This window comes from Mytilus edulis, chromosome 7, assembly GCF_963676685.1.
Source record: "Mytilus edulis chromosome 7, xbMytEdul2.2, whole genome shotgun sequence".
NCBI lineage: Eukaryota > Metazoa > Mollusca > Bivalvia > Mytilida > Mytilidae > Mytilus > Mytilus edulis.
The window spans coordinates 20,266,579-20,338,667 of NC_092350.1; the positions used below are offsets into that span (position 1 = coordinate 20,266,579).

Here is a 72,089-nt window from a genome sequence, read left to right on the forward strand (position 1 = left end):
CACTGAGACTCGGAGTGAGAGAAGTATTTCACTTCGTATCTTATCACCTATTTTCCTACATTAATTCGGTATCGGGACTGTTCGCCCTAATAACATGTTCGCCCTGGGTACGTTCGCCCTGAGTTCGTTCGCCCATAGAGTATGTTCGCCCTACCTAAAAAATATTAATATTCAGGGCATTCAAGTTGAATAAACTTATTCAGATAGTTCTATGGTATATATTCTTGAAATTTACGGAAACAGGGAAATATTTAAAAGTGTATGGCTTGTTTAGGATCAATAAAATTGTTCAATGACAAAATAATTCGGATCACTGATACTAGTCTTTTGATGGATTATTAATAACAATTAAACGTTTTGTTTTGATAAAATATTCAGCTGGAAATTAATAAAAACAATGATGAACGAACTGTAAATCATGAAACATGTTCATTTAGTATTATACTCTGAAAGTAGTAATCATTAAAGAGAAATACATTGTATTCCAGTAATTTACTCTGTAAATCAAAGGGAAAATGATAAATTGATTGCGGGAATATACATATTCTGTCAATTTTTCAACAAAACTTTAACATATTTTGTTCAAATACTTAAAATTATGAAATCAGAACAATTAGAAAAAAATAAAAATCAGGGCGATTGGACCGTGGGCGAACAGGAATCAGGGCGAACAGATACCAGGGCAAACGTGAATCAGGGCGAACGGACCCGGATTCCATTAATTCTAGGAGGAACCCCATTCCTAACTCTTTAAATATTTGATTTCCTTTGGGTCAGTGATCATGACCCCTTTCCGTACACATTCCTCGGTTTAAATTGCAATCGTTTTTAATATAGTACGACGTTTATCGACAGAACGAGTTATTTTTCTCAACGTGTTGTTTTCATTCAAAATTCACGGAAGTGACTTCCGGAAGGGAGACAACTCAAAACGATAATATGGAAGACTCCATTTCGCCTGAAGGGGTGTTGAAAGTAACCTTTACGATGTGGACTACATTTATTTTAATTTAGATGATGCATATGATTTAAAATTATGCAACAATTACCCTCAATAGCAGACATACATAGAAAGGATCCCATGAGTTATAAATTAATCAATTGAGTGGGGAATCAAGAGCAACCATTTAACCTAGTACCCCTTGAAGTCAAGAAAACTATACGCATGCGCATAATTACCTAAACAAACCCTGTAGTAAGAACGTATATTAAACCTAAATGGTTCTTTTTTTTTTTTTTTTTTTTTTATGGAAGTACAATATCAAATATCAGTTAAATAATGGTGACATATAAAAAAAACTCCACTTCAGTTCTTATATGACAGAAATAGATTTATCGGAATTCAGAGAACTCAAGCATTTTTATCACAACTGGGGAATTCCCTCTGACGTGTTTCTAAATTTATAAAAACACTAAATATAAATACTGCTTAATTCTGATTTTCCGTGTTGTTAAAAACACACATACAAGTCAAGGGAAATATCAAACATGAAGATTATGAAAAGAACATTATAGGAAAGTTGTTGAAGTTAAAACCCTTTGTTTGTTTTTACCTTTTAAACCAAGACAATCATAAGAATCTGAGATGGTCCTTAATGTTTAGAATAAAACGGTTGACGTGAGGGCATTGTCCTGAGCCACTGGTATAAGTCTACAGATTGCTTGAAAGCAATCGTATCCCAAAAATGTATCGATTCATACAAATTAGGGAAATTTTGCATTTATTTAAAGGGTACAAAAAGCGTCCGAAGCGGAGACTGTCGTGACCTAAAAAAAATCGTTAGCCAGTTTCTTCCATTTATATGAATAGTCGACCTCTCATTGACAGAAACACGTGCATGTGGTAATAAGATAATAATCATTGTGTACAAGTTTCATAACATTTGGCTGAGGCAAACTAAAATTAGAGAACGGAAACCAACGTTGGGACGTATCATGGACGAACGGACGGATAGACGAACAAGGGTAACATTTAATGCCCCCTCCGCTACGACAGGGGCATAAAAACTGCAAAATGTCCTTAAAAATTGTCAATTCAGGGACAGCAACTAAACAACGGGTTACCTGATTCATCTGAAAAATTAAGATCAGATCTGTTTACCACTTGTCAGATTTGCGCTAAATACTTTAGTTTCAGATATATAAGCCAAATACTACATGTTACCTCAATGATTTATTTTTAGCAGGTTGGTTGGCAGGCGAGGTCATTGAATATAGTTTCTTAAACTTGATACCCCAATAATAATTGTGGCCAAGTTTGGTGAACTTTAGCCAAGTTGTTTCAGAGGAGAAGATTTTTGTAAAAGTTAACCACATCGGACACCAAGTGATGAGAAAAGATCACTTGTTCCTGAGGGCCAGTTGAGCTAAAAAGCAGCACCTGCATACGGGGTATATATCTCCCAATTGATACGATATTCCCGTGCTTGCATTTCCTATCATGATTTTCTTGATAGAGGTTTGCTGCTCACAAGGAAGCTATTAAACCAAGAGTTCCAAATGGTGAAGTTGAAATCATCCCTTCGTAAATTTTACGGACGCCTTCACGAGTTGGTTGACCGTTATGGAATAACCGTTTCACAAATGATATCGGATATGTTCCTTACGTCGTAACTACAATCCCCTTCCCTTTCATGAATATGACCTACCGAATTAGACTATTTACCGGATTTGTAATCACTTAAGCAACACGACGGGTGCCACATGTGGACCAGGATCTGCTTACCCTTCCGGAGCACCTGAGATCACCCCTAGTTTTTGGTGGGGTTCGTGTTGTTTATTCTTTAGTTTTCTATGTTGTGTCGTGTGTACTATTGTTTTTCTGTTTTTCTGTTTGTCTTTTTTTATTTTTAGCCATGGCGTTGTCAGTTTGTTTTAGATTTATGAGTTTGACTGTCCCTTTGGTATCTTTCGTCCCTCTCTTTTCTTTGAGCTAAAAAGAAATTGGTCCCAACCCCTGCACCCCCTTTTCGATCCTCCACTAGGAACAGTTATGGCTTATCCTTGTTTTTTGGTGATAGTTTATGTCACCAAATTAGCTGTTAGTGTAAAGTATTGTGGAACTCCAGGAATGAAAATAAATGTCACAAATCTAAATTACCGTAATTTTTTATTTTTTTGTTATTTTTTCTTGGACATGAATTAACAAAATAAAAGCATTATTATAATCAATATATCATATATATCTCAATTGCAGTCATAAAAGAATTCATAACTTTTTAATCCAATATAAACAAAAGCATTAAGCATATATAAACACAAAAAGCATGAACTAGAAAGGTCTTCGATATATTATAGAAGAATATTGCCACTACTAGACTAGAAATTAATAAAAATTATTTTGACAGGGAACGATCTTATTCAAAACATAATGATTAAGTTAAAGCATATACAATGTAGATATTCTTACAGTCATATACGTAATTCAACAACTATATAAAGCATAATTAGATAAACAAAAAAATAAAAAATTAAGTATTCCCTGAAAGACTTTTGTCGTTTGACATAGTTTGACAAAGTTATTTGTTAATGGATATATATGATCCGTTCGGTTTAGAAAGAAGTGGTTATTCTTCTTCAAACATTTATATTTTTATGAACAGAGATGGAATAACAGATGCAAAAATCGTGTTATAGAATGTTCAAGGTTGTTTTATTTCTTTTCTCTGGTGTGATGGGAATTGCAGACTAGAAACAGGTGACCGATATCCCATCTTAGATAGCCAAGGGTTACGATCAACTACATTCCTCTCCACTTGGATAGGAGGGACGTTTATAACCTTTGTCTAGCGAAGATGTGGATATCCATAATCTATGCAATTTAAAATTCTCAAATTGGATCTCAGAAATTACTGAAAATTATTAAGTGATGCACTTTAACAGTTTATGATAGTTTACTTTTTCAGATTTTGATTTTTCCTATTCAATGACAGAGGAAGGACAAGTTCTTCTTAAAGAATGTGTGCCTTGTCTAAACACATTGAGACGAGTTCGGTTATTTTAAAAACATCAAGAAATTATAGCGTAAAACATCAAATATGAGATGTGAAAAAATCGTTCCCTGAACACATGTCAGAACAGTTTCCGTTAAGTGGTTTATGACAGAAAAAATGAAAATATTTCGATGTTAACACATGACGACAGGTAGTCCATATGAGTGAACGCTGTTATTTTCAGATGATCAATAAAGCAACATACACAATACAGCACATTAAAAAAGCACCATACTTAATTTAGCACTTTATAAAACAAAGTGCTTCTTTTATAACTAGTACATATATCTTTTAAGCATCAGTCATATAGTTACCAACAATGGTTTAAACTAGACAACTTCATGAACAGATACACATATTTATTATCCAAACACTTTATGGTGATATATTAGAGGTTTAATGACATTAATCTATCAGATACTATGTTCTAACTTTGCCAAGTTCACAACATTATATCTGTACTTGCATTTTGTTGTTTTTTGGTTTATGACATAGTCTATTAAGAGTTGGGTGCCTGAAGGACTTCACTTGGCCATAAAAATAAAGTTTTACAAATTCTGAATATTTGTTTTAAATTTTTTACCTTTAAACTAAGTAAAAACAGTAGTTTCCTATTAGTGCATTTCGTCCTATTTTATCCAAAGTCTTTTTTTAAATTGCTTACTGATTTCGGATATTATCAAGCTTAAAAAAAATTGAAAGTTTTTTCTTTGTACTGGAATGGAAAAAGTTGGCCAAATGGCATCCTGTGATTATTTGGGCACTTTTTTTACTCATAATCAATGATTTGACATACTTAATTGATCAGAAGAAATACTAATACTGAGTGATATAACAGTTGTTGTGACTGACCGACCAAAAGGTATAAAAACAACTACATTAATGGTTTATAAAATCAATGTTGTGGCATTACGATGTATAATCTCAAAGAAAATCAATCAACTGTCTAAGTCAACAGATCCATCAAAGGTTCTGGTCTGAAAAAGAAAAAAAACATTTTAAAGTAAGACATAAATATTTCAAGAAAAGTTACACAATATTCTAAATAATCTAGATTATCTTTAAGCTGTTAAAAGCAACAGAGACTATGATAATAGTTCCAGTCACATCTACAGATCTATAACTATGTAACATATACATCTAGATGTAAACAGTAGATTTGGAAAAAAATCAAAGAAATCAGGCTTCCAATTTTGTACGCCAGACGCTTATTTTGGAACAAAAGACTTGTCAGTGACGCACAGATCAAAAAGTCCAAAGACAAATAAAGCCAGAAGTTTATGTAACTGAATTAAAATGAAGACACTCTCTTTTATCGAAAGTATTAAGGGAACAGAGAAAGGAGTGTTTATATACACCAACCACAACACAATGAATTCTTCAAGCCTTCAGCCTTCTTATAGCATATTTCTTTCAAGCTTTTTAGCTTGTTTAATTGAAAAAGCTTCCAAATATATTAAGCAATACTGAAACCAATCAAATGAAAAACTTTAGAAAGATTAGGAGTAAAGCAAATTAAAGCGTTTTTCCCTGAGTTAAAAATGGTCTTGTGAAGGTTGTAATTTATAAAGGAGGGGCGAAAGATACCAGAGGGACAGTCAAACTCATAGATCGAAAACAAACTGACAATGACATGGCCAAAAACAAAAAGACAAACAGACAAATAATAATACAAAAGACACAACATTGAAGACTAAGCAAAACGAACACCACCAAAAACTGGGAGTGAACTAAGTGTGTATTTCATTTACTTGCATATAAATGGTGTATGTGTGCTTTAAAGCATTTGGTATTGAGAAAAAACATTGGTGTTTTCTTTTGAACAATTTGCCTAGATAACGTGGAGCTAAAATATGGTATAGCCAATTATCTTCAAGATGTCTTTCATAATTTCATTTTGTGTATGTGCTGCTCATTCAGTGAAGTATATCCCACCTACCATTTCGTTTATTCACGAGTAACATGCATGTTTAAACTACAGTTTAACGCTTATGCTAATGAAGAGATGATTATGCAATGTCATATCTATGTTAATGTTACAATTGGTACTTTTTTGTCATTATTTTATGTAGGAAAATGCTAGACTTACAATACTAATCACCATGTACGAAAATATGTAAATTACAAATGCTTAAATAAAAAAACAGAGTAATTTCTTCAATTGGTATTTACAAATATAATTTGACAAATTTGATCCGATTAATATTGTATACACATACTGGAAGCATGAAGTTATGATATAATTTCTTACAGGTAGCATCTTTTAAAATATGCGAAGCAATTGCGTATGCAAACCAGCAATTGTCTAAAGTAATAATTTTGAGACAATACTGTGGATGCTAAGTGGGTAAACTAATCTCATTAAAACAAACAATTACCTTAGACAGTTACCCCTTGTCAACTAGACCCCATTCCCGCAGTGCATCCAAAACAGTGGTTATCTGTACGAATCTTTACATCTGCCATTTCATCTAATGAACTGATGTCCCAAACAGTCAGTCTATCTAAAATCAATATATATTACTTGGTAAAACATTTCATAATTTTCTACCAGTATTATTTTGAGTACATTTTCAGACTAACTCAATGTGCTATAAGCAAAAGATAATAGTTCAAAACCTTATCACATTGTTAAGCATAATAAAAACATTGATTTGGAAGATTATTATTATTGTGTGATTTTTTTTTTCAACTGAAAGTTATTAGACATATCATTGTCTTAATCAAAATTTAAGAACAATTCATAAGTAGTTAACCGATGTTCTAATCTTTAAATCGATTAAAAGAGGGACGAAAGATACCAAAGGGATAGTCAAACTCACAAATCCAATACAAACTGACAACGCCTTGGCTAAAAATGAAAAAGACAAACAGAAAAACAATAGTAAACATGACACAACATAGAAAACTAAAGAGTAAACAACACGAACCCCATCAAAAACTAGGGGTGATCTCAGGTGCTCAGGAAGGGTAAGCAGATCCTGCTCCACATGTGGCACCCGTCGTGTTGCTTATGTGATTACAAATCCGGTAAATAGTCTAATTCGGTAGGTCACATTCATGAAAGGGAAGGGGATTGTAGTTACGACGTTAGGAACATATCCGATATCATTTGTGAAACAGTTTTTCCATAACGGTCAACCAACTCGTGATGGCGTCCGTAACATTTACGAAGGGATGATTTCAACTTCACCATTTGGAACTCTTGGTTTAAAAGCTTCCTTGTGAGCAGCAACCCTCTATCAAGAAAATCATGATTGGAAATGCAAGCACGGGAATATCGTATCAATTGGGAGATATATACCCCGTATGCAGGCGCTGCTGGAATGTTGCTACTTAGAAATGGAAAGTTCACAATTGGAAAGCTTAAATCATCTCTTTTGTCGTAAAGTTTTGTTTTCAACCGACCCTCATTGTCAATTTCTAGATGTAAGTCAAGATATGAAGCCGACTTAACTGTATCTGTAGCATCCTTTATCTTAAAAGTGACATACTAAGTTTACAAACAAAAGCTGAGCAAATGGCATGAACTCTAAAAGGAGCGAGACCTGGTACGTCATACATTACCAGCCATCCAAATCTATATATACAGACAAAATGTTACAAATTGGAATAGGTCTAAGACGAAATGTATATATACAAAGACATATTTCAAATGTTGAACTTACTTTGTGATTGTCCTTGACACTGTAAGTCAAGTTGTTGATTGAAGTCGCAGTCATAGATTTGACCATTCCAGTTGATGTTCATTAGGTTTCTACACATTAATCCATCTATTGTGTCTAGGTTGTAGTTTCTTACAAGTAACTCCATATAGTCTTTAAGCTCGTTCCTTTTACATGCAAAAGAAAACACATGTTTTACTTTCGCACATTTTCTTGAAAAGCTAATAATCTTATTATATAAAAATTGAATAATTACTGACGGAATACATGTAATCTGTCATACCAATTAGATTTTGGCATGTGCAACTGATGAAAAAAAGATGCCAAGGATGGCAAAAGGAGATTTAAATTCGTAAGTCTGAAAACGCCACTTCTAAAAAAAACAATAAATAATCAGACGAACAATACCAGTATAACAATCAAAACAAAATAGAAAACCAAAGACTGATCTTAACAACACTAACCCCACCAAAATAGAGGGTGATCTCGGGTGCTCCGGAATGGTAATAAGATTCTGCTCCAGTTGTTGCACCCGTCTTGTTGCTTGTGTAATTAAAAAACCGGTGATATGGTATTTTTTTTCGGTAATTCACATTCTTGGGAAAGGGGAAGAGTTTGTTTTTACGACAATTGGAACATATCCATCGTCATCTGTGTAAGAATTAAGTATAATAGTTGAAACTCATATTCTCCTACAGACACGCATTTGCATTTCCCACGAATTTGACAATCCTGAGGATTACTTAGTCTGAACCGTTTATATAGCTTATGAGCATATATCATTTATTTCACATAAGGGTAATTCAAATAAAAGGTTTCAATTCTTTTTATCACATTAAAAAAAAATCACAGCTTCGCATTTTAATTCGTTGATGCTCTAATTATATTATAGCGTATTTCTAGTACTGACCAATTTTAAAATGCCCAAGTTGGAATAGACATACAATTTTGGTACATTTTGTCTAATTTTTGTGTATCAAAATTTGAATAAGGACATTCATATCCAAATTAAAAAATAAATATAGTAGAACAATTTTATAAAATCAATTTATATATGTAAAGGGAAATAACAAGTATTAAAAAAACAAATGAACTAAATACGACTATTTGTATGGTCTTTTTATATATATTGTGGATACCAAATATAGTTTGATATGAAACAAAAACAGATTTTGTTATCCCCTTATATGCTGACACATTACTTACCATAATGATGATTTGAACATTTTTGGTGTTGTTTTAATATGGAACGTTTTCAAAACTTTAGTGTAAAGTGAACATCATATACAATCGTATATTAAAACCAACAGTATCTCAATCCAATAGAAATATAAATCATGTGTACACAAGGAAGCGATTAAACCACGACTTCCAAGTGGTGAAGGTGGCATAATCTCTGCGAAAATATTAAAGATGCCATCACGAGTTGATGGACCATGAATGCATATCTGTTATCTGTTATCACAGATGACGACGCATATGTTGGAAATATCGTAACCAAAGTCCCGTCTACTCTTCCTCGAATGTGGACTACTGAATTAAACTTATAACAGGGTTTGTACTTATATGAGCAACATGATGGGTGCCGCATTTAGAACCGAATCAGCTTTACCTTCCAGAGCGCAAGTGTTCAACACTAGTATTTGGTGGTGTTCATCTTGCTTAATAGTTTTATGTTTTCTATGTTGTGTTATGTATACAATTGTTTGTTTTTGGTCTTTTTCGTTTCTTTTTGCCATGATGTTGTCAGCGTAATTTTTGAAGTATGAATGACCATATGGTATATTTCGTCCCTCCCTCGTATAACATGAAGAAGATCATGCTTATTTAAAAAAAAAAGATCATACATTTCAAGACATTTTGTTTGCATTTATAAAAGCTTTTTATATCAAGATTGCTACATCGTAACGAACATCGTAACGACATGTTCCTCGATGATGTGTAAATGATAAACAAATGGGGTTCAAAATGTAGCATTGTGGTACGATAGTCAAAATATCATGTTATAAGTCCAAAAGAACTGTATAAATCTTCAGCTCAAAATGATAGTACATGTGACGGCAAACATTCATATCAAGTCTTTAGTATGAGAGATTTCCGTCAAATTATGTCAGAGAAGGAAGGTACGTCATTGTGATACAATAGTTTAAACACGTTCTTTGATTACTCCCGTAAATATGGACAAATCAAAATGATGCTATAATGTGATAAACTACATGTGGTTTAAAATAATCCTTTTAAGTATGAGGATTTTCTGGCAATGATCTCAAAGGATTTGCGTTCATAAGTTGACATCGTGATATAGTGAACAAAATTAAAAACGTCCATTTACACCAAAAATAATGTTCAAATCAAAATGAGATTGTAATATGATCATCTTCATATGATGCAAAACAACCCTGCAAAGTATGGAGGCTTTGTGTCATACGGTCTCGGAAAATTTGAGTTTACAATGTGTCAATGTCACAATATTAAAACAAAGTGGTTAAAGTCCCATAACTCCCGTAAAATTATCAACTCAAAATAGGGTTAACTACATATAATGGCTGTCAAACGATCAGGTGGGTTGTTTTCTGAAGGTGTCAATGTAACAATAATAAACAAACGGTCAATGTCCTTTAGTCCATATTAATTGTTGAATTAAATTGCGTTTCAAAATGATTCATTTCACATGATGGCAAACAATTATTACAAGTATGCAAGTTTTGTGTCAAATGGTACCAGAGAAGGTTCGCTAACAAGTGGTATTGGAACAATACTTAAAGGGCCAAGGTCTCAAAACTCCCTGAAAAATGTAGAAAATGTCAGTACAGTATGGTCAACTGCTTAGATCACAGAACATTCCTCTTACATCACTATGCAGGAATATAGCCTAACATTACATTATTTTTTTATCAACAAGATCATTAAGATAATATATCTATAAATACTTCTTAATATATCATACCTTCGGTAAAGAAAATCAACAAAACGTTTGATTGGCATATTTGTCATGGTGAACAGCTGCTTGAATTCTATTCCAAAATGTTCCATTAGTTCCGCCTTGTATTTCTCTGCTAACGGGACCTGTGGTGGCGGTAGAAATCCACCTACAATAGAAATGTTGGAAGTACTTTCGTTCTATGGTGCATCGATTCATAGAACATTTTTGTATATATAATGTATTTTCTTGTAGACTTGTCTTTCATTAATTACACTAGTCTAAATTCGAATTCAACTTACATGTTTGCTAATAATTTAAAAATACCAAAAAGAGTAGGGAAATGGTCCCATTCGAAAATATTTCCCCTACATTGATTTGCTTACAGATTTTGTTTTTTGATTCGATTAAGGTCTAACAAGACAGACATGATTAGTAATACAGTATAGCATAAATGTCAAGATCTCAAAAAAAAATTAATATGTTTTGTCAACATAATGTATAGTTGCCATCTTGATCAGCTGCAATTCTTAAACTTTATTATGAGTTCATGCATTGTTAATCAGTCTTCACACTCAAATTTTCATAGAACAGGCCAGGGGGTGAAGGCTGTACATTCTGAAACATCTTTGGAATTTCGGTTATTCTGGTTAATGTTTTACTATGCTAATAAATTGGACAGATTATGCCCCTGATAAATTTGAGCTTACCTAATGGATTGTAAACCAAATCCAACTGCAAGTCATCCTGTTTACCATAACCCAAAGAGTTGAGGACCAGTAAAGCATGGATGCTCTTATCAAATACTCCTTTTCCACGTTGCATGTTGACATTTTTAGCACTATAACAAGGCAGTGAGGCTATAACATGCAGTTTGTGGTCGGCGAAGAACTGTGCAGTATCTTCTTGACCTAAACGACAATCATTATTAAACTAGGAAGAGCAAAACAAGAATTACTGAACAATATGATTATGAGGGGTTAAATAATTACTGTTATGAGTCGACTTTGTACTTGCTTACCATTAAGGAAACAAATGCATCTAATCACAGATCCTATACACAAACTTAAGTAACAATTTCTATCACATTTAAATTTACACTTTTTACAAGTATAGTGGAGGAGTTGTTGTTGTGAAGTTGTGATTAAGAAATTTCTGTTTAACTCTTTGACAGATTCATAACTTGATCTATTTCAGATATAATTTATTTTATAAATGTGACCTTCTCCTCTTGTTCGTCTTAGATTCACTAAAAGTGTGGAACATTTGTAACAATAATGAAACAAAATCAATATATAATAACCAAAGTACCTTTGAGCACTATTAAAGAGACAATAATGTTTTCATTTTGCAACATGAGCTAAAGCTTAAACATTTACTTGTTTAAGATCTCTAGAAAAAAATCAGGAATATTTTGAATCAGAGTAATCATCCTATTTCTCAATATGTAGACAATTTATTTAGAACAGACATGGTTTAATTTTTGATAAAACAGTTTTCTTGACAAGTATTGGTAATATACGCATGCACACCGACGAACTTGAGTGTATATTAATAAACTATTGCTTGACATGAGGATGAGGATGATCTAAAAGAGGACGAAAGATACCAAAAAGACAGTCAAACTCATAGATCGAGAATGTTCAACACATTGCACTGTTCTTTGTATGATTAATAGTGAAAGTGGAATAACTCTAATTTACCTGGTTCTAACAAAGAGGTTAAATTACTTCTCACAATAACGTCTCGACCAAGTTCTTTCCCTCTAGCTGCAAGATATCTGAATTCGGCATTTAGTTCTGGGGCGCCACCTGTGAGACGAAAATTATCATTTGGCATGATATGACTATATATGGATTGCAAAAAACATCCCATTTTTCATGGCATACCGACTGGTTGGTTATTTTGCTGTACGTTCAATGGCAAATATATGGTAAAATAAAGTTGGTAGAAATTGTTAACTTACCGCTATGTTCTTAATAATATATTTTTACTATAATAACATGAGCATAGAAAATAGAATAGGACGTACTTTAATGAAGACCGGAATAACATCACCAAAAAAAGAAACAAGAAGAAGGACAGTTGACACTGAATGTAAAAGCATGAGAAAGACCTGGGATGAAATGGAGATGATTACAAAGGACAGATAACAGTTGAGAGACCGGGTATCAGCATCATATGCCTGCCGGCATGAATAGGATTAATAAGTTAAGCAGTTAGAAAGTGAAACAAGAGTCAAATATTTGAATTTTTAGCTAAATGGTATATAGTTAGTAAACGACAACCACTGAGCAAATTTGAATACATGTATACATTCATATAGCATTTATATTCAAACATTTACTTGCCTTCTGTCTAAACATCACTTTTAATTTTCGAAGCACATGTACTTAGTTTAAAATAGATAACTGTTTTGTATTACAGTATATATAAGGCATCTATTTCATTCAATTTTTCTGAAAATAATGAAAACAATAATAAACTAAAATCATATTTTTACTACCAAACCTACATCAAATGCACCGTAAAAAAATGTTTTTGGACAGTTCTTACCTAGAAAAGATTCTGACTTTTACCTTTGAACATTATTTGACAATTCCACTCTAAAACAGATTTGGATAGCTCACAGATCCCACCCTATAACATTACGAGAACTGTTTAGAACAGTTCTATTTCAGATTATTCTGACAGTGTCGCAAAGAGAATAGAACTGAACCAAACTGTATATCTAAAGTTTGATCCCCGCTTTGATATTTCTTTCTTCAAATCATTTGAAATGTATTGTTTTGTCAACCGTCATAGGTTTGAATCTTTACTATTTCCAACCTCTAGGGGTTAAGCATATCCAAAAATGTAACCACTAAAACCGTAGCTTTCTCTCATATATAAGGGAGCTCTCATTATTTCACCACTTCATTTAAATGGTTTTACCTGTTAAATCCAGTATTGTTACAGACGGACTGTTTTCCAAGATCTCCATACATTTGACAGCTGTTTTATGGTCCATCATTTCTTTCCGTTTTGGCGATGATTCCACGTGGCAGTGATTACAAGCCTGGTTACAGTAGAGGCCTATGTTAATTTGCATTTGTTCACAAGGCTTTCTTGTTAGGGTTGATGGTCGAACTCCTGACAAATTAAATAAACACAATGATGTAATATCTAAAATATTGTTATTTGTATGGAGAGTTGTCTCATTGGCACTCACACCACATCTTCCTATATCTATGATCCTAACAGAGTTGATACACATATCATTTCCTGCTAGCAAGACAAACATGTAACGGTAGGAACACAATACCTTTATTTGACTAATAAGATATAAGAAGATGTGGTATGAGTGTCAATGAGACAACTCTCCATCCAAGTCACAATTTGTAAAAGTAAACCATTATAGGTGAAAAGAACGGTCTCCCGACACGGAGGCTTAAGCTTGGATCACACCGACCAGCAAGCTATAAAGGGCCCAATATATGACACGTCTCAAACCATCAAACGGGAAAACCAATGGTCTAATATATATAAACAAGAATGCGTCCATAGAACACGGAGGCCCCACTCTCACGATCATTTTCTATTTTCAGTGTACCGTGACATTGGGGTCAAACATCGTATTTAAATTAGAAAGATCATATCATAGAGAACATGTATACTAAGTTTCAAATTGATTGGACTTCAACTTCATCTAACTCTACTTTGACCAAATATTTAACCTGAAGCGGGACAGATGGAGGAAGAACTTACTGACCCACAGACCAGAATCTTTATACAGATTGATTGTTTTTGCTATATGGGTAAACTGTTTAAACCAATTAACCCATTAAGCAACACTGTATTTCATAAAAAGTCTGTACAAAATTTACCTACAATAAACACAAGTTTCTGAATTCAATGGTCATACCTGTCTTTTCCTCTGACTTTTGTTTCCAGAACTGAACAAAGTTTGGAACACCAAGGTCATCAAGTGCTCTTTGTCTTTTCTTTCTCTCTTCTTTTGTCATTTGTTTTTGGCCTAAGGTTTTCAGTTTCTCAGCTGTTAGTTTGAAGTCGGGGTCATTTTCCATTTCTTTCAACGTGTCCGGAATCAATGACCCCTATAGTAAATGCACATATTCTAGTTCAATGATAAATGGGGACCCATAAAGATAAAGCTAATCATTTGTTTTTAATTGATATTTTAGAACATAATATGAAATAACTACTTATATTGTTCCATATGGGAAAAGTTTAAATTTAGTATGCCATGATACAATTTACATGTACATTTGTATCTAATTTGTTAAACGTTTTTTTGCTACATGTTTCGAGGTAAAAAAGTGAGTTGGTGCCTAAGTGTTGTTTGAACTTTAAGTACTGTTATTTAAGAAACAAAGCAAACCAGAAAGAAAACAAATCCGAGACAATACTTCTTATTGGTTTCTTTTGGTTTTCTCATAGAGGCCAGCCCAGCGTTAGAGAAAATGGATGATGTAATTGTCCCAAATGATAACAAATAATCAGTAACAATTTTGTAACTAGAATGTGTTATCATTTTTTATTGTCATGATTGTGTATATTTTTAAGAACACTTTTGATCCTATTCTGTGTACTTCTAAAAGTATTTATGCATACCTGGCTTTCAAATTTTTGATGTGAGCATTCTTAATGAAGGTAAATGCAGAAACAGTTCATTTATGTTTGGGATGTATGGTCTGGATACAACTGTGGGAAATTTGGAGGTTTGTGAGCACTTAAAACTTGTATAGAAGCCAGGGTTGTTTTCACAAGTGATGTACATTTGTATACATGAATTTATATTTCATTTAAAAACTATATGCTTACTGTGTCATATTTATTTTTGTAACAAATGTCTGTTCTATTATCAAAGGGGATGTTGGTAATCATCTAGATGTATACAGTTCATTTTGAAAACGCTCAATAATAAAAATTAGATGTAAAAATGTGTTTTTTGTTTATGCATTTTTTTGTTATTTTTTCAGAATTAAAATGTTTCATTTGCGAGAAATGATTGACAGGTGTGAATAGATGTAGAGGCTCCTACGGGGAAAGTTGTATCAAAAGGAAAATAACTTAATTCACAATGCCTATACATATTTTATAAATACGATATGTTGGCCTTATACTTAAAATTGAGTTTCTAATAATAACATATAAAGGAACAGGACGTTAAAAGGGGGAAATAATATAACCATCAACGAAAACTCGTATAATTTACGGGATTGAAGTCTCAACAATTTGATTTAAACTTCTATTGAAAACAGTCAACTCTTGCATTGGTTGTTATTAGGCTTATTATTTTAAATTAGATGAAATATTTACGTTTTACAAATACAAATACAAAATAGTTTATTGGCACAAAACTATTGAAATAATTGGCAACACAATATATTGTTAAAAATCGTCTTTATTTCTTTTTCAAATTATAAAAAAAATAAAATTAATATATTTAATTTTAATTTTCATTCTTATATTTAATTTTAATTTTAATTCTTATATTTAATTTTAATTTTTATTCTTTCTCTTTGAATACAAAACAATATTTTTCATTTATCTATCCTCCATAAATACTAATATATCTGTACAGGTAAAATTTAATTCTAATCAAGCTGGTACAGATTGATTTACGACCTTCCACTTGGATATTGCACAGCATGTGTTTATTACACTGGGACAACTGTCGACCAGTCTGACATCTAGACGGATTAAGACATCCATAAAAATAAGTCCCTACCCGTACTGGTAATACTCCACAATTTCTGAACTGTTGTACATTGTAAGAGAATTTAAACAACTGATAAGATTACTTTTATCCATTTTATAATTTTAAATGTATAGTGTACATACAAGTTCCTGTTTTAACTAATTTTTAGTTTTATCCTATTCTAACTCTGTTAATATTTTTTTAAATTTTAACCAGTAGATAGAATTTTAAATAACGCAATTTCAAAAATAAACAAAATTTTTAAATGCGGTGACCATGCAGATAGGGTGGACTTCCAAAGAAGAAGAAGAAGAAGAAGAAGTAAGTGTATGATTTGCTTCAAGTATATTGCATACACATTCTGAATGTCAACTATTATTTTTTGACTGTCATTGACTGTACATATACATGTATGTTGACATTATGCGGTTGACATATAGATTAAGCATACTCATGATAATATTAATGTTAAACATATCTGCAGACTCACCTTTGTCCTTTCTGCGAGAGCATCAAGACCAATCCATTTTCCAGAGACAGAGGGAGCAACTGTTTTTGGTTTTGACTTTGGCCTTGTCAACTTGTGAGATTCTACATTAATAGGTGTATTGTAATCAGGCAAATCAGGCTTCTGGGCTGGTGATGATTCTTTTGCTGCATCATCTTTAGATGTACTTCCTATACTTCTGGAATTTCCGAGGGTTCTAAAGTGGATTACATTACCATATCTGAGGTTAACTGTTCGATTTACGAATCTTAATAATAAACCCATTCCACAGACTAAAATTTTCGTTTACAGAATGTCTGGTAAACAGAAACAGCCGTACAACTGTCCAAAATCTAATAACTGGTAAAAGTCATCAATAAAATAACCAGTATTAAGAAAAATTATCCCGCTTATCAGCTTAATGTTCTATTGTTTGACATATGCAACATTGAACTTCCACAAGTGCATTTTTCGTTGATTTATTTGTTCTCAATAGTGACCTTTTATAAAAATTATAAACTGAAAAAAACAACGGAAATGAAATGGATGTTATCCGTATTTAAAAAAGAGACGTCATCGATTTTTAAAAAAGTCTTTTCATGTCTAGATTCAGGATACAGTGGGCACTGCCAGTACTAGATCTATGTACCATGTTTACATGTATACCTAAATGAATAACTCCAAGTTAAAACCGTCATTCTTGAGGAGGATACATAGACAATAATAGTGCATTGACTTGACATATCAACGATATAAGGATGAGGCTTAGAAACGGGGAAATGCGAGGCTGTGCCGAGCATTTTCCCCGTTTCGGGCCGAATCCTTATATCGTTAATATGTCAAGTCAATGCACTATTATTGTTTTTATACTGCAATCTTTAAAAAAAACATTTTCAATTGTTGTTTATTGTGTTAATGTTATTTATTTGATTTAAATATTTGGAAAAATCCCCTTTTAAAAAGGCCTCATATCACACAGACGGAGAAATATAAAACACGATGAAATGTACATCATTACCGCAATCAATGGTGAACGAATTCGTTGCAGACTAAAATATCAACAATAAACATAAAACATAACGATTTATAGGTTGCAAACAAAAAAATATTAATAAGTGAAATATGTTTTCCCAAAAATTGCAAAAGAAACAAGTTTGAGTCGTTAAACGCATCGTTGTTTACATTAGAAACAAGAACAGGTTGAAAAGGTCGTATGAATAATTAAATATAATTTCGACAATTTCTATTTAAATATTCATGAGGAAAAGTGATAGCAGGTCAGTGACTGTATATGGCATAGAAATATACAGTCAACGCATTTTGACTGCTCAAATAGAACGAGTGCAGTATAAATACATTTTATGATTAAAAAATTGCCAATCATGAGACTATTAGTTATCAATTTAGGAGAATTAAGAGAATTGCCATAATAATAGATATAATTTATTTTATAAATTTAAGATCATAAAAGTTATACATTATATTATATGACGTTAATCTTAACTAGGTATTAAACATATATTTCTTTATATGTCACTATGATTCGAAATAAAAAATTAATAGTCTAACACGACTTTCTAATATAACATCTAGCAAACGTGAAATAAGGCAGAAGTGTCAACACATTTGAAACAAAGCAAAATTTGCAAGAAACATGTTTCATTTATGTCCAATGTAAGTCCATTGAATTAATATCTTATCTTTGTTAATAACAAAGAATATCAAACATTTTTGCTGATATATATATATATATGATAACGTTTAAATTCGTACAGGTGTATTTCATTTCTATCTGGATATACGGTTAACTTTTGTTTAAATGTTTCGATACTTGATTTTTATTTCATTTTTTTGTTCTGGTTTATGCTGTTGTTTCCCAAAGCAATGGGAAGGATGGACATACCAAACATCTTCTCACACACTAAACAATGGATCTGTCATGTATGAAGAGGTTCGTATATATATATTAGTATATATATATTTGTTGTTTATTCAACTGCTGGATAATTGAATGGCTGAATTTGATTTTTGGAAAGAGGACTAGGAGAATTCAAAAAACGAATATCCTGGCATTAAAAGAGAAAATTAATATTCTGCAATTCGTAATGCATTACACAGATGTGTACAATAGTTAAAATTGTTTTTTAACAAAAGAAATAAGTGTGCGTAGCAACAAATGAAAGTGAATCAATCCGTAAAAAAATGTGGAATTCTTATTATTTCGGCCTTAAGTGGCTATGTATAAAATAAAATTGAGAATTGAAAATGGGATTGTGTCAAAGACACAAAATCCAGAACAAAGAGCAAAAACATCCGAAGGCCACCAATGGGTCTTCAACACAGCGAGAAAATCCAGCACCTGGAGGCGGACTTCAACCGGCCCCTAAATAAAAAATGTGTACTAGTCAATGTAGAATAAAGAAACACACAGCATTACGCACAGTAAAACTCAATTTAAAAGACATCCGAGTCCGATGTCAGAATAGGTAGCAAAAGTAACTAAGCAAAATGACAATGATACACAAACTTACAAACTAACAAAGGACTACTAACAGTTACTGACATAACAGCAAATCTACTTATTCTTCATTAGATTTCGAAAGATTTCTGCCACGGTTGCTTAAGATCTAAAGCGCAAAGTAAGTTTCAATAACTGCGAATACACTTATAGATGAGTACATTGTGTCTTTATTATTTTGTTAGTTTGTTTGTGCTTTGTGTCGATCTAATGAGGCAAACCTTTTAAACCGTGTTTTCAAATTGGAGTTTTGCTCATTGTCGATGGCCGTACTATGAGGAGCACTTGCTTACATCTACATAATTTGGTCTATGATGGAAGGTTGTCCAATCTTCAATCGAACCACATCATTTTTTTTTAGTTCTATATTAATGCTGTCTATTTCTACTAAGAGAAATATTCTGTTCCTGGGGCGTATTGTTTTAGTCAACTGTAAAGATATTTGCTTGACTATTCTTGATAAATTCTGCAGATAAAAATTTAACTGATGTTGATGATTTTTCTTTTTTCTGTAGGAATCTAGGTCGGCGTCTGTTGACTATAGCAAAGGTTGTGTATATTACAACCAAACTATCAATACCAACAGTGGATTGACTGAACAGATCGTCCTCCAAGATTTCAATAAGGTTTACTATCTTTGAAATTCATTTGTATTGCGTTAAGTAAGATTGAAAGACGCTTTTGTAGAAGTTACTGTATGTCGCATTTTATATCAATTAATTCATCTTTACACATGAGATAAACCAGCTGATAGAAGTCGAAACAGAGATAGAAAAAGACAAGTTACAATCAATAAATTTAAAAGGTAAAACACCAACACTTTAAATATTAAACGGATATCAAATATTACGACATGAAAGGTCTTGCAAGGTTTTTTGAAAATAAAAACGTTAAAATCACAAATTCAAAGATCCAGTCACAACACGTTTACCGTGGCAAAGTTTGTTTTGTTTCTTTATGAAAAATAAAAGTAATGTTTAAACGTCATAAATCGATTGAGAGAAAACAAATCCTGGTTACACACTAAAAACCTAGAAAAACACCTCAACTACAAGAGGGAAAAAGGGAACAACAAGAACACTGAAGTGCAAAAAAAATCAAACGCCAACATACATAGACTGTATTACACATTCTTCATATTATTTCTAACGTAAATGTATTTCTGAACAAAAGTATTGCCAATTTGATCATTGACAACTAACTTTTAAAGAGGGACTCGATGTCTACATGAAGATATTTTATCTTTTAGAATAAAGAGTACGTTATAAAAGATAATAAATGTATAACACTGAACCACACAACATCTGTTGAATTAGCATGTATACCAAGTAAGTGCAATGTAGATTTCAAGAAATTAAAAATATGATCGACACAATCAAAATTAAGTATTATCAATTGCTCATTCTGAGCAGTGATATATTCTCTATTCAACAGTATCAAAAGTGACTACTTGAAAAAGTCCGCAATAACTACTCGCCCAGGGTTATAAAGACAGGTTACAAGCATTATGTTTGTCTTCTTTTTTTTTATATTCTTGTCCTTGCAAGCTTTTTGTACATGCTGGAGTTTCAGAAACAAGTGTTTTTTTTTCAAATCTTATATATGTTTTAATTGATTGCAAAATGAATGCCTTTGTAAGATAACACATCATATATTCCTACAATCATAATCGATTCAGCACTTTTGGCTATTTCTTGGAGGTCAGTTTTATTGGTTGTTAAAGTCGGAGTGCCCGAGAGCAACATTAAACGTCGACAGTAAAACTGACAATTACAACGCACCTGCCAATTCACAACCTCGGGTTTGACTGGCTTGTGATACTGTGGGTAAACTCCTTAGACTACTCGGCCATCGAGGCCCCTCATACAAATACAACTATAAAAATAGTTTTGATCATGGTTACTATCTCCCAAGAAGAAAACGAAGTCTTGTAAGTTATAGGCATATCTGACAGATTCAGTAGTTAAATGTACCACATGCTATTTCATCAGTTGTTCTGTCATGTTTTCTATTCCTAATACTTTAAAATGTTGGCTTTTTCTTCGGAAATAATCCTTTTAAAAAAGTTGTCCCAACAAATTGAATTACTTCAAATGACATTTTTCATCTGAATATGATGAATCATTCTTACTTAGCTTATAAAAATGTTGTCTTTCCTAATTGCATTGACGATCGTTAACAAATCGAGTTCACATACTAAAACGATATATCTATTCATCTCTATATATTGGGGAATAATTATGCCAAGTAATAGTCACTAATTTCTAATATGTACTACAGAATGTGATTTCTTAATTTTATTTCAGTGGGATATAAGATACTGTCAAGGTCATATGTTGGCACTGGAATGACAAAAGTTAATGCAACACTTTACAAGTATATGGATATAACAGGAACGAGGTTTTTCTTTAAAGTTGTTGACGATGGCTGTATTCCTTTGATGACAGATACAGAAAGTCCAAACTGGATCGGAGGTAGAGAATTTACATTATTTTAAAATTCTGTTTACATTTCGAAAATCAGTTTAAAAAACGAGTGAATGTTTTGTTGACGATACAAGTGTGTGTATCAATAAAATTGGGAATGTGTCAAAGAGACAACAACCCGATCAAAGCGCAGACAACAGCCGATGGCCACCAATGGGTCTTCAATGCAGCGGGAAACTCCCGCACCTGGAGGCATGGTGCAGCTGGTCCGAAACTCCGAAACTATTTGCAGAGTAGAATATTCCGTAATTTATTTTTAGCAAAATAACTATATCTGTTGATTAATGTTAAAGAAAAGTCTGGCAATTGCTAAAACAAATGCATTTGGTAATACAGATCAAAATCTGCTTTCACAGTACGCGATTGAGAAATTTGTTGTGCTGAAATGGCATATGAGACAGAGCCAAGACTGATGTACACCATAGCCACAACAACTGTTTTAATAGCAATCAGAAACATAGATCGTATCGTACGTAGAGACATACTGTTATAGGATAGACTTAAATTCTTATTAGGAAAATTCAATGAAAATCAGTGATCAGTTTTACAAAAAATCTAAAATTCATCATAAGTTACGAATACTAGAGTACATTCATAATCAACTGAAGTCTTAAGATGTTTTTGTGAAACTGAACTCTGTAACTTAGATTTAAAAGTTTTATGAAAGTCACATGGTATCATATCACTAAGTATTTTTACAGAGGGAAGTAAGAAGACAACAGTAACTTACATGGGAATCACAAAAGGAATACACGACCCAACCGTATTCAACGTACCAACTATTTGTGTAAGTATTGCAGTTATGATAAAATGATCAACCAAAACACTAAATCGATAAGTTTTGGCACATTTTATAAATATTGAATTTTCGTTATATACCTCGATGCTGAACAGCATATTTTTTTTTTGCATACATTTTGATAGGTGTTTTTTTATACAAGACATTGGCCACATTCAAAGTAATCCATTTGTACATATTGCTTTCATACAAAGCATCTGTCTTGCATTTCGCCTATGTGATGTAACAAAATGTTTCCATTAGAATATGCATGTAACATATAAACACCAAGCTTTGTATTATACGTTGTATTATACAAGCACAAAACAGAAGTAATGTTAGTTTACTTTAAATCGTAAAGTTTAGTTTGTAGATGAGTATGTATGACAAAATTCAAGTTGAAGGTGAAATTGTAAACGTATATGAATGGTCCTATGTTTTATGATATCATTTGCGAATATCTAAATGCAAGGGAAAAGTAAAATCACAAAAATACTGAACTCCGAGGAAAATTCAAAACGGAAAGTCCCTTATTAAATGACAACATCCAATGATAAAACACATCAAAGGAATGGACAACAACTGTCATATTGCTGAATTGGTACAGGCATTTTCAAATGTAGAACACTGTTGTAAATGCCAGCTTTTGCAACCATGAACTACTTTCCGAAAGTGACGAATTTGTTGATCAGTCTTGATGTTGAATGCCAAAGAAGATTTCTTTTTAGTTTATTTTTGAAATGTTGCATACAATATTCCTTTATTCGAACATTCTATTAACAGTTTAATTTTGTTTTATTTCAGATGAAATGAAAAACAAAGTTGGCTCTGTATAGGATCGATTTTTGTGGAATAATATAATGTAAAACTTTTCATTAAAAAGACAACATTAGATCGTGTAAACTTTTGAACACACAATCTCGTATAAATAAAACACTTTGTTGTAAAAGGCGATGCATGATAATCATTACATAACATTAACACGTAGAAAAGTTATAGTATTTTAAGAGTACGCAAATGCACGTTTGCAAAACGACAAAATGCAGCTAGACCAACGGCGTTCAGTTGTTTGCGTATCATAAAGGTAGTGCGCAAAACACGACATACAATACAGCAACACGATATACTATATTCGCGTATGTTAAAGCAAAACGTTTCAACTTACACAACAATGTGGTTATTGTTCTAATGGAATTCTTTGCAACAATAATCTATTATTGTGCAATCACATTGATTCTAATATGTTTTACAGCTCACATACGTATATATTTCGACAATTAACGTCTTGTGATGCTCGAAGCCAAAATGTATTAAAATCCAAAATAAGAATATCAGTTTCGTTGAAACAAGACAAAAAAAAAGAACCAGAAAACCAAGTAGTTCTTGTTCCAAATGTGACGCACGTTATATTGCTCAAGCAAGAAAAAAACTGGTTACGCTTTAACCTTTCCGTAATGTTAAATTCGAGAAAAAGAGAACAGGGTTCAAACTTTTAAACATTATAAAACTACAAAATTAACTATTCAAAGATAAAATATTAAGATAATGTCCACACAAGGTTCATATGTGATGCTCAAAAAGGCCAAAGAAAGTACTAAGTTAAAGACCTAAACATCCGAATGGTTTTGTCAATTACAGCAAATCCAAATTTTCTTTAAATGAACAAATGATATATTTTATAGTCTCATTTTTCAAACCTTGAACGAAGCAATGAAGTCTTATACATAACTTTGCGAAAATTCGGAGATCCAACACCATTGCTTCGGACATTTACTATTGTGTGACATTTATGTGATTCTAAATACATACATCATTTCTGACAACTAGGTACAAACGTTCTTAGGCGGTTAAAATTTGGAATGTACTAAGGTGGATGATAGTTGCATGTTGTATGATAAAAATTAAAACCATAACCTAAAACTTCCGGTCGCAATAGTTGCATATTTCAATATTGATCTAGACGGAATATTTCTGATGTAAATAAATAACCAAAGATGGCAGAAAACCCCTTTCCCACCTGACGGACAAGACATCGTGGCAATTGTGAAACTTAAAAAGAGGCTATAATACTATGGGGACAATCAAAACTAAGAAACGAAATACAATGAAAAGATGAGTCCGCAAAACATAACATAAAATCTAAAGATTGAGCAACAACTACGACAATTAGCGACTTAATTGCCATGCTTCAAGTTTGAAAAATTCTAAATATAGGTACTGTACCAGTAAGGTGTGTGGCATCCATAACTTAATGTGTTAAAAGACTCTTATGCTATCTCAACAAACAATCTGCCTTTCAACTGTGTTCCGAGTGTTCTTTTATTCTAATGATGCAGCTTTCATACAGAAGCATCTCAGGACAAACGGAGAAAAAAACTATGTATCCTTTAAGTTAACTTTTCGGTATAAAGATAATGTCCTTTCATGGTTATAGATTATACACATTTGGTGAAAATGTTGACTACATCTATCCAGGCTGAACAAGAATAAGAGGCAAAGCAAACTAAAGATACAATTTCGTCTGTCTCGTATCTCGACTCATATCTGGAAACTGAAAATGCAGGTCGGCTCAGAATCATAGTTCAACGCCAAATAAGACAATTTTAGTATTCCCCATGTAAATTTTCCTTTTACGTCAGTATAGCAACAGCGCACCAGAGCCTGTATTTTGAATATACACATTCCATGGTACGTTTTTTTTCAGGGCTTGCTTTTTTTTTTATCACGCATTCTTTAATGGAGATAAACTGCTTACAAGGAAGCTATAACACCAAAACTAGCATATGTTATTGAATATCGGTGTCACATATTACCGATACCCAGCAAACATTGTGGTGTTTCAATTACATAGTGCCTCGTTATCGCATGTTATATATTGTTTACTAAAAGGAATGGTTTGACAGTCAAGCAAATTAATTTTCGGAAGTCAGCTTAACTAAGATTAATTATTTTGAATGAATTTCGATCGCCACAGACCAAAGCTAGATACTTGGACAATTTCAAATTTCGCTGGTAGATATCTTCCATTAATTCAAACATCATATAGTATAGTACCAGTCCTGGTTTATATGATGAGTTTATATCCATATTCGTTTTCGATTGTGATATTACAGAATGAAACGTATTTGCACGAGCTACACGGCGGTTCTAAGTTTGGATCAGCAACTGCTAACACTTCCGGAACATATGAGTTCTTAGGGTTCGTGTTGCTAATCTTCATTGTATACATGTGTAATGTTTTGTCATTGTTGTTTTCGTTATTCTTCGTTTGACCTTTGTGTTGTTTGTATTGATTAGACTTATGAACTTTGATTACCTCTCTTTTTGTCGGATATCTTATATTTACTACTAACTTCCGACAAGTTACAACCGAAATTTTAAAACTTTACATGTTCTTTTGTAGTAGCAAAGAAATATGATAACGTTTAAATCATGTCTTTCAGAATTTAAGAAAAAACGTGTAATCTTTCACAACCGAAACTATATTAGAATATTTCTTTCCAATGGTATTAAATTGTATCAATTTCGTCCATTTTACCGAGAATACAGAAGATTTAAAGTTAAAGGAAAAAGTAGTAAGTGTCCATTTTATTTTAAACCATCCAATCCAATTTAGCTTCATCTATATAGAAGGCAACAGACTTTGAACATTTTTGGCTGAAATTGTGTCAATATTTGGTTAAGAAAACAGAATGAATAACATCGATAAATATATCTTATTTGACCCAAACAGTGGGGAACTTATGTTGCTTGTATAATTAATCAAGCATTCATCAACTTTTAAACTGATGACATAACCGAAACATTTGTAGAGAGGTATTATACTAATAGATTATTTAACCTCTTTCCACTTTTACCTTTTCTTCATTGTTAATGAGTTTTTATATTTTTGTTTTATGTCTATTTCTCGGATACAATATGAAATAAGTCAGTCTTTTTAGTGAATAATAGGACTTAAAGTGTTCTCTTCCGTGAGGGATGCATTGGTCACCCCAGTTCACACTTGATACAAAAATTATCCCGGTTTGTGATTTTCAAAAATAGAAATGTTTATAGCGCAAAATTTATAACCCGTATCTGTCCACTGTAAATATTTAGATGCATTATTTTTAAGTCTGATTTTTTACTGCACTCCTGTGTGCTTTGGAGGTGTTCGATCACCATCATGCAACCATGCACTTCGCTTGTTTGCAAATATTAAACGTCACTTGATCCAAATCGCACCCATTGTTCGCCAAAAAAAAAAAAAGCGACGTAAATCATATAGGGTTCATAATTTGTCTTTATGCAGGCTTTTCAACTGGATAAATATACTTTAATATATCCATTTTGCTGCCGCTAATTTTATATGAGTAATATTATTCGTGACCCAGTGAATACGGTTACTGAACGTTTGTAAAAAATCTAAGTAACCTCATTAGATATATATTAGTTACGTCACATTGAAGACTTATTTTTAAAAGCAAACGTCATATAGCAACAACCTCATATTAACTTCACTTTGGGTTCACATTGTGAATGGGGTATAAGAGTCTCGGAAAGGGCGAGTAGAACCCGATACATGATACATAATATATATATTTTAAATTACTAGTATGTGAATATGCAATTACAATGAAAAATGGAGAAATTATATTAAAAAAAAATGTGTAGTGTACTTAAAAGTTAGAAGTAGTAGCAGAAAATATAAAATTCAGACTACCTAAAACAATAAAACATGCATTGTTCTGTGCAAGATTTCACATAAATTTTTTGGATATTAAAAGGGTTGTAGAAAACATGACATTAAAATTGTATGTAACGTTTGAAATATTAATAAACGTTACTAAAATTCAATATTTAAGAAATCAGATACTAAGCTTAAACCTTTTTTCAAAACAGGCGGCACCGAACCACCCTCAACTAAAGGCTGCAGAATGTCAATCGCCGTATTTTTTGCAATACGTTTACCAGGATTAAAATGTTTAACAAACAAATCCTTGTATATAAGAGGAAGTTTGAAGTAGAAGCGATAAAAATCCATTAATATGAAAACAGGTATTGTCTCATCAGCTTCTCGAATTGCTAGACATAAATTAAGGATCGAATCCAGGTAATCCACCGAAGTTGTACTTTGTAGATTAAAGTCTTTCAGTAAACGAAGAGCCTTCCATTTTTCAAGGTTGTTTCCTAGATAATGATGGCAGAGAAATTGTAAATAATACATTCGTATCTGCGGATGAATAATTAGCACGTCCTCCTCAACATTTGGAGTTTGAGAATCTTCTTGATAAAACATTATATGTGGCTTTCCTTTTGGGGTAAGATAAAATAAATCCGAACACGAATGCTTAAATCGCTGCACAAAATGAAATCCAATTTTTTCCAACATTTTACTAATGGAGGGAGGCTTCAAACCAGGAGTTATTATCTGAGGTTTGGTCGAACTTTTATATTGACATAGTTGAATAATCTCAACAGCTTTTCTATGTTGTTTGCGTTGAAAAAAGAATTCGGCCAGTAGAAGCCAACCGGTATATGAATCAGAAAACGTACCTAGTATGGTATACCAAATGCATTTTTTGTAGTCTGGATAGAATGTTTTATTACATTTTCGATTTTTTAACTTTGTGATATATCTATCATGGCATATCATAAATGGATAATGCTTCGCCAACGATCCGCACAGTTTTGAAAACCAAATGAAGCATATGTGCTTTAAAAGCTTACATTTTCTAGGAGACATTATAAAATAAATCGGCTGATATATGGTATTACTACCTCCATATCCTATCCCATGCATATAATGTAAAAGCGGATAGATGATTAAGTCTATGTTACAATAGTTTAATTTGAACATTTTAGAAGTTAAAGGTGCTTCAATATGGTCAAACAAATGTGAAAGAGTTTGTATTTGTTTTAAGGAACCATTTCCATTAGTTAAAAAATTACGTAAAAGTGATAGTAAAAACTTCTTTTTAGGTACATCAATTTTACCTTCTATCAAATTGTTGTTTGGTATAAAATAGTTCGGAAGGATATTGTACTGTATAAAAAATACTAGTCTTTTAATGCATGCTTGAAAGCATTCAAACAATTTGGAAGGTTGCCATTCAGAAATCTGAGATTCTTCAATCATCCAGAATAATACTGTTTTCATAAAGTATGAACACAAGGAATCTTTTAATTTTTCGTGAACTACTAATACTTCTTTTAATGTATATTTTAGTAATGCATAACACATAATTTGTGTATGATTGAATGTATGAACAAGTTTTTTTTCCGCAATTGAGAAAGACATTCTCCATTCGTAAGGATTGTCCTTCTTGTTATTAAATTTACTTCCGATAGGAGCAAGTAATACATTATCTCGTACTATATCTTCAATCAGTTCTGTTGGGGGCCATTCATAATTGCGGGGTCTTGTTATCCACTCTACAGCTATTGTCGGCCACGAATGACATTTGTAAGTAGACAAGAAATCAAACGATCCACGAATGGTAGAAGAACAAGGTCCATGTATCTCTGAAAAACTGTCCAATATTTTGCTCCGAGCTTTTGAAATATTCATGTCTTGTATTAAGTTTTTGTAGTGTTCATTTGATAATAAAATGTGGTTTCCAGAGTACACATGATTTTGTTTTTTACAATTTCTTTTTTTCAGATGTAGCTCAATATGCACATACCCCGGTGGTGTATTTTCGAAATTTAAAAAGAGTCCATATGGCAAGTCACTCGGTATTTCAGATTGTGTAGTGTATACTGTGTCGACCTGGTTGATATACATGATATCCAAGTCGCTCCCTGGTAAGTCTAAGCCTTCTGATTTACTTCCACTTGTCACTACTCGCCACTTAGGACTGTACTGTAAAGCATGATCTAGCACTTTAAAGAAAATTCGTCGTGCTCGGACGTCTTTTTCAGAGCCAACAATTTTGCAGAGAAAATCAAAAAGTTCTAGTGAGAAATTTGACTTCAGCGGCGCGGCTGGAAATTCCATTGCTAAAAAAGAGTCATTGCATGATCACTGAATAATCAAAACAAAACATAAAATATGCTTTGGAACAGTCATGAAATTGAGAATAAGTATGTTTAGACTTCTCAGTTAATGTATCATACATCATATATTATAAAGAATAAAAGAAAACATAACACATGTAAAAAATGTAGATACAAGGCAAGGATCATCAATCGTGCATCTAGAAACATAAGAACATCGCTACAATATAAACCAATAACCAACGAAATCATAGAAAAACGAAACAGTAATTATAAGCCACCTGGACCGAAAAAGTCTACATGTTTAGGAATATAAGGTATCTTCTGAAATTGATGAAAATTTACAGAAGTAGAACAAAAAATCTGAGAATGAAGATGTAGGAATATATTCCTAGCCCTAGATGTTCAAAGGGAGATAACCGATGTTACTTAATTGGAATTGTTTTAAACGGCTTTGTTGGTATAGATGAAACTTTACAAAGGTATAATGTACACAGTGAAAGATTGTTTAATATATTTTGTAGACATAATACAAATTGTGATACCCTTTTGTGAGTTTACTTACAGTTCTTGTTGCTTCGAGTGTCACTGATATAATAATTTTTAAAATGCGTATCAGATGTATAAAAATTAGTTTGTTGAGTTTGAGATATAAGCACCAACCTACCACATACACTGATATCTTTAAATCTGTAAAGCTAGATTCATAGGATATTGCATACAAAGTTTTTTAAATTAATTTACTAATGCATGTGGCATGTCTCCAGATGATTATGTTCTTATTTTCTGTCCTTGTTGGTTACTTTCTATATTTCTCTTTAGATTTACCATATATAATAAAATGTTATAGTAATAAGGAAAATGAAATTCTCTGCGCAAAAACGATTTAACAAAATATACAATGAAATAGTCACTTACTTCAATAACTGTATGCATGCAACTTTACATGTTGACTGTAGAAATTGAAATGTTTTGTACTTATATATACCCATGCACATTCAGTGTTGTTCATAAATTATGTGCATAAAGCTTTTTATTATTGTTAGACTTTTAGATATTCATATTAGTCATAGTCTATAAGATATTATTTCATTTACAAGGAAATTATCTTATCAATTGTGTCTTGTTTTTGTTTTTTTAATTCTTCCTTAAAATGAAAAGCCTATGTAAACGCATCGGTGGTCTCGTGGTATCTTGTGTGTCTGTGTGTGTGGAGGGGGGTATCAAGAGTAGCTGTTTCGGTTCTTATACATCATTGGCTTTCAAATATTCTGCTTTTGATTAAATTAATTGACATTAAATTCAAACATTTATGACGTGTTTTATTTATTTTTAAGGTTTGTATGTGCATGTTTTGTCAGGAAAGATTGTTAAAATTGTAAAAGATCAATCTTACTGTAGGTCACTATTCGAACCAAGTGTTTTTGTACGCTTCTAGTTACTTTACTGTATGTAGGTAATAAAGCACAACTTCAATTTTAAGAAAGATTTTAAAGATATTGCATTAGTATATATTAAACTGCATTCTTGTGTGGGTACACAGCGCTATGTGGAGGCTTCGCCTGAATGAAATTTCAGTTTATCATATAATGATGCTGCTATCATTATTGTTTCTGTGTAAAATTGGATATCTGACAAAATCGTTTTTTAATGTGCATCTCAGTGAGCATTTCTTTAAATTTGTAGTGGATAATTCTATTTTAACACTTCGGTGTTGACATGAATATCAATTATATGGTCATTTTTATATATATTTTCTGTTTTCAAAACTTAAATTTTCGAAAAACTATGGATTTTTGTATCACAGGCAAAGATAACCTTAGCCGTATTTGACAAAAGTTTTTGGAATTTTGGTTCCGCAATGCTCTTCAACTTTGTACTTGTCTGGCATATTAAATTATAATCCTGGTTCCTTTGATAACTGTTACTATAATTTGAATAAAAAACATGTATTTAAAAAAACTAATTAATCACGAGCCGGACAGAAATATAAACACAATAAATGAAATACATCTAGAACGCACTAAACTTGCAAGGATCGGTTCTATTGTTGGAGGTTAAGTTAAAATACATTTTGAGTGGGATTTTGACTTGAACATAGTTTTATTTCCGTGTCTCACGGTAACATCTTTCTTGTCACGTTTCTTTGGAAAACATTAAGGTGCGTCAATTTAAATAAAACAAAAGGTACGGACGAAACAGTATCCCGTTTTAAATCTTGATTTAAAGATTCAATGTAATTATACTTTATATTTAGGGAAGTAGATAGTTTAACTTTTTTTTAAAGTATGAAATAATTCAATTTCGAAGTATCATAAGATACGTCATCTTTGTTATCATCTTTGTGCAATTCTAGGGAAAATAAGATTATTTTTTCATCTCATAAATATTTGCTATTTTAAAATCATTTTCGAATACTTTTTTGGGTTTGTGTCATATAACAAATAATAAAGTACTTTTTGTATTAATTTTTTTCTTCAGAAAAGCACTTCGGATAAACGAAATGTTGTTTTCATTTTTTTCTGCACTGGGTCGTCGATATCGCTGCATGCTGTCTATCAGTCTACAGAGAATCATTCGCTCAGTAATCGGTACTTCAGTATTGACATACTATATAACAAATTTGTCTGAAATTCTACTTTCATAAATTCATAAATGTATCAGAAACTAAGGTTTAAACTACCCTGGATTGCTTCGACTATTATTTTAGTTATTTTAGGTCATACAACTGTTTCTATTCTTACACATAATTGGCATTCAACTTATTTATTCTTTTTTTTTTCAAAAACTTCTTTCTAATATTTGATAGTTGTACATGTATAAAGCAATACGTTCTATAATAAAATACAATAGTTCAGTAGCAAAGCTTTACAACTGGCATAATGTAAACAATTTGCACCCAAGCTAGCATATTCCTGTGTCAATCTTGAGAGATATTTTTTATAGCAAGTTTCTTTTTCAGTTTGTCCGAGCTGTTTATAATTTGTCCCTCTTTTGTGAAATGTTAAGCGTACAACTCTAGAAGATATCGATTAAGCTGATAATATACCCGCTACAACAACATTTACCGACTACATGGTAGAGTTTTGGGTTAAAAGATACTGCTTTTGGTAGAGAGCTATAATTCCCGTTCGAATTGTTTAACTTATTGTAATGGTTGGAGCTTTTATAGATTACTATACGGTATTGAATATGGTCATTGTTGAAAGCTACTCGAAACCAAACACATATTTTATTTTAAATTGAGACCTGGCTGGATTAATAAATAAAAGACACACAATACTTGCTAGACCGATTAGGTATACACAGAAAAAAGTGAAACACAAATGAAGGGGGACTTAAAACCGTCAATGTCGCATGCATAACATAAGCAGTACCAGAGCTGCAAAATGACTGTGTTGGATATAAAACTGGCACGTTATTTCAACCCAAAAGAACATTAAATGAAAAGAGATATCCTGAATATGAAATCAGCTTAGACGGAGCTTGTGAAATAAGAAATGCTTTTTTTTTTTTATCTCAGCTGGCGACATCAATCTACCGGACTAGAATTGTTTTATCAAAGAAATGAAGCTGCATATGCAAAGTGTAGCAAATAAATAAAAATGTGTTGGCATATTAGGTAATGAAAGGGTGGCGCAACTTGTAAACAAATCCACTAGATGGCCTCATTCACTTGACCTTGTTGTAATAAATTATCTACAAAGCTTCATGAAACTGAACCGGACAATCAGACAAAGACACCATTTTTGCAGAAGTAAATGTAAACTCCCAGAAATCTTTCAAATCCGTCATTTATACCGTTACACAGGAAAGCAAATTATGAAAATAATAGTTTATATCTAAATAACTCTAAAAGAGATCACTTTGATAAATGAACAGAACTCGGGAGTAAATAGGTTGTGGTTACATTCCCAAAAACTAAACTTGGCGAAAACATGTCTAAAAAATACCAAAAAAGACTAGATCACAACTTGCATCAAACGTCTAATAAGAAATAATAATTTATGGTATAAGATAATTAAAAACTGGAAATTGAAAGTATAAACACAAATTACAGTATAGTATAACCATCAGACCTGAACAAACCTCGAGAAATCCAACCTGAATAAATCAATGCTGGACATTAACATATCACACAAGGTCAGATGAGAGTAAAATACCACCACTAAATTCCAATGGAACTTTACACTCAGAACCCACAGAAAAAGTAGATATACTATAAACAGAGTATCTCAGAAGTAATTTCAATCAAAACCAACTGTTCAAACACAGAATTCTAAAAGCGATGACGCCAGGTGGCACTCTATAATGACTCCCTGCGTTATCAGTTTAAATAAGGGTATCGTTTAAACCAATGATAATCATTATAAACTACTGACTTGTCTAAATCTCTTATTTTGTACGAAAACCTTTGTCCAAATGTAATGAAAGATTGCGGAAGATGGATCAAGAACTGTCTTTGGCCTGATAATACAATGCATGTTCAAACAACAAAGTTAACATGGAAATGTTAAAATCGGATCAGACGTTGGTTTATTTCGATATCGTCGTAAATAAATTGTGAAGATACGTGTAAATAAGAAAACGACATTTACCTATCATTAACATCAACACATCACAGTTATAAAAACGATATAAATTTTGTTTAGTGACTAAACTTTCTTTTCTACATTTGAAAATGCCTGTACCAAGTCAGGAATATGACAGTTGTTGTCCATTTGTTTGATGTGTTTTATCATTTGATTTTGCCAGTCGATTAGGGACTTTCCGTTTTGAATTTGTCTCAGAGTTCAGTATTTCTCACAAACAAACACAAACAAACACACATATTCATATCCGAGTATGTGTCGTGCTCTCCTGTTTGCCGTGTTCAACAGTTAAACCATTCATACTTTATAGTCAGCAATAAAGGAACCCAGCATAAAAAAAAAAAAAAAACGATTTAAGGAAAACATCTTACAAAATATTTACATATGATAGACAAAAACCATCTTTGTTTCAGGCACATAAAAAAATGTAGAGGGATTAATAACGTTTGGTAACGTTCAATCTGCCACCTTTTAAGCCTTTTTGATAATGGTTCAGTCCTTGGTTTGAACGTTTTTTTCTAGATGTTGAGAGCATTTCCTTATAGTATTTATACATTTTTTCTCCAGCTCACGTTAAACTTGTCAGGGTTGATAGTCAAATTAAATATTGGATTATGGTCTAGATCAAACAATTTTGAAAAATTCAACAGTTATGATTTTCAGTAATGTTCTATAAGATGAAGGTACATATAAAAAGTTTTATATCAAAGGTTAATATGTTAGAGTGTGTTGGAGTTTTTTCTCTCCACTTTAACGCTTAGGTCATTTACAAATTAATTCTAGTCAAAACAAGTTTCATTGATGGACAATTTTAAGAAGTATGCACACACATCTCTTTGCCCAAAGGATAAGTTATAAGTATCATCGCCACCGGAAATTGGGTACTAACGAAGCGGAGAGAAATAGAAAAAAAAGTAAACAAGTTAAGAATTCATTCAATTTAAAGCATTTCCACTCATTTGATGAGGGTGTCGCATAAGAAATGATTTTCTTATATATAATTCTTTAAATATTAGGCCGATAAGTACAAAATTAATACAAGATTTTGTGTAATACTCCAAAACTTGCCACTTAGTACCGGAAAATTTCGAGGTCGATCGTCCTCTGTCGCCCCATTCTCAAGATACTGAACTGTTTTTCATTATTTTCCCAGACACGTTTTTAGATTATTATAGTGTGGCATCATATTTACTGAAATTTGTTGTCAAAAAGATGTATTTTAAAGAATATAGACCATAAAAAATAAAGTCTAGGGTACGGCAACTTGCTCGTGTTGACAAATTTACTGTATGGCAACTTGTTTTCAGCTGTACAGCAACTTGCTAATTTTAGAATAGTCATTTAACGTCCTTTCAAAGAAAATAAAGTATTAAGTTAAAATATCTAAGGTTTGAGGGGGGTACCCTTTTATATTAAACTGTTTTTGTCCATTTCAAGGTTTTAATTTGTTTAAAACTGTTATTTGACTGATAAATTTTAAAAACTGTTAACTGTTTTCGACCCACTGTCTGTAATCGTTTTGTTAAAATTTGCAATGTTGTTCATAGGTGCTTGAGGACAGGATCCTGTTATGAGCCCCACCCCCTAGTCCCTCCCCCTTATTATCATAAATCTCAGTCGACTATAGTCGAGATTCACGTTGATAGTAAACATGCATATTTAGAGTAAAAATATGGTATATTAGTATATATATGGTAAAAATATGTGATATATATTAAAAAATCTGAGATTTATGATAATAAGGGGGAGGGACTAGGGGAGGGGGGGGGCTCATAACAGGATCCTGTCCTCAAGCACCTATGATATATGGAACTGTACATGTCTTTAAAAAATCTTTGAGTATAGTAAATCCTTGATAAAATTGAGAATGGAAATGAGGAAAATGTCAAAGAAACAGAAGCCCGACCAAATAGAAGAAAAAACCCAACGCAACGAGAAAATTATGCATTAGGGTGGGGTGTCAATTCACAGATAGGAAAAAAACTTAGAAACGACACTATTATTATTCAACTATCTAAAAATCAATTCAGTTGTACAAAAACTTTCATATTTAGAAAATTCGCCATGGCTATAATGCGAAACTACACTTGTAACTGTGTATTGATATACCTGAAGCTATCTCCTAAGTGAGCAATCATTTAACTACAAAAAGGGGGTAGAAGTTCAATGTTTGTTTCTTGAAACATATAAATGAACCAAAATTTAAAAAATGAAATAAATACAAGACTATATACAAATGTAGCAAAGGTTACGGACTCAAGTTGGGTCATGCAGGTGCAACAAATGCGGCAGTGTTAAACATGTTTAGGGATATCTCATGCCCCTCTTTATACGTCTAACCAATGTAGTTATATCTGCCTTCTATTTGTAATGTACCCAAAACGTTAAAAGGAAAGGCCACTTCTTATCCGGTAAAACTCTGGTCAGTCCTATGATGAAAATAATTCAGATGTATATGGAATGTTTGATAAGTTATATTGACCCAGAGTACCTGAACGGAATTGTGAAAAATAAATTACCTTTTCAATTTGCAATTCGTAAAATAACTGAACTGTGTGGCCTGGTAGACGAGGCCGAAAAATGAGCACTATAAGGTTCTCAAATTGATGTCAAATTTTCTAGTCTAAGACTTCAGAAATGTAAAGATGGACCAAGGCTTTTTTTTTTATATCAGATCAGAGTTCTTAATTGGGACTTGGAGATGAAAGAGCGCTTCAACTTGTGACACCTTACATGTTTTTTGTCTGATTTATACACTGGTTTTGATGATTTAAAATAAAAATCAGTAAACCTTCGTAATTCAAGTTTGCTACGACTGATGACATAAAACATTTACTAAACAATATACATAACCAGAAGAAGCCTCCATTTTGCTGTTTGAAGCATTTTTGATTATTGATGACATAGTCCTTTTTCTTGGAGTCAATCACTCCGTCTGCTTTTCCATCCGTTCAATTGTCTGGCCATGTGTCAATAAAAACTTGTGGTACTTGCGTGTGTCTTCTGAAAATTAGTCAGCTTTATAAAAGATTCCTTATGGAGCTTGGCATTTCTGCGACTTTATACAGTGGTTTTCAAACTTTTGAATACATTGAAGATATGCACTTGCCCTTTTCATTGCTTTTGGGTTCTTTTGGAAAAAAGGGTAAATTAAAATTGCTGTTAACTCTTATCAGCATTTAAAATTTGTTGTTAACTGTTTTTGCCAAAATCGGGTAGTTGTGAACATGTTAACGGACCCCTCCTCCTATCTAATTATGCATTAGATAAAATGAATTAGATAGAAACACCATTTGCTTGACAGCATTTAAGATGTATACAAATGAAATTTTTCAAAAAGAAACTGACAAGAAAATTAATTCGAAATGCAATTCACGATTTGTTTCTCCTTACTTTCGATGAAAACAAATCTTTTCTTAATTTTGTCTGTCCGAATTCTCGATCCTGTGGTTCGGTGGTTGTCGTTGCTTCATCTCTATCTTATTTTGTTGTTTTCATAAATTGTTTTGTTACACTGTATATGAGTTAGGCCGTTAGTGTACTTGTTGAGTCCTTCCGCCAAATTTTTCTGTCGGTGTTTTTTATAGCCGACTATAAGGTACGAGTTTTCGTTGTTGAAGGCCGTACGATAGCATATAATTGCTTGCATACACTTTATTTTATCCTGATGGATAGTTATCTTATTTGCTATCATACCACATCTCCACTGTTTTTATCTATAAAAAAAAAGCCAGCACCAACAAAAGATGAATGGACGGTTTATATTATTGAACTTACACAATTTCAACCTAACAACAAATAAGACAACAGTCGTTAGTAGTATAACGATATATAAATGTATTTAGGATAATATGGTTGAAAAAAACCTTTTTGTACAAAATCAAAAAGCGGTACGCAACGAGGCCTTCTGAACTGAATTAACGGCATATATTTAATAATATTTGACAAGTAAGACATTTGGTATATTTGTAAGCCTGTAAAGCTTTGATATCAACAAAATATCGTCACTTGATATTATCTAAACAGCGAGTAATTTCCTCTTAAAATTATAATATATTGCAAGACGCCGTACAGACAAAAGTTGTTATTTTGCAATTCGCCGTACAACGTCCTGCAATTCGCCGTACAACAAACAAACAATGTTTTTGTCCATATTCTTTAAAAAACATGTTTTTGACAACAAATTTCAGTAAATATGATGCCACACTATAATAATCTAAAAACGTGTCTGGAAAAATAATGAAAAACAGTTCAATATCTTGAGAATGGGGCGACAGAGGATGATCGACCTCGAAATTTTCCGGTACTACATGTAAGTGGCAAATTTTGGAGTATTACTCAAAATCTTGCATCAATTTTGTACTTATCGGCCTAATAATTTAAAGAATTATATATCAGAAAATCTTTTCTTAAGCGGCACCCTCATCACATGAGTGGAAATGCTTTAAATTGAATGAATTCTTAACTTGTTTACTTTTTTTTCTATTTCTCTCCGCTTCGTTAGTACCCAATTTTCAGTGGCGATGATACACAGTGGAAATAGGGTTGTCTAAAATCCTTGCTTAAGACTTCTCTGTGCATGTTCGGGTTGTAGGAATACGCGCCCATCTATATTCTGAGATAAGATTTTTACTCTGATGCCTTTATATGAAAAGAGCCACGCTCTCTGCACGTTGATTGCCGATTGCTATAGCACGCTAAGAGGTCCGTTGTGAGCCTTATGCAAGGCTCAGTTCATGACCAATATTTCACAAAAAAAACTTCTCGAATATATATAGACCTTATCCTTTGGAATCATCGGAAGAAAGAATTCCTTTTCTTTGAAAAACAAAAATGCAAATATCTTTCTACTATCTGGTCAATAGACGCTTCACGAAAAATGTTACTAACCAACACCACTTCAAGCTATTCTGGACAGGATATATTGCAAGTTATCCTTCAGGATTTCACAATATCTTATTTTATTTCGAAAAAAAGAATACGTAAATAATTTAAGTGGAGGAAAATCAAATCAGCTGTTACACATATCACAACAAAGAATCAAAAGGACTTACATTGCATGCAATGATAAAAATTGGTATAAATTTAATATCTTCACTATGAACACTAGTACTAACACATAGCGATACAAAATGTTAAACGATAATCTTTCTATTTTAAAATACGGTATAATTTACTTTTATATACGAATGCATTCAGAATCTCGAGAACATTTTGTATAATTGGTTAAAATCACAAGTTAAACCTGCATATTGGTTTTAATCGCTTTTATAATAGATATTATCTGAACTTTTGTATTTGTAAATTTATTCTCATAATTTCTATTTTACGAGCAAATTATTTGTTATATCCTCCAAAAACAAAGTTGGAATCCATTTTCTGTTTTATCATTCTGATTGTCTATATGTACATACACGGAATACAGTATTATATATCGTCATAATAAGGGATACCCTACACAATTATTATGTTTGATATTCAATAATAAAGGACATCAAGCAAGCTAAAATGAATCAGCAATGAAAATTCATTTGAATTTCGTTAAAGGAAAGATAGATAACCCATTTTTTTTATTACTCAGCCTTATGATTCAGTAGTTAGTCACAGCAGCAATATATGTTACTTAAAAAAAAACGACTTTACAAGAAAAAAGTGAAAGAAGAACAGACAACATTGCAAGGGGGTGGGGTGGTGAGGCACACGACAATTCAAATGAAATTTTATATTGAACAACAGTAACACAGCCGTTAGAAACCAATCTGACTGTTTCAAACACCGCCATCAAAAAAAGGTGCTACAAAAGTGTACACACCCTTCATAGTTGTTTTGTCAAAAAACGAGCTTGACAACAACTTTTACTTCGATGTCTAAAGATGACATTAAAGTGGTAAAACAATCCTTTATTGGTGCTGATTTGTAAAAATAAATTCTGCACTGTACAGCTATCCAGATGGCCTTCAAACTGATTATATATATGAAGCTGATGATGTGTGTTACCTATAACGTATAAAGCATTTGAAACGAACGTCAATGAAGGTATTTATATAGGTCGGACAATTGAAATAGATATTAATCGTTGTCTGAATAGCTGTGTGACTAAAGCTAAAACATAATTGACCCTTTTAAAAATTTTGACATTTTTGACTTAAAATATACGCAGAAATGAAAATAGTTAAAACTTAGATAATTTGTTTCTTATACAAAAAGGTGTTACTACAGAAAAACATTAAATGTACAATGTATGAAGAGAAAATACATCAAGGTTGAGGCCATATTTTTAGTACCATAATTCCTCAAAGCAAAAATATAGAATAGCCTATAAAAAATATCAATGGGATTAATCAGTAAGATGTCGGTAATTAGATAATTATTTTTTCTCTTTTCAGTAACGTTATTTCTGTAGCACAAAGCGAAGTTTTATTAGAATTTCAAATACTAAAAGAATAGATCAAAAATGATATTTATTATACACGGATGGCGATGGGAACAGAGACATATATTGGACTCTGGTGAGAACAAATGATTATTCTTGTAAGTCTGTCACTCAAAATTAAAATACCCAAAAAATAAATGTTTTATAATTATTGACCTTAAAAATTACATATTGACATTTCCTTGATGATTATGACATAATAAATTTTTTTATGAAATGGATTCGAAATGTATCGCATACAGTATTTTGTGTTACAATTGCAGTATAAGGTTACAAGGGAATAACGAACAAATGCATAAATATGTTCAAAATTTTGTATATTTTCAGCACCTCTGCATATTCTTTATAACTATATGTCTTCATTCTCGACTTTGAACGTTAAATGTTGCATTTTGTTGTAGGTGAGGAAATATTGGTAGTCGAATACTTTTGCGTTAAATCGAGATACGAAATCAAGCAGAAATTTAATCCCTTGGTGTCGTTGATGTCGTGTAAGATTCGCTAAGTTTCTATTTATCAAACGAACAGTAAAATATGAAGTGCTGTTTACATTTACGCAATTGGATGACATTTAAAATATAATGTCTGTGTAAATGTAATACCGAGGTCATATACTATTGGCATGTTTTAGTTAATAGACCACGCAATTAAAATTGTACATACATTTCTTCTCAATTTACAATTTATTTTGCGTTGAAAATAGAAATAAAAAGTATTCCCAGATCTCCGATTACGCAAATTGTTTCTTTTTATGCATTACCAGAATGATATGTTTTACCTTAGACTAGAATAATACGGGAATATCATTCTTAAAGTTATGCATTGTAGTAAATAAACCCATTATAGATACCAGGCATTTTGAACGCCAGATGCGCGCTTCGTCTACTGTGACGTTGAATCACATAAATTTGAAGAACAAATAAAGTACGCAGTTGAAGAGTATTGAGTACCACAAATTACAAAATGTTTTGCCAATTGCAGCTATATTCCTTGGGTAGAAAAATATAATATTTTGAAAATTCAATTGTAGACAGTCAATTCATAAATGCGGCTGTATCAATGACAATATATGTCACCATATAAGTGCTGACTACTCGTCTGGGGATGCCGTTTCATCAAGCCAGTAGATAATATAACTATTGGTTTCGCGAATTGACTTCAGATGTGATTTGGACATAATATGCAGATCTATGAAGTTGTTCTAAGCTGAAAAAGAGACCAATTTCTTATATATTTTTCTTTAGGTATGAAAATATGTCCTGACGGAAATTAATAATATCGTCAACACTTTATATATTTTCTTTTACATAGAATAGTACAATGTGAATATGGGAGGTTAACCAATGACTTTTTATTATTGCCATCATTCTATGTACTTCGTAGCCCTTACTTTAGACGATCCGTAATTGTAACATTGAGAGTAAAACGCTGTGGGTGTAAGTTAGATCCCTAATTTTCTTTAATTTGGTTTCTTTATCTGTTTTATCCTATGTAGCTTTATTTAAGCAATTTCTAATGAATAGTTACAGACAATTTATTCTAATCTCTCTGATGTTACAATACGACATGATCGCAAACTGGTTTATTCAAATTAATACAGAATAGCCTTGTCGAAAGCAGAATGGCTTTTCTTATAATTGATTCTAATTATATATGTTACAGGCATTTTCTAAATTTAGGCATTTTGTAAAATGACTGAATTTTTAGGCATTTTCTAAAATGCCTAAAGTTGACAGGCATTTTACAAAATGCCTAAAAAAACCTAGTCATTTTGTAAAATGCCTGAAATTTTTAATGAAAATTTCACAAATTGCCTAGTCTGTTTCAAGCAAACTTGTGTAAATATAAAATACATAAAATAGATGATCAAAATCTATTGTAAAGCTACAAAAAAGGGTTGATTAAGATATCATTCTTTGAAAAAGTAGCCTGCAGGTTAAGTCTTTATGTTTTACTAGTTTTAATGACAATAACTAGAAACTCCATAAAGCAACAACTTTGAGTAAGTACTCACTCTCTATTTCATTATTAACCTTCTTTGTATTATTATGGCAGAAGGGCATGTTGTTCTTACACCAGAACAAATATTTAAAATAAACAATTAATTGAAAATGCTAAACAGAAAAGTGTTATATGGAATAGAGAAAAATATAAAACTATTTTGAACAAAATTAAGATTGGAATAAAAGGACATTCTTCGGATTATCATCATATTCAAAGGTACATGTAGGTACATTTCTTCTGTTGAGCTATAAGTTATTTTAAAGTTTTCATAACAAACAGTAATAAGAAAATCTATAGGCTCCTAGGGGCCTGAATTGCTCAGCTGGCAAAATATTGAAAATAAAAATATGATGCACTCAAGGTATATTTTAACAATTGGTCAAATAAAAAAAGGACATTATCAAATAAGAAACTTTTATTTGGAATGAAAGTGGAGTTAAAGCGTACTTGGAAAACCATGCAGACTGTGGTTACTTACTAGGCGTATCCTCTTAAGCCGTATTTTCTTACCCCTGTTAGAAATCCCCAGTCAGACGGCCAGCTAGCCTGTAACAGACTTCACTTCAAATGAGCAATCGATATGACATCCAATGAAAAGTAACGTTTCATCTTATCATACTTTCGAACATCCAGTTTTTGACTTGTGCACAGTACATACATGAGCTGTATTCAAAAAGGAAACATGTCTGAAACTATTACTTGTCATCTGTGTTCAAATGAAGAGGTTATCAGAAATGAAAGAAGGCATGCATCAGACTCCGTACCAAAACAAGCTGTCAGGATGAGAAATCTATCGGAAAGAGTTTTTGCAGAGGTGTTGGAGCGAATGTGTTAGTTGCAATTCCCTATGTGGATCGAGGGAAAGGAGACCCGCGTAATCTTATGGCTGTTGTTACTGGAAAGAAAGAGCATGGTTATCAACTGGGAATTAAAGATGGAAAACTACGTGGACTTTACACCAATATCAGTTTGAACTGTCTTACAGTAATTTTATTGCTATTCAATCTGTAAATTATGATAATGAAATATCCTTTAGAAAAGCTGTCAGTAAAATTTCTTTGTGTGATGGTCAGAGTTACACAAAATGTGTCTGTAGTGCTAGTGGTAAGACTAGATGTAACACTAAACGTTGTCTTTTCAAAAGTCAGAACAAATGTGTAACAGTCGCTGTCATCCAAACATTACATGTAGCAACAAATAATTGTCATCTTCAGTGTTAATGTAAATGATTTAATTACAATCATAAAACCGTAACTGTTTAAGTTGCATGCTATGTTTAATGATAGAATAAAATTATCTATTTGATATTTCCAGTCGTTAAATTTTGAGTACATTCCATTCAGTTTTAGTCTTTTAGGCATTTTGTAAAATGCCTTACAATTTTTTTAGGCATTTTGTAAAATGCCTGAAGAAAATAGTAAATTTGTAAAATGCCTAAATCTTGCAGGCATTTTAGAAAATGCCTAAAACTTTCAGTCATTTTACAAAATGCCTGAATTTAGAAAATGCCTGTAACATATACAACGTCAATGCTTAAAAGCGCTATTCTTTATAATTGACCTATTATTGTTGCTAATTTCAATTGTGCTTTGAAGAGTTGTCATTTTATTATTTTCGGCTATTGTAGTAACTATTTGATAACATATATCATTCGACTTATCCCTTAATGATCTGAGAAAGCCGGACATAGGTCTTTGAGTGACATTATAGGTTTCTTTTCTTTTCAATATGAACAAATGAAAAGATAGGTGAAGCAGATGTTCTTAAATTGACCCTAATTTGAGAGGGACTAAGATAATTAAAGAGTAGTAAACCACTACTTTAGCTCATTGGTATTTGGGGAAATTAAAAAGTAATGTTCTCTATTAAAACTATATGACTATCAATGGTTAAGATTGATACAATGTGGGCAAGGGTTGATGAAAAACCTAATACCATTCATCTCTTCCATACAACTTGATAACAAACGGTTTACAGCCCAGTAGTCAACATTTCGGTGTTGACATGAATATCAATAATGTGGTTATTTTTATAAATTTCCTGCTTACAAAACATTGAATTTTACGAAAAACTAAGGATTTTCTTATCCCAGGCATAGATTACCTTAGCCGTATTTGGCACAACTTTTTGGAATTTTGGATCCTCAATGCTCTTCAACTTTGAACTTGTTTGGCTTTATAAATATTTTGATATGAGCGTCACTGATGAGTCTTATGTAGACGAAACGCGCGTCTGGCGTACTAAATTATAATCCTGGTACCTTTGATAACTATTTACCTATCGTTTCCTACAGTTCTTCCTTACAAATAAGGAACTTCTAAGTCAAGGGATCACAAAAACATTAAAAATGTAACCTCTTCCTAATCAGCAGCTATTGTCCTTTACCTTTAATAGCAATGTCATGGGTTGCTGTCACAAAAATTTTACTCCATATTTTCATGTCATGAACAATTCGGTCATGTCATGAACGAAAAAAGGGGGACCAAATAATGATATCGTCCAAAAAATTGCGAAGAGAGATGACCTTTACCATTAAGAAACCCTTTATCAAACAAATTGCTTCTTTTTAAGCAGCAACTATTTTATCAATGATTTCTTAATAAGAAGCGTTTGTAACTAGAAGGTATTTATTCCATTATGCAGTTGCTTGCTAAATATTAACTGAAATAGAAATTCACAATGGAATCGTAATTATTAACTAAAAAAAGAAATTCACAATGGAATCGTAATTATTAACTCAAAACAGAAATTCACAATGGAATCTTAATTATTAACTAAAAAATGAAATTCACAATTTCTTTTTCATTAAGTTTACACTGGTAAAAATGCCACACATGTGAACATGCGTGACACATGCGTTTCACATGTGTGTCGCACGCATGTGAAAGAGACGTTTCATGCCACGCATGTGACACATGTGTGAAAAACGAATGTGATACGCATGATATACACATGTGATCATGCGTTTCATATGTGAATCACATGTGTAAGGAAAAACACCTGTGATACATGTGTGATTTCTGCATACAAAAGGCATGGTGCCTGTATTAAAAATTTTGCAAAATGTGTGATACGCATGATATACACATGTGATCATGCGTTTCACATGTGAATCACGTGTGTAAGGAAATACACCTGTGATACATGCGTGATTTCTGCATGTAAAAGGCATGGTGCCTGTATTAAATATTTTTCAAAATGTATTCCTATTTGTCCAATTACCATGATCGTTGACATGTATCGAAGTTCTAATGTGAATTAAATGGGTTATACATAGGTTTTCCATATATATATACACAGGCAAATTTTGTTCAGGTAAATTTCATGTGAGATTCACCTGAAACAAGCTTATACATGAAACTCGTGTTCAATTAATGTGAATTGAGCTCAGCTAACATGAAATTCATGTTAAATTGTTCATGTGAAGCTAACCTGAATCGAGCATTCGTATTAATTTTTCTAAAATGAAATAAAAGTGAATTGAGCACCAATCACACAAATTCACAGTATTTGAGCATATTTTAGATTAAGTCAATGCTAATCTAGTGCACATTCTATTTTGATATAAATAAATATTTTTCTTGGTCTTGACTATGTGTTCATACTTCAATTGTATTTTACTTTCTTGATCCTTATCAATACAAATCCAAACTCACAATATCTCCAATGCAAGAGATAAGATGTAATAAAACAAAGAAGGCAAGCAAATATCCAGGTTACCTTAAGTTCACTCCTAGAATTTTGTTGGTTATGTTCAAGTCGCAATATTTTTTTAAAAAGTGATGTAAGGATTGGTAATTCAATTATAGAATATGTATGCACTGATGGATATTTCATTTTTATTATATATATATAAGTCATTTTGTGGTTATCAGTCATGAGACAATCCAATCCCATTGTGGAAATTGTCTTACTTGCAAAAGATGCCAATGCTTCTTTTAAAATTTTGAAGAAAAAAAGTAGTTTACCCTGCCACATATTCGTGTGCCTGTTTTAAGCTAGGGTTTCATTGGTTGTCTTAAGTTTCATCCTAATAAAAAGCATATCTAAAACAAAATTGTGTTATTAAATAGCAGCTCTTTGATTGGTATAGACTCTGGTTAATTAAGTTGATCATGACATTGTTTAGACAACTGTTTATTGTTGAGGACTGTATGTTAGCACCTTAATGCCTTTCATATGTTTTTGTTGTTGTGTAACTGTCTGATTGATTTATACCTCATTTCACAAAAGCGGCATTATATTAATAAATTGAAATAGAAAGGTTCTGTTAAATATATTTGATATGCCATATTGAATGCCTTACAGTTATTTACAACTGTTTCCTTCTTATTTCAAAACAAAATTTGACAAACAACAAACATATCTGGCGTATACACTAAATTTAGTCCTGGTATCTATGATGAGTTTTTTTTTATACCATTAGAAAATTTCAAAGTTTGGCTTCACAATAATATAAAAGTTCTTGTTATTTCAAATATTTATATAAAATTCAATTTAAAACATGCTGTGCATTATTTATTTTTAGACTATTATTGTCATTTTGACACAATAATTTGAATTTGAATTGTCATGATTGTATTATATTCTGAAAGTACTTGTGTTTGAAAAAATATACACAATATTTAATTCCATGTGTTTGAGATTTCTTGAATACATCACTCCCATATCATGTCTTTGTTTAAGAGTTCTCTCCTGCATGTATCTGCTGTAATTGCTATTTGTACCCACGGCTTCATTCATACATTTGCACTTATCCTTCTAAGATGTTGCTTGAATGATAAAATCCTGTAATACATTATCAGCCATCAGACTCTTGGAATACAGCTGCTGTAATTAAAAAAAAAAAATAACCATAAATTATTGGCTTACAATCAAGCAAAAATGATAACATAAATTTGATAAGTAATGATTTACCAAGCTTACATATATATATACATATATATCGTGTGAACAACTGGAGTGGAGAAATAATAGTTGTTGTTTTTGCTACATGTATTTATCATGGTTGTTTTTTTCGCTTTTATGTAAATCAGGCCCTTAATTTTCTCTTTGGAATTGTTTTACATCTGTCATTCCAGGACATAGCTTGCTTGATGCTGTACTGGTTTTGCTCATTGTTGAAAGTTGTACATACATGTAAAGTGATCTTTAGTTGCTAACATTCAGTCATTTTGACCTGATGAATAGTTGTCTCATTGGCAATGATACTACATATTTTCTTTTTTTTTTAAATAATAAAAACTAACTCTATTTATGCATGTGTACTACACATTACCTGTGTATATAATACGTATGACATTTGGACCTAAATGGCGACCAATTTAACCAGATACTCCGCAGGGTGCAGCTTTATACGACTGCAGAGGTCGAACCCTGAAGGTTGAGGCAAGTATGGACACAACATTCAAGCTGAATACAGGATTTACAGCTCTGAATTTGGATTCTGATTAAATAGTTGACACATCATAGGTTTCTGACACAGAATACATGTGGTCTAATGAACTTAATTTTTTTTTTTGCTTTTGAGCAATTTACTTTGCTGTTGAATATTAATCCTCTCAAAGAAAAAATATTTGAAGAAATTTTCTTTTTAAATTCTGAAATCTAAAATGAGAAAAACTAGAGGCTCTAAAGAGCCTGTGTCGCTCAACTTGGTCTATGTGAATATTAAAGGAAGCAGATGGATTCATGATAAAATTGTGTTTTGGTGATGGTGATGTGTTTGTACATCTTACTTTACTGAACATTCTTGCTGCTTAAAATTATCTCTATCTATAATGAACTTGGCCCATTAGTTTCAGTGGAAAATGTTAGTAAAAATTTACAAATTTTATGAAAATTGTTAAAAATTGACTATAAAGAACAATAACTCCTAAGGGGGTCAATTGACCATTTCAGTCATGTTGACTTATTTGTAAATCTTACTTTGCTGAACATTATTGTTGTTTACAGTTTATCTCTATCAATAATAATATTCAAGATAATGACCAAAAACAGCAAAATTTCCTTAAAACTAACAATTCAGGGTCAGCAACCAAACAACGGGTTATCCGATTCATCTAAAAATTTCAGAGCAGATAAATGTTGACCTGATAAACAATTTTACTCCATGTCAGATTTGCTCTAAATGCTTTGGGTTTTGAGTTGTAAGCCAAAAACTGCATTTTATCCCATGTTCTATTTTTAGCCATGGCGGCCATCTTGGTTTGATGGCCGGGTCACCGGACACATTTTTCAAACTACTAACCCAAAAGATGATTGTGGCCAAGTTTGGATTAATTTGGCCAAGTAGTTTCAGAGGAGAAGATTTTTGTAAAAGATAACTAAGATTTACGAAAAATGGTTAAAAATTGACTATAAAGGGCAATAACTCCTAAGGGGTCAACTGACCATTTCAGTCATGTTGACTTATTTGTAAATCTTACTTTGCTGAACATTATTGCTGTTTATAGTTTATCTCTATCTATAATAATATTCAAGGTAATAACCAAAAAGAGCAAAATTTCCTTAAAATTACTAATTCAGAGCCAGCAACCCAACAACGGGTTATCCGATTCATCTGAAAATTTCAGGGCAGATAGATCTTGAACTGATAAACAATTTTATCCCATGTCAGATTTGCTCTGAATGCTTTGGGTTTTGAGTTATAAGCCAAAAACTGCATTTTACCCCATGTTCTATTTTTAGCCATGGCGGCCATCTTGGTTTGATGGCCAGGTCACCGGACACATTTTTCAAACTACTAACCCAAAAGATGATTGTGGCCAAGTTTGGATTAATTTGGACCAGTAGTTTCAGAGGAGAAGATTTTTGTAAAAGATTACTAAGATTTACGAAAAATGGTTAAAAATTGACTATAAAGGGCAATAACTCCTAAAGGGGTCAACTGACCATTTCAGTCATGTTGACTTATTTGTAAATCTTACTTTGCTGAACATTATTGCTGTTTACTGTTTATCTCTATCTATAATAATATTCAAGATAATAACCAAAAACAGCAAAATTTCCTTAAAATTACTAATTCAGGGGCAGCAACCCAACAACGGGTTATCCGATTCATCTGAAAATTTCAGGGCAGATAGATCTTCACCTGTTTAACAATTCTACCCCATGTCAGATTTGCTCTTAATGCTTTGGTTTTTGAGTTATAAGCCAAAAACTGCATTTTACCCCTATGTTCTATTTTTAGCCATGGCGGCCATCTTGGATGGTTGGCCGTGTCACCGGACACATTTTTTAAACTAGATACCCCAATGATGATTGTGGCCAAGTTTGGTTTAATTTGGCCCAGTAGTTTCAGAGGAGAAGATTTTTGTAAAAGTTAACGACGACGCCGGACGCCGGACGCCAAGTGATGAGAAAAGCTCACTTGGCCTTTTAGGCCAGGTGAGCTAAAAAATTGACCCCCACCCCAATTTTTTTTCCACGTCCCCCTTTCTCTTATTCCAAAAATGATCTCAATTCAAAATTCTAACGGAGTTTGCAACAATAACTACTCATTTAAATACATCATAAAATATTAAAATATAAAATGTCATACAGTCATGGTTAGAATAAATAGTAACTTCTAAAAAAATAAATGGGGAATGTGTCCAAAAGGACACAGATGATGCCCCCGCTAGCATATAACGTTATAAAGGGACATAACTCAAGAACTGTAAAAGTGAAGCAGCCAAAAATTGAACTTAAACTGAGCTTAGAGGTAATAAGCATTATATACACATTTCATTAAATTTAGTTGAGACAAACATAAGTTAAGAGAACAGAAACTTAAAAATTCTTCAATTTTTCCACTTGTAAAGGGGCATAACCCTAGAATAATAATCAGAGTGATTGTAATCACTGAATGGTGAAGATTGCTTTAATTTATCAGTTGGTAGTTAAGTGAATATTGCATTGTATATTGTACATTTTATATAGCCGACAACGTGATACAATATAAGAACGCAAACATTTTGCGGTCATATAAAAATGGGGACCAAATTAGAAAAAAACTCAATACAGGGTTTGATTCAGCATATTAAAGAACCCCAAGAATTCAAGAATAAAACCCCATTGAAATTGGTCTAAAAATAAGCAACTTATACAACATGTACAAAGTATTAGAGAAGTATTGTTTTTGGCCCCTAATTCATAAACAGTTTGTGCCATAACCATGATAACCCCCAAAATCAATCCCAACCTGTTTTTTTTTGGTATGGAACCTTCAAGTCCTTGTGGTACAATTTCAGAAAGATCCATACACTTTAATATACACAAGTAATTGTCTGGAACCTAGGAAAATACTTATTTTGACCCCTTTTGGGCTCCATGTTCCTAAACTGTTGGGACCATAACCCTAAAATCAATCCCAATCTTCCTTTTGTGGGTTCAAACCTTGTATTTAAATTTCAAAGAGATAGAGATCCATTTACTTAAACTAAAGTTATTGTACGGAAACTATGTCCAGTGGCAAATATTTTATGTATTCAAAACAAGAACAACTTGTCAATTCATAATATACATTGTATAGGCCAGTCTGACTATATATAGCTAGGTAGGTTTGTAATATATACAATGTAAATGCTGATTATTTGAACTTCTGAGTGTGTGTGTATGGAGCAGGAGGGGATCAGGACAGGGTAAGGATGCCTTGAAGCATACTTGACATTGGAAAGAGAGAAAAATAAGCAAGTGTACATGTACAATCATACTTGAGAACAGAGTGCATCAAATTATTTATATATTTACTGCAATTCTGCAGATGAACATACTTTGATATCAGTTCTTTTTGCAGGACATTCACACCTACATGTACAGTACATGTTCACCAGTGGTTTTAATACTGTACTTTCCATTCTTTTGGTAACAAGCTAAAATTGTATAAAATCTAAATTATTTAATCAAGAAGTTCATGAAGTCCAGACAAAAACTAGATGTAGTATGAACATATTGAACTGATGCTCACTAATTTATACCTTTGCAGAACTATATGTACTTTTACTTTTGAGTGACATGTAAGCAAACAACAGAAAGAAGATCAACAGCTTAGCTAATAAATATATGTACAGTATGAACTTTCTGGTTTTAATTTATCTATTCTGCTGTATACAGTTAAAAAATCCTTCTAGGCATTAATTACTGTCAGATGTTTATTAGATCTTGTTTTGCTGTTTTAAGTTAATAGGCAAAAATGTTAAAATACACCATTTTGATATAGGAAAGACTAAACTCGTGCACATTAGAGCTGGTAGAAGTTTCTATAATTTTGATATTATTTGTCTCACTACACTAGCACACTACACTGTAAAAATTTTTTGAGAAAGAGCAGGTGCGATTTTTTTAATTTGAATTTAATGCACTACGGAAGAACTGTGTTCTCGGGCCTGTTGTCATTTGTGTTATAATCCGTACTTCAGGCATTTAACAAAAGAACAACCTTTCAATGTACATGTATCTTGCCAATGTGTGAATAAATTTACTGTCAAAAAACACGTCTTGTGTGTGTTTTTGTTAGATGCATTTCTGTTTTGTTTACTGTATAGATCTGGTGAGTTAAGCCCTTTTCACATCAATATACATGTACCAGGTTAGGTGGGTTTTGCACCACAAACTGCTAGCTATATAGTCTAGCCCCCATCACATCCTTCAATTAGTATGTGCCTGTCCCATGTCAGAAGCCTGTATTTCAGTTTGAATTGTTTTACAAATTTTTCGTTTTCATTTAGGGTCTTTTTATATACCAGACTACTGTAAATTCAGAAATTTGTGAGGTTTTTATTAGCATGATTATTGCTAAAAATTTGTAAGGGTTCCGTGGAACCCAGTGTCTCGCCTATTTTTGCTGTAAATTGCAGGATCAACAAAAATGAGGGAAAAAATCAATAAAAATATTCCGCTTGATACCATGTTTGGATTGTAGGAAGCTTCTGTCCAAGTTTGGTAAAAAATCCTGGATAGTTTATGAATCTAATAAATGTTTTAAAAACTTTAACTCCAGACTGGATGTAATGTTAACTGGAAGAAAAACTAAGTCCATTTATAAGTAAAATAAAGATACACAGGTACAAAATATTAACAAAATTTCCTTGTAGATACTAGCTTTTGATCATAAACAAGCTTCTGTCTTAGTTTGGTACAAATAAAAAATAGTATAAGAAAGTTATCAAAATTTTTAAAAATTTAACCAGAGTGAAAGTGTTGTTTCCTGGCAGAAAAAAAGTCCATTTAAAGTAAAATATGGAAAAAATGGATTTGTCATTTTACAAAATTTACTTCTGGATACTATCTTATGATCATAAACAAACTTCTGTCCAAGTTTGGTACAAACCAAGGATAGTTTAAGAGAGTTATTAAAATTTTAATAACTACAATCACAGAGTGATGTAATGTGTTCCCGCAGAAAAACTAAGTGCATTTATAAGTACAATATGGAAAAAATGGAAAAAATGGAATTTTATTTTCACAAAATTTACTTCTGGATACTATCTTATGATCATAAATAAGCTTCTGTCCAAGTTTGGTAGAAATCCAGGATAGTTTAAGAAAGTTATTTAAATTTTAAAAACTTTAAACCACAGAGTGTATGTAACATGTGTAATGTTTTCCCGCAAAAAAACAAAATCCATTTATCATGTTTATAAGTAAAATACGGAAAAAATGGAGTTTCATTTTCACAAAATTTACTTCTGGATACTATCTTATGATCATAAACAAGCTTCTGTCCAAGTTTAGTAGAAATCCAGTATGGTTTAAGAAAGTTATTAAAATTTTAAAAACTTTAACCACAGAGTGAATATTTGTGGACGCCATCACCGACGACGGAATGTAGGATCGCTTAGTCTCGCTTTTTCGAAAGGCTCGACAAAAATAGGACAGAGTTTAGTTTTAAACGCAATAATTTAAACTCGCATTTTGAAATATTTTTTATGAATTTAACAGGATTTTTCTCAAAATCCTAAAAATTAAACTTGCATTTAAGTCTTAAATGATAAAATCAGAGGTGGATTTAGGTGGGGGCCAGGGCCCCCCTTTTCTTGGAAAAATTTGGTTGATTATATAGGGAATCACTGAATCATGACCGGAGCGGGCCCCCTCTTAGGCAGTCAGTTGGTCCTCACTTATGAAAATTTCTGGATCTGCCACTGAAAATGGCAATGGTGGCAATAATAAATGCACACAATATTTCAGAATTTACAGTATATATGGTATAATGTATAGGCTTTGCTGATTGTTAAAGGATGTATAATGACGTATAGTTGTTAACTTTGATGTCATTTGATCTCTGATGGAGAGTTGTCTTTTCTCATTAGTGTTAACAATTTTTTTTTTTAAATAATTAGGTTATTTAAACATTACAATATAAGACACTTTTATTAGTATTAGGATTGGAAAACAAGTGAATTTTTACTTTTACAAATTCCTCTCATTTCTTATTGGCAATCATACATTTTCTTATTTTTATATTTACATTACCTTTCATCTTCTTGAGCAGTCCACCTCCTCAGTACAACAATGGGGTCCTAAAAGCATGATTTTGAGTTGGCTAAAAAACCTATAAGATATATTATGATACAATTAACAGGTTTCTTTACAATTATCTGGCAAATCACTAAAAAAATTAAGCATATATATAAGAGTAGTTAAATAAATGTATTCTCTAATAAATAAGTACATTTCCCCAGTTGACAAGGCAAACTAAGGAGGGAGCCGCAATATTGAATTGATTGGATCAACAAAGGTTCGATTTACTACAATGTTGTCATTAATAGAACAACACCATCTCCAATTCACTGTTTTACAGTGATTTTATCCAAATTTGAATCGAAGAGGCAACTTATTAACCTCCAATTTGTAAGTTTTCATTTGTATGAAGTCATATTTAGCCATGACGTCTTTGCGCGAAAATCATTCATAAAGTTTCACGGATTTTTTTTGTATGTCAAATTTATACATTTTTTCAAACTCCAGCGTATTATATCTTTTTGTTATCATGGTTATGAATTAGAATCGGAATACCAGTACTGTAGTCGAAGAGTTGTCACCGTCAATTGTGGATTTGACGGTTGCAAATGCAGTTTTACTGGTGACAGTCACATTTTTTTTTAAATCTGGGTAGATAAGTTTTCATTTTTTAAAGTAGGGCAAGTTGGCAGACCTTTATAACATATATATAATTTTTTTAAATCCCACCTGCGGTTTCTCAATGAAATTTTTACAGTGTGCTGTACTACTTTTGGAACAAATTATATCAAAATTATAGAAAACTTCATCGGCTCTAACTCAAAATATGGACAATTTTATATATAGGGCGTCTTGAAATCTTTTGACAGCTTCTGAGGTGCTAATTTTTAACCTTTTTCAGCTGGACTAAACTTTACTTTCCTAAAAAAAAATAAGGGACCCAAATTTTTTTACACTATACATGTAAATTAATTTCACCCCCTTTCTTGCAATTTGAGGCATTAAATATGGAGAAATAATTTTGGAAGGGGTATAAAAATTAATGGCAAGTAACCCACTGTCAACACTAGGGACTATATTCGTGAATAACGAAAATCAAAGGACGACAATTGCGGTCACGGATCTTATGCATCTTTATTGACAACATAGAGTGCCGCCTGTGGGGTGCTCATTTTCGCCACATCTTTCCATGTTTTCTACAGTTTATGTTCAGGTCTAAATGTTTTTGAAGTATACTGATATTTCTATATGAAGATAACTTCAAATGCAAAATATACTTAAGGTGGTATGGGAGTCTAAAATAAAAATGATAGAATTTGTTCATACTTTGCCAAAACGTAGTATCTATTGATAAATGTTCAAAAATAGAATAAAAACGATAGGTCACCGCGCATTTTCTCAAGCCACAGGACGTGACAAAATGACACATTTTGTATGGATTATACAGGAAAAGACACCATTTTGTGATTAGAAACTAAACAAAATGATAGAATTGTTAAATACTTAAGGAAAAGATGGCTTTCAGACAATGTTTTGAGAATATCAAAAGAAAAGATATGGTCACCGTAGGTTTTTTCCGGTTAAAATACAAAATAGGAAAATTTCATGTAGAATACTTCAGAAAATGCACTGTTTTAGAGTTACCTCCCCTTTAAATGCCAATTTAATTTTTTTTTAAAAACAACCAAAAATAATCAACATTTGCAAAAATATTAATATTTATAAGTTATAATCTTATAAATTGGTTCTTTTAAATGAAAATTTACATTAAATATCTGCATTCCTGCATCAAATTTTGCTAGCTTGATAGAAAATATGGACCTTTGATTCTCTGTTTTTTACAATCCAAGATGGAGGAAGACACCAATACCACCTTAAGCTTGAAAACCGGTTTGTTTTAAGAAAATCATCTGAAAAGTTATATTAAAGGGTGTTTGAAATTTCCGGATGTTTTGTCAATGGGGGACACATATTCGCCGTTTTTACACATCTATTTAAAACCAAATAACCGCAGCTTTTAACAATTTTTATCAAATCAATTGTATTATAGATGAATAGCAGACATTTCAAAGGTATAAAGAATTCAAAATTAGGGCATTCAGTCAAATATTTACTTAGAAATACTTCTTTGAAATCGTGATTTTTATTCAGGAAATTGTCCGAAAATCGTTGTCCGTTTTTCTGTCATTTTCGGTAGGAGCCACAATTTTGTCTCAGTTTAAAAAAATATTATATTTGTTATAAAAATATAATTTACGGGTACATTTCTTCCATTTCAGCCATCCTTTGAAGTTTTTACACCTCAAAACCCTTAAACGGCGAAATTGTGTCCCCGGCGAAAATGAGCACCCCACTCTATACCATGTATACAGTAAAAAAAGAATATGAACTCGTGATACACACAGAAACCTTAACAAAAGAAATGAGCAGTGCCTTTTCCTATCATAAAAAAGTGCCCTGCCCTCCACCCCTTTTGATTTCTAGCTGGAGCACTGTATATATATTGATGTTGTATGGTTGTATTCATTTAGATTTTTCCCACGTAAGGTGAGTTGCCACTGTCATGATTGTTGGCAGGAGTATAATTAGGGATTGAAGTATGAGCATAAAAGATTTATTTAAAGTCAGTTATGATACTTACTTAATGATACTTAATGATGTTTTCCAGTACAGGATCCTTCACGGTTCCTCTTCACCAGACTCATATAATTGAATATTATCTCCATTATTTCTGATGCTGCTTCCGGTTAATTCAGCTCGATAATCAGAATAATAGATTTCTTCGTACTCCCAGTATCTATCTAGCCTATTTTTGAATGAGTTTATAGATGGCGCTTTAGTTACTTTATCTGGTAACTTGTTCCATAATTTGGCTATTCTTACAGAAAAACTGTTTTTCCTCAGACTTGTTTTGAATCGTTGGTGGATGATTTTATTACTGTTTACTCTTGTGCTATGTCTATTTTCAGTGCTTGAAATTAATTTAAGGAATGAACTTGTTTCTGGATCGTAATTACCATTTAGTATCTTATATGTCTCAATCATGTCCCCTCGGACCCTTCTATATGACAATGTTGGCAGCTTGAGTTTTTTCAGTCTTTCCGGGTAGCTCAATTTATTGAAACCTGGTATCTGTCGTGTTGCCCTTTTTTGTACATTTTCGATTTTGTCGATGGATTTCTTTTTAAAAGGTGACCATACAGAGCTAGCATAGTCTAAGTGTGTTCGCACTAATGTTTTGTATAGAGGTATGAAGATTTTTTCGTTTAAGTTTTTAAATGTCCTTCTAATTGCGGCAAAAGTTGAATTAGCTTTATTCACTTTTTCGCATATGTGTCTTTCAAAGGTTAGATCTTCATCAATTACTACTCCAATATCTTTCTCTTCTTGACATTTACTTATATCATGACCTAATAGTTTGTAACTTGTCTTTTCTTCCCTTACCCCTCTACTTATATTTATGTGTTTGCATTTTTCTGGATGGAACTTTAACAGCCATGTATCACTCCATTTCTCGAGATTTTTTAGATCATCTTGCAATATAATTTGATCTGTTTTGCTTTCAATAATTCTGAAGATTTTTGTGTCATCCGCGAATAAGTAGGCATCTGATGTCACGCAATCTGGCAAATCATTTATGTATAGAACAAATAACAGGGGACCTAATACTGAGCCTTGTGGAATTCCTGAGGTTACATCTTTCCACTCTGGTGTTTCCCCATTAACTGAAACTCGTTGTTTTCTATACGATAGAAAATCTGTTATCCACTCTAGGAATGGATTAGTTATCCCAAAATTTTCGATTTTCTTAACGAGTCGTCTATGGGGTACCGTATCAAAGGCTTTCATGAAGTCTGTATATATGCAGTCAATCTCATAACCATTGTCTATAGCTTCTGTCCATTTATCTATTACCTCTAATAGTTGTAGTGATGTCGATCTCCCAGAGATAAATCCGTATTGTTTGTTTGAAAATAGTTTATTTTCTTTCATGTAATTAATTATATGTTCTCTTATTATTTTCTCCATTATTTTACAGACGACTGATGTGAGACTTACTGGTCTATAATTTTTAGCTTGTGATTTATTCCCTTTTTTGAATATTGCACTCACTAGGGCGCTTTTCCAATCCTTTGGAACTACTTTTTGTGTTAAAGATTGGCTAAAAATGATGCCAAGTGGTTCAGCTATACCTTCTTTGACTTCAAACAGCAGTCTTGGGTGTAAATTATCAGGGCCGGGTGATTTATCCGTTTTTATTTTTTGTAGGTGTTTCAAAACCAATTCAGTGCCAATATTTAATTCCTCTATTTTTTTGTCTAATGGAATGTGCTTAGGCTCTGGAATATTGCCTTGTGGTTCATTAGTGAATACGCTTGTAAAATATTCTGATAGTATCTCGGCCTTTTGTTTATTGTCATCTGTTTTTTCGGATTTTACATCTTCTGTATCTACATGAAGGTCCCCTATACCTTCCCTGGTCTTTGATTTAGATTTTATGTAGCTCCATATAGCCTTTGGGTTTCTTTTGGCATTTTCAGATAATCCTTTTTCGAATAATTTCTTTTGTTTATTGACTGATGTTTTGGCCTGGTTTCTGACTTTATTGTATTCAGCTCTTGTTTCAGGATCTTGTTTAGTTATAATTTTTTTGGATAGAATATTTTTCCTTCTAATTAACTCCCTCGTCTTTTTATCTATGGGGAATACATTTCTCTTTTTTCCTATTTGTGTCATAGTTTTTGTTGGTACAAATCTGCTCTCTAATTCTTTTAAAATGGTTAAAAAATAATTCCAATTTTTATCAATGGAATTTTCAGCATTAAGCTTATTATGCCAGTCTATTTTATTCAGCTCTTGAATAAATTCTTTGTAATTTCCATGGTTGTACAGATTAGCTATTTTCGGTGCTCTTTTTATATTTACATAACAGTTAAAATCAAAGGATAGGACGCAGTGGTCACTTTTTCCAAGCGGGCTCATATATTCTAGGTTTGAAATCATCTCTTCTTCATTTGTGATTAGTAAGTCAAGTGTATGGGGTGTGTCAGCTCCTCTCCATCTTGTTGGTTTTGTTGTGTGTTGGTACAGAAAATTATCTTGTAGTGCTTCCAGAAATTTATTTTCAGTGCTGTTTGGTCTATCCCCCTTTGTGTTCCATGTTTCCCAGTTTATTTCAGGATAATTAAAATCTCCCATGATGAGTATGTGTGAGTACCCCATATCTGTTGCCTCTGACATTAGGTCTACTAGCTTATCATTGTATTCCTTGGAACTGTTGGATGGGGTTCTATATATCAGACCCACAAGGAGTTTGTCATTTTGATTAAGTTTTACTTTTATAAATAAATTTTCCTGAAACTCTGTCTTCATTGTAATTTCTGTAGCTTCTAGATTGGAGTCTACATACATTAAAAGGCCTCGTCCTTCATCTGACTTTATGTTTTTCTCAAACATTTTGTAATTTCCTACCTCTGGTATTGAATATTCCGCTGTTGATGGTTTATATCTATTAGCTTTCGGTTTTACTTCTGTTATCCCAATGATATTTGGTTTGTTGTCTCTTGTACGAACGATCAATTCTGACATTTTGTTGAATAGCTGATCTGCATTTGTATAAAAACAGTTCAATTTTGGTAGAACTGTAAAGTTATTTACATTGCCGTTAAAAACCTTTCCCTTCTTTTGTACATTTATAAGTACATTTTTTGTGTCTCTTTTCACCTTTTTATTTTTACTACTTTCCTCGCCCATGGCGGTCCTCGTACTTTGAACAGGAAGTCCCCCGAGTTGTTTTCTTGAAGTTTTTTTGCCTCAGCCCACAGTCTCTTTTCTTCTTCTCTCTCACTTTTAGTAAGGTCATTGCTTACATTTACTTTTTGGTATTTGGGATATGATCTAATATAATGCATGTTTCTAAATAGGGTTAGTTTTGAGTCTATGCTCTTCAAATGGACTAATAGAGGTCTGTTTGTTTTTTCTTTATCATATTTCCCTAGTCTTTGTGTTTTTCTGATGTTTTCAATATCCAATGTTATCTTGGCATCTTTAAAGAGTTGGACTATATTTTCTACATCATGTTCTATTCTTTCTTGTTTATTTTCCGACTCATTTTCTGTTATCCCAAATATGATCAGATTATTTTCCCTTGTTTTTCTCTCATTTATTTCCTCTAGTACTGTGGTTACTGTTCCTTGATTTGGTAGCACTCCACCTTCAATATCCTCGGATACAACATTAGCTACTGCCCCTCCATTTAATGCTTCTTCTTTAGCTATTTCTCTTACTCTTTCCTCGTCACATTTGTGTTTTATAATCTCCTGGCTAACTATATCTCTTACTTCTTCTTTATCACATTTCTTTTCTATGGCGATTTCTATGTCATTTATTCTTTGCTCGTAGTTGTCCATGATCTCTCGGCATCTCTCTTCGATTTTCAGATCAGTAACTATGTGTTCTTCAACTACTTGTCTACATGGGGCGCAGAACCACATTGTGTCTGAGTTACTTAATATTTCATATTCAGTTTTTGATTTATTTAAACACTTTATGCAGAAATGCTCTTTACATCTTTGACATTCAAGGAGTTTAGCGTCTTCATTTTTATATATCTTTTGGCATATTTTGCATTCCCATGGGTCTTCCTTTTTTTGATCGCTTGTTGCATTTGAGGTAGATTTATTCCTTCTTGTTGCCATAGCTACTACTATAGTTGATTTATTTATTTTTATATAGGGCTTCCCTAAATGAAAATATATTAATTTATTTATTTTATTTCATATAATAGAGCTTCTCTATTATTAAAATAAGAAATGAGTTAATATTTTTATCTAGTATTTTAAAATTTAGGGCTTCCCTAAAAATAAAATTTCTCTAGATAATATTATTTATCTTCCTGATATTAGATAGAGCTTCTCTATCTATAATTATTTTTTTCTAAGCTTGTTGTCCCTTTATTCTGCTCTTTCCTATGTCCTATATTAGGGCTTCCCTAATAGAATTGATCGTTAAGTTGTAATCTCCTTTCTATTTATCCGGACGAATAGGGCTTCCCTATTCATCTAAATAATTATGAAGTATGTTAATGTTAGATAGAGCTTCTCTATCTATTCTAGGCCCCCTATTATTTGTTCTATACTTAGTTATGCTAGCTATCTCTGTATGGTCTTTTATGTTGTTAATTCCTAGAAAAACAGGGCTTCCCTACTTTTCTAATATTTTATTCAATTTTTTAAATAACTTTTTAATTTATGATCTAATAGGGCTTCCCTATTCTTTTTATTATTTGAGTGATGTTGTTGATTTTCCTCTTTGCTTTATAATTAAGGCTTCCTTAATTATATTACGCAGAATAATTCGGATCTAGTATGTTAAACAAGGCTTCCTTATTTAACTGTTTTTCTTGTTTTTATTGTCTATTTTGCTGGCTATTTAATTAACATCCTTGCTCTGACAGTTCAAGTGCCAAATCTATGAATTTCAGCATCCACAATTCATTTACAGCTCTTATGGGATGTACTCCGTCCGATGTTAGGTTGAAATTCTTTCTATATTTAACTTTAGTGTCTCTTTTTGTCTTGTTTGAAAGGATAAAATCTTGAGAAATTCTTGGTGTAGAATAAAGGCGATTAATCAATTTTAGGTGATCGTTGAAGTAGTCAATCTGTTCGCTTAGTTCTTTGTCTATGTTTGTTGCCAATTGGACTTTTCTGTGACCTTTGGTGGCTTTATTTACCAGGAGTGACGGATATGTCTTTTTTTTACTATTCACAATTAAGTTAATTGAATCTTTAGGTTTATTGGCCCTTGTGATCGAATAGTATGGACACTCTATAAAAAGCACTGTGGCAGATGGTTTTGTTGTTATGATTTGTTGTTTGAGATCCCTATATTGTGTTAAAGTTTCTTCTATATTTTGATACGGTGATTTTCTAAACTGGATGGTTTTGTTTATCTTCTGTGTAATTTCACATGTACCTAGCCAGATCAGTATTATTGGGTGATCCAAATCTTTCACCGTGTCTATGAGTGATTTTATGTGTTTTTTGTTGTCGATCGATCCTCCTCTCTTATACAACACTTTAAATTTTTGTCCAGTTGATTCTGGGATATATTCTTTTAGGCCCACCCCTTTGCTGTCCGTGAACAAGATAGTGTCTCTTTCCAGGTGTGCTCCCCTAACCCTTTGGTATATCTTTTTCCTCTCTTTAATTATCTTCCTCACAGACATATATATAATGATTGTTACTACGACTGTATATTACTTTAATAGACTATAGCACAAGCGGTGTAAATGAAAAATAGGGCTTCCCTATTTTTTGTACACAAACAGTATTATTCTAGGCGAACGCAAAAAACGAAGTATATAAATACAAAATATAATGATAGGGCTTCCCTATAATTATATAATTTAAATATCGGAGCAGAAAAGCGCAAAATACAGAATATAAATGTCAATTAACAATATGAATGTCCGGTTTTTCGGCAACGTGGTTTGACCACCAAATTCTGACGAAAGATGATATAATCTACATTTTGGTGTTGGGATGATCAAAATTTTGTGTATATGCTATATAAAGGTTTTGATGATTCGTAAATGATGTTTTTGTTTATGGATGTACACTGATTACCAACAATAACCACGGATTTAAATCTGATTTCTCTTAGCTTTTTCTTTCACAACTTCTAACCGGAACCGGAAGCTGTTATACATATATGTATAACAATACAACATAATTAAGCTCTGTAGAGCTTTTATCCGACATATAAGCTGTCGTATAAAAGCTGAAGTTCAAATTATGGCATAGTAGCCCACATCTTATATTTTTTACACAATTTATATAGTTCTATAAAAGAAAAGCAGAAGTTTTAGAAGCCCACTCCAAATTTTAGGGGCAAATGGGCTAATTTCAAACCTGGATATTTAACCATTTGTTAACTGGATTTGATCAAAAGTTGCATATAAAGTGGGGTGAGTTGGTAAGGTAGTTCCCACTTGGATTTTCAAGAGTTTAGGGGGGGGGGCTATGATGAAAATGTTATCCTGCATTGTCGTTACTCTTTTTTTTGGGGGGGGAGGGGGGGTCCAGCTGGCTTTTAGATTTTTACTCAAAACTCGTCCTCTATATTTCAATTTCATCCAACCCCCAACCATCAAATGATAGATGAATGAGACTGAGCTCCCTAAAAAAGAGTGGAGCAATTTAAAAAAACAGCCGCGTTGTTAAAAAAAAGTGGGGCGTTTGGCGTTTTACCAGTGGGGCGAGCTTTATACTTGCTTCCGTTTTTGTCAATTTTTGACTGATTTTCGGGGTTTACATGCATGACGTGGATAAAGTGACTATATATTTTATGAAAGTATAAAACTAGTCTAACATCGTCCTAAAAATGTGCATGATTATATTTACCTTTCATTGGACAAGTACAAAAAAGTTATCCGGATACATTTTTGTTGCGATGACTTTTTTAAATGTATGTTTCGTTCTCCGGTTTCTTCCAGTTAATCGGTAATGTAACCCATTTCAGTATATCTGTTTACAATAGCTTTTTGAACCATCTGTTTGAAAAACAAAAGTTCTTTGTATCAACTGTCTGACCATTCAAACATCAGCAGACGAGCGTCCTTTCGCGTCATACTATACAAAACGACCACGGTGAAAAGATTTCCGGTTTTTCCGTATTAAGCTCGGGATTTCGGGATTTACCCCATCGGGATCCGGGAATTCTTTTTTTCAAATTTCGGGATCCGGGATTTAACTTTATTTAAATTCGGGACCTCGGGATTTCGTGTTTTTAAGCCCGGGATTTCGGGATCAGGACCCCTCCTACCCCCCCCCCCCCCCCCCTCATATCATTTATGTGAGAGTTAACTTAGTCTGGAATCGAGAATGGGGGATTTAATAAGGACAAAAACAAATTTAGTTAAAAAGCAAAAATATAGAATAAAGGATCATTATTCTCAGAGCATATATAGTGTCTCTGGAAGATTCATGAGAATAAAGAAAAACTAAATAAAGGATATTCAATCAATTATCTATTATTTATAACTCATTCACATTTTGTTCCATTCATAATTAAATAACTGTGCTGAGGGGGGCATGATGGTGAAGTTTGGAAAATTGACAAACGAGAATTACTCAGGCTAAATCATAGAATAATTAAATGTAACTGTTAGACAGTTAGAGTGTAATAAATAAAATATCATGTACATATATTTTACAAAATGAGGTCACAGAAAACACAGATTTTTGTTATTACTAATAAGAGTCTGCAATTTGAGTATCACTGTCAGTGGCGGTTCCAGAGGGTGGGGAAAAAGGGGGGGGGGGCGTAAAGGGGCATACGCCCCCTTTGCTTGGACTTTTTTTTTGTAAACTGATTAATCAGACAAGACTTCAAGACAAGACTTCGAGAACTTTGCCATTTCCCGTGTATTTTTTTTCATGCGACAATTCTTTACCTTGAATAAATGATGTTTTTTGCTGGTATTTACTGATTATGTTAAAGTCGCGTGATTCTCTATAGTGGAGTTGACCAGTTCGCCGTAAAAACGTCACTCAGTCATTTTAAAATTCAAATTACAGTAACACATGGATAGACTGAGGATGACAATCATGACATCTTCAAAGCGACACAGGATTGAGCAAGAATGACTGTATTGACTTCTATTTTACAATTCCACGAGACAGAAACGGTTATACTCTATTACACTTTCATAAAAAAAAAAAGCAATATTATTTACCTACGAAAACATGTGTTACCCAAAACGCCTCAGCCTATTTTAACTAGAAATAACATAGCTGAATGATGATCCTCAGTCAACATAAGCTCTAGATACGAACCATTTGTTTGAGAAGGCAGTCTGAGATATTTGAAAGAAAAAATCTGACTGGTTTTTGCCTTTTAAAAACAAAAATTATGGCCGTTTCTGGATTGAAAACAATAATCTTGTCCACTTTTTTGCTTTAAGAAACGAAAATTTCGAACAGAATTATTTAGCATTAAATAAACATGATGAATAAAAAACCGGGCATATTTTTTTGGGGCGGGGTTTTGCATGTGTGACTGGAATGTCAACTTGTTTCGCCGAACTGATATATATTATATTTAATACCTTTTTTCAAGACCATACTGCAAGCAGCTGCTCAGTGGTTGTGGCCTTTATGTCTCCATTTGTCGATCGTCATTCATAAACTCGTTGTCATTTTAGACTTATTCGTAGCCTTTGGTTAATTTGGAACCCCTCACTTCCCTTAATTTTATTGGTTGAAACATTTGGATAAAAATTACTTGTTTGTCTTTCTTAAATCGTGTCAGTCGTATTGTAAATTTCATCGAATAGCCCGGCGTATATCTGGTTTACAACAAGAAATCTGTGAGGTTATTCTAACTTAACATACAACAAACGAGAGTTTTCCATGTCTATTTTTTGCTGACAATTCCCACATGTAATTATATATCAGTACATAGCTTTGGTTCCATACTATCATTTTATGAAAGACAAATAATAGGGAGAATACAGCATAAAAATTTAAAATGTCCAAACCTTACACTTTACACCAACTTTAAAATATACATGCCCAAATAGGGAACCATTAAAAATATGCATTTTACACTTATTTTATATTTTTTAGCCCCAAGAAGTCCCATTTTCTTCAAAAAAATCTTTAAAAAACTTCGCTCCACCCCCCCTTTCTAAAATTCTGGATCCGCCCCTGCAGGCTGTGACCGTGTTGTCAGTGAATTAGATAGTTTACTATAAATCTGACAGAAATTCAGTTAAGAATCTGTGACAATTTGGATTTTCCTTGTAATATTATTAGGAAATGTCCTATAAATATAAAAAAAGAAGATGTGGTATGATTGCCAATGAGACAACTATCCACAAGAGACCAAAATGACACAGAAATTAACAACTATATAGGTCACCGTACGGCTTTCAACAATGAGCAAAGCCCATACCACATAGACAGCTAGAAGTTTCAAATTCCTACTGCCTCATTCGCCTCCTTCATTTAAAATTACATCATACGCGGATCCAAAACGGAAGGGGGGGGGGGGGGGCTAAATGTTGGACTTGATCTGTTTGTCCAAGGTTAAACAATATATTTTGTTTTATAATTCTCAACTCATGTACTATGCAAACATTTTTAACACTATCTTCTCATTATATTCAACAAAAAGCTCACCAGTTCTTACAAAATGTATCTTCACATGTTTGTCAAATGACCAATCAAATCAAAATTTATTACTTACTAAATTTGCCGTGAAATATTCTAAAACATAAGTTGCCAAATGTTGAAGTTCCTAACTGTTTATAATTCACAGTACCTGAATTCACTCATGTATCCCCCCCCTTCTTTTGAGAAAAAAATTGATTGATTATATAAGGAATCACTGAAGCATTACCGGAGCGGCCCCCCTCTTAGGCAGCCAATGGGCCCCCACTTATGAAAATTTCTAGATCAGCCACTGCTTATGAAAATAGTTGGATCCGTCACTGGCACAATTTTAGTTTTATGTCATCGCAAGTCCAACGGGTTACTGTTGTTTTTATCCTCATTCTTTTGACTTTTCTCAATTTATTCCAATTTATGGCTGTAATTAACTACTACTTTAATTGGTATCCAGTACCGTACGGAACGAAGTATGTAGACTAAGTGTTTGTCGTGATTTAAACACGATAGTAGTGTTTCTTTCCCCTAAACATCATGAGCCGCATTGAACAGGAAAGATAACCTCAGACCCCAAACAGTTACACTCTGAAACATTTTCAAGTACTTTCTATATGCTCATGTGTATTTTCTTGTTAGCATAGTTTTGTACTTGGACAGATACTCAGAATGATCAACAATCATGTATTGGCAATGTTAATTGGTCACGTTTGTTTGACAACAACCAAACCAGGTAATTTTTAATTTTGATAGCCTCACATGTCATGCATGTACAATGTTAATGTATATATACATTCAGTCATTTTTATAACACAAGGGTTACAAATAAGAAAATCCTAAATAAGATATGCAAATCTATAACCAAGTGCCATAACTTACTGTATGAAGCACCTGTTTGTTCTGAGACTACTATAATACATATATATATACAGGGGCGGATGCAGGAATTTTCGAAAGGGGGGGTGCTAACCCAGGGCACCCAGGGCAAAAGGGGGGGGGGGGGTGCAAAACATATGTCCCGATACAAATGCATTGATCGGCAATAATAAAGGGGGGTGCGCACCCCCGGAAACCCCCCCCCCCTGGATCCGCCACTGATATATATATGTGTGTGTAACTGTAATAGTATTCTCAGATTTAGTTTAAGAATTATAAGGATTAAAGACATTGTTCAAACTCACAAACTTTACCAACGGACTTTACTCAGTTAGTGAGTTAATCGCCCTGGTTTATACATCACTAACCTTTAGAAAAAATGTTAAATCCTAAAATCATTGAGATATTTAATACTGATAAAGCTATATTACTATATTAGTCCTTCAAATTAATCTAGGTATCTGAAATTTGAAATCAAAGATGTATACACACATATATATTTACAAATTCCACCCTTATGACTCTACAAGAGATAAATATAAAACTTTTTGTAGTTGCATCTAATCCACTATCAAGGGAGATAATTTATGCCAAATGAAAAGATTGGTAATAAAATCTTTTGATGATTATATGTGCCCCTTTTATGGAAAATCTTAAGACAAAGGTGAACAGCTTTAATGATTAAATTCTTCAAATAGAAAATGGAATAGATATTGGAATACATAAAATTCAGGTGAATTTGTATCTCATACTTGTATGTTACAAAAATTGAACTCAAGAATGTTTGTTATTGTGAATTGTTCACATGAATTTCATTGAAATTAGATTGTATTTAACATGTTTAACGTAAATTAAGATTTTCAATGGAATACATGTCTCAGTGGCGGATCCAGGGGGGGGGGGTGTTCCTGGGGTTGGAACCCCCCCTTTTTTTTGGACGATCAATGCATTTGAATGGGAGCATATAGTTGGAACCCCCCCCCCCCCTTTACTCTGGGTTGGGAACCCCCCCTTTTTAAAATGGCTGGATCCGCCACTGTGTCTTGCAAGGTATAAGATGTTAATAAACAATTTTAATTTTTTAATTTTTAATTTAATTTTTTTTTATGTGAATTTCACGTGAATAATCTATCGTAAAAATCCTGTGAAAAATTTTAATTTAACAAAATTTGCCTGTGTAATTTACACATGTGTTACACATGCGTTTTACTATACATGTGTTACACATGCAAATATCGCATGTGTCACATGCGTTATCTAACACATGCGTGACACAGGTGTATTTCTGACACATGTGATTCACATGCGTGTGTTACGCATGTGAACGCATGTGTACAACACATGATTCCCATGCGTGGCAAGAAACATGTGTATTACGCATGTAACACACCTGTGACACATGCGTTTTTAGGCACATGCGTGACACATGTGTGGCATTTTTGCCCTAGTACGAAGAATCTATACATCAAGACCATTGTGTATTATTTGAGAAGTTGATACGGAATATTTATCAACAAGGTCTTGGTACCTTCCGATGAACTTTTTTAGAAAAAGAACGAGACGTTCTTTGACATACCCCTGTTTCATCAACTTTCTACTCAGACACTGATGACGTATTACAAAGTCTGAGTAGGAGCTGCAAGCTCTTGAATATCGAATAAGTTGGGAAATATATATCCCATATGCAGGTGAAGTTGGTATATTGCTACTAAGGTGGGGGAAATTTATGGTTTCAAAATTAAAATCGTCTCGTTTGTCATAGATTCTGATACTGAGATGACTGTGTAAGTCAAATTCGAGATATAAGTCTAAAAATGAGGCGGAGGAAGCCGTGTCTGTTGTTTCTTTAATCTCTAGTTCTGGGGGATATATTAATGGAACCCAATCAGAAAAGTTCGGATTGTTTATGGAAAGAACATCATCAATATATCTGAAAGTGAAATTAAATAATCTGGCTTCTTTGATTCTCTTGTTTTTTACAAGTGTCTGGAGGAACTCCGATTCATATGAAAATAAGAAGAGGTCGGCAAGAAGAGGCGCACAGTTTGTTCCCATAGGAATGCCGACAATTTGTTGGAAAAGTCTACCTCCAAACTCAACAAATATGTTGTCGATAAGAAACTCCAGCATACTGACCACTTGTTCTTCTGTGTAGCATATCTTACCTTTTTGTTTGTCACTATTTACGAAATATGCCTTATGAAATCCCAAAGTAATAAATTTATAGCGTATGCTACCATTTTTATTTCTTTAAGGCGATTTTTCAATTTCACATGGGGAATGGTGGTATACAGGGTTGAAAAATCAAAAGTTTTGATGGAACTTATTTCAGAAAAAGACCGAGATTTAAAATTGTCTAGAAGTTCTTTAGAATTTTTAAGAATCCACATATGGTTAATACCACTACGCGAGTAAACAGTTTCACAGTATTTCTGAAGACCCTCTTTCACTGCGGACAGAATTTTAGTCAATCTAATGGACAATTCTTTAGTAGAACATGAAGATGAGCCAGCAATATACCGTTGTTTGTACGGAATTTTATGAAGCTTTGGTATCCAATACAAACAAGGTAAGTCCTCCGATTAAGTGTCATCAAAATAAGCAGACTGTTTGTTTCTATGGTATCTTTTATTTCAAGTTCAACTAGATAGATGTGTTGACCAATTATCTAAACATCAATATATTTTTATATTTTTGTTGCTAATGGGCAAATAATCCTTTCTATATATTTTCAATATCTATGAATAATAAGTTAGCTACTATTCAAAAAATATTCTTGATTTTAATAGACTTGTGGCTATTATAATTTATATCAAATAAAATTAATGGGGAACGTTACCAAATGCTAAAACTTTTCTAGTCATCTGGTCGGTACTGCTACCTATGTAAGCTATCATTCTTTCCTTTGGAAGGATCCTCGAATTGCATTTAAACACATTTTAAAATGTTTAAAACAACATGGCAAACAGACAATGATCCTTTCCCTCATATATGTACATTGATGGTGACATTTTATTAGAACAACAAACGTCATGTGAAATTTTCCTTTTGCGTCAGTTTCATGTTTGGTCAATACGCAATTTTAATGTCTTGTTGAATAACTTCAACGAGCTCATTACTTTTAAACAAATTACATTGATCAAAAATTAATCTCACAAAGTTTGTCATGCAGGCATAAACAAACTTCAAAAATCAATTTTGTAGATTCTTCAGAGTGGGACAACTGTATGACAGAAGAAACATCATTTTGGAACTACAGATTGCCAAATGTAACTAATTAGATCGATATTAAACACACACTGGACGTGACAGAGTATATATATACCCATAAAAACTAAAAAGACACAAAACACATATCTTAGAGTACTCATAGTTACTGACAGCTAGGTTAGTTTAAATCTAATAACTACTAATAAAATAAGCATGTGTCTATGACTAACAGTAGCGGAGAGGGGTCCGGGAATTTAATCCCCTTTTCTGACAATCAATGCTTTAACCTGGGAACATATGGTTGGAATATCATCTCTCTTTTACTCCTAGGTTAGACCCTCCTTTTAAAAATGACTGGCTCTGGCCCTGACTAACAATCGTGCATTAATTTACCATATGAATAGACATTATTAAATTAATCTAACGAGAGCAATACTGTGTACATATCACAGACAAGCAGGAAGTCATCATCATCTTCCAATAATTGTCAAGAGTCGAAGATGACTGTAGATATTGAAGTCTATCATGATGTTAGATGTACTGTGCTATATACATTCATAAACAAATAGTGATGTTAAATGTACTGTGCTCTATACATTTATAAACTAATATTGATGTTAAATGTATTGTGCTCTATACATTTATAAACAAATATTTATGTTAGATGTACTGTGCTATATACATTCATAAACAGATAGTGATGTTAACATGTTAGATGTACTGTGCTCTATACATTTATAACACATATTGATGTTAGTTGTACTGTGCTATATTCATTCATCAACAAATAGTGATGTTAGATGTACTGTGCTTTATACATTTATAAACAATAGTGATGTTAAATGTATTGTGCTCTATACTTTATAAACACATATTGATGTATTGTGCTCTACACATTTATAAACAAATATTGATGTTAGATGTACTGTGCTCTATACATTCATGAACAAATAGTGACGTTAAATGTACTGTGCTCTATACATTTATAAACAAATAGTGATGTTAAATGTATTGTGCTCTATACATTTATAAACACATATTGATGTTAGATGAACTGTGCTATATACATTCATAAACAAATAGTGATGTTAGATGTACTGTGCTCTATACATTTATAAACAAATTTTGATGTTCAATGTATTGTGCTCTATACATTTATAAACACATATTGATGTTAGATGTACTGTGCTCTTTACATTTATAAACAAATAGTGATGTTAAATGTACTGTGCTCTATACATTTATAAACAAATATTGATGTTCAATGTATTGTGCTCTATACATTCATAACCAAATATTGATGTTAAATGTACTGTGCTCTATACATTTATAAACACATATTGTATGTATTGATGTTAGATGTACTGTGCTCTTTACATTTATTAACAAATAGTGATGTCAAATGTATTGTGCTTTATACATTTATAAACAAATATTGATATTAAATGTATTGTGCTCTATACATTCATAACCAAATATTGATGTTAAATGTACTGTGCTCTATACATTTATAAACACATATTGTATGTATTGATGTTAGATGTACTGTGCTCTTTACATTTATTAACAAATAGTGATGTCAAATGTATTGTGCTCTATACATTTATAAACAAATATTGATATTAAATGTATTGTGCTCTATACATTCATAACCAAATATTGATGTTAAATGTACTGTGCTCTATACATTCATTAACACATATTGATGTTAGATGTACTGTGCCCTATACATTTAAAAACTAATATGAATGGAAGATGTACTGTGCTCTTTACATTTATAAACAAATATTAATGTTAGATGTACTGTGCTATATACATTTAAAAACAA

The 72,089-nt window shown here is 32.4% G+C and overlaps 2 protein-coding genes and 2 long non-coding RNA genes across 5 annotated transcripts; 1 reads left to right on the forward strand and 3 right to left on the reverse strand.

Moving 5' to 3' along the window:
* Positions 1-3,217: 3,217 nt before the first annotated feature.
* LOC139480983 (uncharacterized) lies at positions 3,218-17,289 on the reverse strand. The gene is made up of 9 exons (XM_071263985.1): positions 16,772-17,289; positions 14,482-14,674; positions 13,512-13,709; positions 12,281-12,388; positions 11,288-11,488; positions 10,605-10,746; positions 7,661-7,824; positions 6,371-6,496; positions 3,218-4,969 (listed from the first exon to the last, which is right to left on the reverse strand). Exons 1-8 carry the CDS (start codon positions 17,051-17,053, stop codon positions 6,390-6,392), a joined length of 1,395 nt encoding a protein of 464 aa, XP_071120086.1. The 5' UTR covers positions 17,054-17,289; the 3' UTR covers positions 3,218-4,969; positions 6,371-6,389.
* Positions 17,290-18,611: 1,322 nt separating this feature from the next.
* On the forward strand, positions 18,612-22,599 carry LOC139480984 (ependymin-related protein 1-like). Its single transcript, XM_071263986.1, has 5 exons — positions 18,612-18,719; positions 19,802-19,912; positions 20,536-20,614; positions 21,593-21,760; positions 22,474-22,599. Exons 1-5 carry the CDS (start codon positions 18,708-18,710, stop codon positions 22,584-22,586), a joined length of 483 nt encoding a protein of 160 aa, XP_071120087.1. The 5' UTR covers positions 18,612-18,707; the 3' UTR covers positions 22,587-22,599.
* Positions 22,600-25,777: 3,178 nt separating this feature from the next.
* On the reverse strand, positions 25,778-30,599 carry LOC139480985 (uncharacterized). Its single transcript, XR_011654544.1, has 2 exons — positions 30,447-30,599; positions 25,778-29,531 (listed from the first exon to the last, which is right to left on the reverse strand). It is a non-coding gene; the product is annotated as an uncharacterized lncRNA (long non-coding RNA).
* Positions 30,600-47,124: 16,525 nt separating this feature from the next.
* On the reverse strand, positions 47,125-63,623 carry LOC139482804 (uncharacterized). Of its 2 annotated transcripts, XR_011654961.1 has the most exons (4): positions 63,410-63,623; positions 54,015-54,093; positions 51,314-51,412; positions 47,125-47,387 (listed from the first exon to the last, which is right to left on the reverse strand). It is a non-coding gene; the product is annotated as an uncharacterized lncRNA (long non-coding RNA). The 2 variants fall into 2 exon arrangements; XR_011654962.1 differs by lacking the exon at positions 54,015-54,093.
* Between the last annotated feature and the right edge of the window lie 8,466 nt (positions 63,624-72,089).

Bases quoted from the DNA above. Each gene is read 5' to 3' on its own strand.
- LOC139480983 (XM_071263985.1), bottom strand. From the start codon at position 17,053: ATGGGTTTATTATTAAGATTCGTAAATCGAACAGTTAACCTCAGATAT. The intron at 10,747-11,287 runs GTAAGCTCAAAT...TTTCTATTGTAG, and splicing joins TTTGGTTTACAATCCATTAG to GTGGATTTCTACCGCCACCA. The intron at 6,497-7,660 runs GTAAGTTCAACA...TATTGATTTTAG, and splicing joins GTGTCAAGGACAATCACAAA to ATAGACTGACTGTTTGGGAC.
- LOC139480984 (XM_071263986.1), top strand. The intron at 19,913-20,535 runs GTTTACTATCTT...TTTATCTTTTAG, and splicing joins TCCTCCAAGATTTCAATAAG to AATAAAGAGTACGTTATAAA. The intron at 21,761-22,473 runs GTAGAGAATTTA...GTATTTTTACAG, and splicing joins AAGTCCAAACTGGATCGGAG to AGGGAAGTAAGAAGACAACA.